General features: G+C 36.2%; 1 protein-coding gene across 1 annotated transcript; it reads left to right on the top strand.

Moving 5' to 3' along the window:
* Positions 1–20985: 20985 nt before the first annotated feature.
* LOC121309200 (sodium/hydrogen exchanger 3-like) lies at positions 20986–43598 on the top strand. Its single transcript, XM_041242116.1, has 16 exons — positions 20986–21225; positions 29200–29502; positions 30318–30481; positions 31389–31467; positions 33329–33506; positions 33718–33938; positions 34981–35183; positions 35828–35917; positions 36021–36091; positions 36479–36608; positions 37218–37333; positions 39605–39734; positions 40081–40257; positions 41943–41988; positions 42579–42680; positions 43206–43598. Exons 1-16 carry the CDS (start codon positions 21009–21011, stop codon positions 43457–43459), a joined length of 2481 nt encoding a protein of 826 aa, XP_041098050.1. The 5' UTR covers positions 20986–21008; the 3' UTR covers positions 43460–43598.
* The last annotated feature ends 28491 nt before the right edge of the window (positions 43599–72089 follow it).

Here is a 72089-nt window from a genome sequence, read left to right as displayed (position 1 = left end):
GCCAGCAAACTTCAGTACGATTACTCATATTCAGAATATTGCTGATCTTATTACACATATGATGTACTTATTAGTACTTATTTGGAAACCCAATAATAAAATGTTAGCCTGTATATAAACATACTGTTTGTGGTATATGGTGGTTATATAGGGTGTCCCATGAATCAAGAACACATTTAATATTAATTCAGCATAACTGCAAAAGATTCAAAACACAGAGGTAACTCTATACATAATAGTCAAATATTACCGGTACATTCAACAAAGTTATTGGAAAAATAAAAGTGCTCAACAGTCAAAGGACACCCTGTATATGGTGTGTCTACTGATGTAGCAATAAAGGGCCTGTCAATTAAAAATGTATACTTGAACTTTATTTAACATCTGTCATATTACATATGCAGCACAGCACATATTTTTACAATTAATAAATTATTTGACAGGTTACACAGCAAAGTGGTAATACTGCACTGTACCTGGGCGTGAACTTCTGTCACTGGGTTATAAAAGTTTTTATTAGCACGTGTTAAAATAATAAAACTGTATTTGAATAAGTACAAAAGAGTTTGTCACATTGTGTAACCGAAAGGGCATCCTTACATTCTCCTGCCTCAACTGTATTTAGGAAACAACATGCAAATGCATGATTCATACCAACACATATAGAAACAATACACAAACAGATGCTTAATATCAAAACAGTACATATTATTTAAATTAAACGCTCTCAATCTAAAGCTGACAGATTTCTTACTGCTTTATTGGAGGTACATAAATCATCCATTACTGTATGTATCAGTGGCTGCGACGGCCATGACAGTAGCTTGCACACCAAGCCTTGTTTTCAAATTCAACGTGGCCGCTGTGTGACTGAAGTCCACAGTACAAGAAGACGACAAAAGACACTGTGAAGGACTACCTGCATTACAATATGTTGTTTGAAACAGTGCTGATAGAGGCAGTGTCAGTGGACAACCGGAATGCTGAAGTGACAAGGAGAAATTTCAAATATTTACAGTGATAATGTTTTGGGGTATTTTCTACATGGTGCTTTTAAATTTAAATGTGGATTTGTGTTTACTCTGTTCTGTTCATGGGCATTATTATTCTGGCACATTAGGGGGGAGGAAATGAATATTAAAGTTTTATAAAGTCACCTTTGAAATATCGTCATATGAACTATAGGCTTAGAGTAGCAAAGATAACCAAGGAGAAACGATTGGTAAATACGAGGATTTATAAATCATTGTGGCAAAGTGGCTGAGTGGAAACATGTGCAGGAGTGATGCAGTGCGGTAATTAAACAGACAGCCTTGTAATTCTGTTTGGAAAATATCTTATTTCTTTTATTCCAGGTCTGTCGACCAAACAATAATCCCCCGGCAATACACACCAATGTGTACAGCACGGGGTAAATAACACAGGAAAGTCCCAAATAATAAACAATATCTGCCCCACAATAACACAGACACGGTCACCAGTCCTGGGTGGATGCAGGTGATACAAGTTTATATTTGTGACAATGGTGAAGTGCTGTCCCCAACAGGGGGAACACAATGGCTGCACATAAATCGTACAATAACCAAAAGTTGGATACAGATAGTGTATAAGCTGCTTTTAACTAGCTGCCTGACTGAGCTGAGCCCTGTTGTTGTGCACTTCTATGAAGATAAAAGTTCCTTCCTATATTTTTGCTGTCTCTGTTTCAACAACAGCAGTTACTGAGAGGTACCAGATTTGTACATCTTAAAAAAAAAAAAAAGTTTGTCTAGTTGTGACAGAAATACAATGTTTCTTGGTTGTAAATAACCCTCCTGACCTATGAGGGCGCTAAGCAGCGAGAACAGAGTTCCTTGGACGGGTTGACCTGACAGTTCTTTCCCAGGGTTCAAGGGAAGTCGGCCAGCCAGGAAGGGGGCGACACTCTGTTACAATAACGCATTGACCCGGAAGGGAAACAACGTGGTGGCCGCAGATTGGAGAGGCGGTTGCACTTGTTTACCAAGGGGTCATGTGCAACAGCATAAAAGGGGACAGAGAATCATAATCTGTTCCTTCACTTTGGTTTAATGTGAGTAGAACCGAGAAGGACAGTGAAAGTAAAAACAGAAACTAAAATCTTGAGTGTTGTGGTTTGTTTGTTTGTAATTGACTTGTTTTGTCTTGTACGTTACTAGACAACTAACACAGTTCCGGAGCTGTCGCCAAGGACCAGCTCTAAACCAGACAACACTGCATCATTGTCACAAATACAAACTTGTATCACCCACCACGAGAACTACTGCATGCACACAGGACTGGTGAACGTGTTTGTATTATTGTGGGGCAGATATTGTTAATTACTTGGGACTGTCTGTTCTTGTGTTAAATAGCCCATACTGTACACATTGACGTGTACTGCCGGGGAATTATTGTTTAGTTGCCAGACCTGGAATCTCCAATAAAAACATTTCCACACCGGATTACAATTCTCTATCTGCTTCTTTCACGCACTGCTTCACTCCTGCACCTGCATTCACTCAGCCACATTGTCACAGGGGGTTATACTTAAAAATGTTAATGTTTACAGTCCCACTTTAATGGAACACCCCTAAACTATCAGTTGCTTAAACAATGTGACTCATATTTCAAACTAACCCCCTGGACCCTTCTGAGAACTGAAAAGTGTTTCTGGGCTGACTCAGCATCTTGAAAACATTGATCTTTTTTCATATACATTTTTCATGTTAATGGGATTTAAAATGGTCATCCAGTTTATTGCAGTCCAAGGAAACAACAGAGATACTGCTAAAGTCAGTCCATTTATAGTCCATTATTTATCTAATCACTGTTGAACTGTATTCGTTTCAATCAATGAAGAACCCTGACCATTTCTGTTAAATGTTCCAATTAAAGAGGAATGGTAAACCTGAAAGCACAGTGTTCAAGAAAGTCCATGGTCATATTATTGTGGTGAAAAAGTAAACATATAAAAGGTAAACATAAAAGATGGTCATCTTTTAATCATTAATAGTCTGATTGATTCTTCATGCACAATACAAAATGGTTTAACCATTCTTCAAAAAATCTATTAAAAGTCTGAGAACCTTTCTATGTGTTATTAAACAATATATACATTTATAAAGACTCCACATGAACATGTCAAAAATATATTTAAAGAGCTAAGTGAAGACATAAAACAAGGTCAAACTTATAAGAAACTAAGTCAAGTAGACAAATGTTTCGGCTGATGCCTTTATCAGTGGAAAGGCGCTTACTGAAACATTTGCAGCTTTAAACAAACACAAATCTAATAAAATACTAGAACTTTATGTTATATGTTGCCTCTTGTCTGCATTTAGTAAAGCAGAAATAACATGCATTTGTTCTTATTTAGTAGAAATTAAAAAATCACTTAAAGGTTATTTAATAATGTATGTGAGACATAAAGGTGTTTAACAGTAAAGTTTTGAGGATATATAATATAGGAATCTGTCACAGGAGTTGTCCAGGACATGTGTCCAAAAAAGAGGAGAAACACAGCAAATAAGGGAGAGTTGACAGGTCTGAATCAGCCAGCTACCAATCAGAACACTGAGTGGAGTCGTCCTCATCAAATGTCCGATTCTGGAATGAATCTGGAGTTGGGAGGTCAGACTTTACCGTGGCAGCAGTGCAGCAATTAACATTCCACTTGCTGTTCAGCAGTACCATGATGGACTGTGGTACTGGTGGGAGGTCCATTCAATCAATAACAAGGACTTTATTCGCCATCTGCCAGTCATTGCCCATAAGGCTAGGATTACTGGTTGCGCATCCAGAGAATGTTGCCAAATTACAGCCCGATAATTTGTTTAAAATATGTGTATTACCAGTGTGCATCATGGGATGGTGGCAACTATTTTTTTCTGTTACAAAACAATATGTAGTACACCAGCTCCACATGGCTGCCTGTTTTCCCATACAGAGAACACCCCAGCGATTCACATACTGACTTCAAGACGCACTGATTATGTTCCTAACTCTCCCATTGGCTTACAATAGGGCCTCTTTTTCCCAATGTCATGAAAAGCACTTAGAGTCACACCCTGTAAAAGAATAGAGTCCTGGCAATGCATCACATAAATGTGGTCCAAGTATCTGATGACTTAATGGCAATCGTCATGTGCAAGTAAATGTGTATCAGCTTTATCATTTCAGCTAATGGACTTCCTGAGATCTAACAGACCCATTTATAGCTACAGCTGTTAGCTTTTGGTATTGTTCACAAAAGCCAATGAACAATTTCTCTCAGTATAAAAAATCAATAAACTTTTTGAGTTTGAGAATGGTTTTGACCATTCTTCAAACAAGAACTGTGTTAGGGCAGCTTTATTTGCCCTATCATATTTCAAATGTGTTTTATATGTTTTAACTGTCCCCATACCTTTTGATGATGGATCAACAATACCAGGAAGAAACTGAACTGTTGCTTTTGAATTATTGTGCAATGTCTTTGAATGTGATGATGATGACATATCTGCTATCTAAACATGCAGGATGCCAGAATATGTTTTTTATAAAGTATGGGATGCAACAGGTGTGTTTCTTTATTTAGCGTCTATTTGTATTGTGCTTTGAATGTTATATTAAATTGAATGTTGTTTTTGTGAGTATGTAATTGGTGTACGTCTCCCTCCCTTTCACAGAAGTTGCTGTTGTATCATCCTGTTAATTGCGTGGTCTATTCTTTTGCAGTTACCTCTCCCACATGCATGCAGGGTTAACCATCAGTGCGAGATGATTTCAATCTCTCACCTGGTCGCAATGTGCTGATTAATCTTCTTTAAACAGGACGAGTGCTAGGACGAGTCAGTCAATTTTTTTGTGAGCTACTATTCAGGATTGCTGAGTGTGCTGATGGAACTGACACTGAGAGAGAACAGTGCAATTGATGGTTTTAAAAGAAAAATTTGGGGGTGGTGATCACCGACATTGGTTCCTGTTCAGGATAGTGTTCATGGTAAAGCATGTGGTGAGCTGGTCCTTGTTTTTGGACGCTTCTGCTTTGTAGTCAGGAAAAGTATACTACAGATTTGTTTCTTCTATGTCCTCACTCTCAGCTCTGCTCTATCAGCACCACTAGCTCCTCCCATGTGCGTGTGCATTTCATGTGTTTTAGTCTGTGCAGCCAGCACATTTCTTTTAAACTTGTATTTTACTTTGTATACTGGGGATTGTTATGAGATAATTGTTTTAGTCTATTGGAAGAGATCCTTGAAGCGGTGTTGTGGCAAAGTGGTTTGCAGTGCACAGGTGTAGAAGTGATGCAATGCATAACAGATGACAGACCACAAAGTTCACAGTCCAAACGATCCTTTGTTGGGTTTCCATTTTTAATCCACGTCGCGGCGATCTTAAATAATAATCCCAGGCAATACATAGCAATGTGTATTGCAATGTTTTAAACCATGCGTTAAAGTCCCGAAATAAACACAGTATAAACAAACACAGACACAAACACAATCACAATTCCAGAGTGAGTGCGAACGTGTAAGTGATGAAATACAATTTATTTGTGCACAGTGGTGAAGTGTTGTCCGGGTTAGTGCTGGCATTAAGCGTCAGCTCCCGGTACGTGATAACCGTCTAGTAGAACAAACGAGTACAATTAGAAACGACAAAACAAACACTAAACACTTATGGTTACCTTTTTACTTTCCATAAGCGGTTCTCTCTCAACCATAACAAAGGAACAGATCACTTAGCCACATCCCCTTTTGTACCATCTCCCACACCTCCTTGGTTAGTGAGTGCAACCACTATTCCTCCAATCCGCAGTTGCTACATCACTTCTCATCTGGGTTGATGACTTGGTGTACTGTGGCTCTGCCCCCTTTCTAGATGGCTGACTTTCACCTTTCCCTGGAATTAATTCTCAGACCATCCCGTCCGGGGCACACGGTTCCCTTTACACAGCGCCCTCACAGGTCGGGAAGGAGATTTAGAACCAGGATTCATTCTTTCTACATCACAGGTGGGTTATTAAAGTGTTGTTTGTATTGCTGTATGGTGCTATTGCTACTGTGTTTATACAGCAGCTGTTGCCTGCTGGTGATTTCTACTACCACTGCTGGAGAATTCCAGTTAATATTAGTATCAATTTAGCTAAGCTGCTGTAAAGATCTTTAGTAGTTTGCTGTCATGTGATAATACGCACTGAACTGGTTGAGAACAACTATGTGCCAACAAGAAAAACTCAAACAGATTGGCTCTTCACTTAAATGTTTTATCTCTCTCCTGAATGGCATGCTGCTCACCCCGACCCCCATATGATAACCCAAGGACCACAAACAGGTAAGTAAAACTCAAATTTCTTTATTATATCAATATTCACACACATACATCTCCCAGTTGGATAGACAGCTGCTGAAAAATGATATACTGATAGGAGGGTAGTATAATACACGTAAACCAAATGTCTAATTAACAACACTTTAATCTATCGTATAGTACACCTAATATAGGTAAATTAAACAAACAAAAAATGGCCACAAATAATATTTACATAAAAAAATATCCAAAGCGGTTAACGCCCTTGTTTACTACTGAAATGATAACAAAGTTTTAATCAGCCTATCAGTGAGTCTTTACCTGTTTTCTGTGACCTGTACTGTGCAGTAAGGGGTGGGGCAAAGTCAGTGCCGCATTGTTTTCATTTAGGTTGCTAAAATCTAGTTTTCAGCATTGGAGGTAAAATAGTAGAAATGGACAACAAAGCAAAAAAAAAGCAAAGTATATTTTGTTGATTGATCGTGTCAAAATATTTCCAAAAAAAACTGTACATGCAGATGTAAAGTCAGCCCAGACAAAAAGTATTCCTGTTAAATCAGCACTACAACGATCCAGCACAGCCACCTCGCCTCAACCTGCTGCTTACTGTTTTGCAGTTGGAATTTTAGACCCGAATAGCCGCGTTTTCTTTATTTTGACTCAGTACTAATAAAATTAATTACTGTATGGGACAAATAACATGACAACGAAGGTGCTGCATATACTGCCTTTATTAAAGTATGTCAGTGTCTCAGTAACCCAGTGTCTCAAGTAAAAGGCATCACTAAAATGTAACAGAATACAGAACTATATATATATATATGCTCCTGCCAATCCGCTACTTTTCGCACTGCGGATCCACAGCGAGGCCACCAGACCTATAGTGCCGGAGAACAACACAGATCTGGCGGCTCCACTGCAGAATCACAGGCGCCCTACTGACCACAGGGGTTGTTGGTGTGTGGTGAACATTGGATTCCCCTGCTGACTTAAGCCATCCCTACCCGGGCAACGCTTGGCTAATTGTGCGCTGCCCCCTGGGAACCCCCGGTCACAGTCAGCTGTAGCCTGGATTCAAACCTGAGATCTCCAGGCTATAGGTATTTGTTTAAAGCTATAGACAAGTTGAATAAAGTGATATAGACAATTTAATGTTCATGTGACCGGAAATGATGCACAGGGGTGATTGGGCTTCTTTTGGACTTATTTTTCAAGTCCAGTTGGCTTTTTTTCTCACAAAGATCTGGCAATGCTGATAAGGTAGGTAAGTTGTTAATGGCTGGATGGTTTCAGTTGTGGATGGCCTGCCAGTTTGTGGCCAAATTATCTATTTAAGGTTCTGTGCTGTAATACAAACAGAACGAAAAAACGCCACTCCAAACACTCCTCCCGAATAAATCAAAAAGGGGGAAAAATAATTACAACAAAAATCAATTAAAACACAATTATAACAGTGAAAAAAATAATAAGTGCAATCAACAGTAAGTGACAATAATAAACAAACAAAAAAAAAAATCACGCTTCCCCCATAAACCAAAAGTGTTGTTATTATAATTGGTTTTGTCTATTTCTACGCTCCCTATTATCTGACTGGTTGTACTGCCCTACCAGTGTTAGTGTTTTGAAATAAAGATTTATTGATGTTGAACACTGTCTTTCTGGCTTTTGTTTGGTGGGAGGGACTCATACTAAAAACCCAAATTAAAAGAACCTATGTGCTATTTATTACCCTCATCAAATAGTTTATCAAAAAATATTTTGGGGTTAAACCCCAATGGTGTAGTTGGCTGCAAAGGCACTTGGAGATGGGCATCCTGTTGCAGGTCTATAAAGCTCATGGGACCAGTAGAGGCTGCTGTAAAACGGTGAGGTGAAACAGTAACTTGGCTGAATGTGTAGCCTGGACGTGCAAAGAAATATATTATTGGAACTGTCATGAAATTTCTGTCTAACTGTCTCTCTCAAAATGCAAACTCATAGGTAGTTAAAAAGCACAATAAAATGATAATTTAATAATTATCATGTTGATAATAACTCATCCCCACAAGTATAACCCATACAGAAAAAAAAAAAATTGAAATATATTTTTTATGAATGGCAAACATCTTAAGTATATGAATAATATATTTATAACCTTACTATATATTTCAAAATTAATATACGGCTCACAGATTGAATTATATTTAAAATGTATTCCAAATGCACCAGATATTTTAAACATATTTTTATACACTACTAATATATTTTATTTAACTGCCTGAAAATATATAAATAATTCGTATATATCTATTGATATATATATAAAAAAATATATATATATATATATATATTAATAATCATATATATATATATATATATATATATATATATATATAATTGATTTTTCCTGTTTTTTCTCCCAATTTGAAATTTAGTTTTATTTTTATGCTCAGCTCACCGCTACCACCCCTGCACTGACTCGGGAGCGGCGAAGACGACCACACACTATCCTCCGAAATGTGTTCCGTCAGCTGACCGCTTCTTTTTGCTCTGCAGGCCCGCCACGCAACCAACCCAGAGCTACAGCATCGGAGGACAACACAGTTCTGGGCAGCTTACAGGCAAGCCCACAGGTGCCCGGCCAGTCTACAGGGGTCGCTGGTGCGTGATGAGCCTAGGACACCCTGGCCGATGTGCTGTGCACCGTTTATTCAAACACAAAAAATAAATACAATGTTAAACAAAAATAAACGCTCACAGAAGACACAAAATAAAAGTGTGAACAAAAACAAATCACAAACACAAATAGGTCAGGCTGGGTGATCTCCTTCACCTTTCCTATAAGATTTACTTTTAAAATCCTCTCTCCTCTCTCCTCTCTCCTCTCTCATCTCTCCTCTCTCCTCTCTCTCTCCCGTTCTCCACTTCAGAACACCCACCCAGAGTGCAGACAGCTGCAGGTTTATACACAGGTGACCATCTCCCGATTTAGTAACAAATTAATCACTTAATTAACTCGGGAGATGGCCACCTTCTGCACAAAGTTTTTTTAATTATTCTTGGCAGAGAACAAGCTGCTACCTCGCCTCTGCCAGAACACACTCAAACAAAAACAATAATAAAACAACGCGGCGCTTCGCTTCGCCGTCATATATAAATAATAAATCATAAAACACAAATACAAAATAACACAGGGGCGGAGGGGGAGACCTCGTTCTTAAAATAGATCAACAATACTGTACAGGGCTCTTCAAAGACATTAAATGAAATGTCAGCTTGGCTTGGTTTCATATAGTTTTAGAATTGAGTGTTTGAGGTTATAAATGATTTTACTGGCTGCTACAAACCTCAGACCAAAATGGCACAAGAAAAGGGTCTATTATAACAAATGGATTGAAGTACCACTGTTCAGCTTTTGGTTAAAACTTGAATTTGCAGTTTTTGTTGCTTCCGCTCCCTTCAATGACTGTGATACAAGTAAGTTATTATAACTTTGAACTCACAAGATCTGTTGTTGGCTGTCCCTTCAGCTAGAACATCCAGCACAAATTATTTTCCAGATTATGTTGTTCTTACTTTGGGTTTGGCAACACTACTGTTGCACTAAATCGGTAATGAATTTTTTAATTAGAAACCAAATTATAAAGTACTTAAGCAAGAAATACCTGATTGCATTGACAGAACTGTTGGCTAAATAATTATGTTAGTCCCTGCCTTACAAATGTATACCATAGGATTTTGATAAAATACATTTTTGTATTGAATATTGCAACTGACATTTGGTTTGTTTAAACTATTATTGTAATAATTACATTTAGCATAATATATAGACCTTTCTGACAAATGTATGAGGTGCCATTCAGGAAATAATTAATAGTTAATTTATCATATTCCTTCCTATTTAAGAAGCTCTCGAAAGTTAAAGAAATAAAACATCAAATAAATCTGCATTTACAAATATACAACCTCAGTTACTCATATGGAGGCAGTTTGCGGCTGTCTGCTGTCACTCAGAACATTACAGTTATGCGCTGCTTCTCATTTCCAGTTATGCTTATTCACATTGGTTTTTCTCCCAGTTTCTGAACCATGGTATTATTTGTCATGTCAAAAAATACGAGGGTCTGATCAGCAAGCTGGTACCGTTTGTTCAAAACGCTGAAATTGAAAAAGCTTCTCTTTAAATTCCTCAGGAAGCTAATGACGCTTTTTGAAAATGGCTGCCTGTATGTCATGGATGATTTCGAGATCGGGCAGTAACGTTTTGGTTCATCTTTTCTCTGCAGTCAGATGTGTAATTTGGTAGTCATGTCTTTTAATACACACATCACTATACCAAACTCTAATTTAAGATTCAGGATATTTTTGAGAAGCAAAAATGGTTAAAGTGCATCTTCAAATGAATATAGTATATTTTAGATGGTTAAAATTTTTTTTAAAAAAAAAACACCTACCATAGGATTAATTACTGGGTGCATGTTGCATTTAATTTGTGCAGTATTTATACTTTTAAGTACTTTTTTATACAGCCTGCTATTTAGTGCGGTAACAATATTAACTCCTGCTGTTTAAAGGCTCTGGCATTTTTGTTTTTTATTGGTTTATACGGTGTACACTACCAGTTACCTTGCAACTCTGTTAAAGACATGTAAATCTACCTAACAATCAATCATTATTTTATGTAGCGCCTTTCATCATGGACCACCATCACAAAGCGCTTTACAAGATGCAGTAACAAGAAGAAAATCCATAATACTTTAAAGTGGAAAGTGCATAATACATGATAGTAGCATAATACATGCAATAGTAGCAGCAACACAGTAGCAATAGCAGATGTCAGGCTTAAAGAGCATGGAAAGCAAGAGAGAACAGGTGGGTCTAGAGAATTGATTTAAAGTGAGCGACGGTGGGAGCATCACGCACCAAAGCTGGGAGAGAGTTCCAAAGAGTAGGAGCCATGAAGCTAAATGAGTGTTCTGAGTGTGGTGCACTTTTGCTTGGGGATAACAAGCAGGCCAGAGTCAAAGGACCTCTGCTTGTGGGCAGGGACATAGCTGGTCAGCAGGGTGAGGAGGAATTTGGGACCTGTGTGATGAAGAGCATTGTAGGTGAGCAGGAGAGTTTAGAAAATAATCCTGAACTTTACAGGTAGCCAGTGCAGCTGTTCAGTTCATTTGGTAAGGATCCTGGCAGCGGCATTCTGAACTAGCTGCAGTCAGTTTATGGTGCATGCCGGGAGACCACCATAGAAGGGTTACAGTAGTCGAGTCGAGAGGAGACAAATGCATTACAGAGTATCTCCACATCCGAGAGGGAAAGGTAGGGACGGACTTTGAAGATGTTTCAAAGATGGTAGAAGGAAGATTTGACCACGGAGGAGATGTGGGGATCAAAAGAGAGATTGCTGTCAAGAAGTACACTAAGGTTTCGTACTGTGGGGGAAGGCAGCAGCAGACAGTTTCCGAGGTTCAGGGCAGCTAGATTTAAATTCTTAAGTTGAGCTTTAGATCTTACTAGAAGGAGTTCAGATTTGTTAGTGTTCAGCTGAAGAAAATTGGCAGACATCCAGGCCTCGATGTCTTGAATGCAAGTCGAGAGCCGGACCATGGCAGAGGGGCTACCAGGGTGGAGTTTTAAGTAGAGCTGGGTGTCGTCAGCATAGGAGTGAAACATGGGGCTGTGGGCGGATGAGGTGACCCAAGTGAAGCAAATAGATATTGAACAGAAGGGGTCCAACAACAGTCCAACAACGGGACACCACAAGTGACTGGGTTTGCAGCACCACTGCGTCCAGCATAGAAAACAGACTGCATGCACCCGGATAGGTAAGAGGACATCCAGAAGAGACAGGTTCCAGAGATTCCAGCATACTTCTGAAGGCGGTCAAGAAGAATGCCATGATCTATGGTGTCAAAAGCAGCTGTTAGGTCAAGGAGGACAAGCACAGAGGGAGCACCAGCGTCAGCATTGAGCAGGAGATCATTCACAATCCTGAGCAGAGCAGTTTTAGTACTGTGATGTGGCTGGAAATCAGACTGTAGAGATTCAAGCAGATTGTTGTCCATGGGATGTTTCATCAGCTGACTGGCTACAGCCCTTTCGAGAGTTTTTGAGAGAAGGGAGATTGGAGATTGGATGGAAATTAGGTAAGTCAGCCGGGTCAAGGGAGCATTTTTTGAGTACCAGTGTGACTCTGGCAAGCTTGAGGGCAGCAGGAACCAAGCCAGAGTCCACTGACACGTTGAGAGTGTGCCTAATGTAGGGAGCAAGATCAGAAGCACACAGACGGACAAGGTTAGTCAGCCAGGGGTCCAAGGGGCACGTGGCAGTAGTTGATTTCAACAGTAAGCCGGAAACATCAGTGATGGAGAGAGGAGAGAAGGAGGAGAGAGCAGGAGGGGCAACCAGAGGAGCGTCAAGGTAGTCAAGCAGTAAACTGGGTTTCTGGTGGGAGAGCGTAGAATTGATGTTGTATGCACTAAGATCAAATGTGCCTACTTTTAAAATCCCCCAAATTTGGGCCAACGTGCCTTTGTATATCAGGTATCTCATGTTTGGAACTCATTGCCTTCAAACATAAAAAAACAGCCTCTTCAGAATACCTTTTTAAATCTCTCATAAACATTTATTTTAAATCTGACCAGGGTTGTAAATCCTGTGAATATTGACTTTGACCAGGATCATGTAAATTAGAATTGTTTGCTTTTCTGTGCTTTCTTATTTTATATTACTATTTTTATGATTGTTTTAACTGTTTGTGTCCTGTTTGAATGATTTGTCTCTTTTTGCAATTGCTTTTATAATGTTATTTCTTGCCATCTTCTATTGCTAGTGGTACAAGTAAACAGCTTAACACTTTCTTTGAAGTAAAAGTGTTCAGGCTTATCCTGGTAAGTTTTGGTCTGTCTAGCTCCTGAATTAATCACCCTAATCAAGGAATCATTTGTTCAAGAGACTAGTCAGAGTGTCTCTGATTGTATAGTTTAATTAGATTACTTACTGTCTGTTAATGAAGGAGGTATGACCTGCAATATACACTTTATTGAACAGTTTAACCTGTTCTTTCTTCCCCTCTAATGCATTCAGGCTTTCAGAGTTTAAAAAAAAAAAAAAAAAAAACAATTGGGATTTTGCAGCATTTTGTTATTATTAGAGAGGTCATTGAAAATAGGTCTGATACATTTGGGAACAGAAAATGGAGTATTTAATATTGAATGCATAGGTGACCATAATGCTAATACAGCAATAACCTTAATACTGAATCCAGAGGTGGCCTTAATACTGAACCAGGGGTGACCTTAATACTGAATCCAGGAGTGACCTTAATATTGAATCCAGAGGTGACCTTAATACTGAATACAGAAGTGACCTTGATACTGAATCCAGAGGTGACCTTTATACTGAATCCAGGGGTGACCTTAATAGTGAATACAGAGGTGACCCTTATACTGCAAGGGACTTTATATAGCTGTCAATAGGGGGAAAATGACCTTGAAAGTGAAGTGGTCTTTCTACTGAGGTGGCCCGAAAGCAAAATTATATTTCTCGAATATTAGATAGTTTGAGATTAAATAATACAATGTATTCATTGAATTAGGCACATATTTTGACTCATGACAGAAAGAAATGATCAACTATCTTGTTCTACATGATGTTTCTTGTTTTGTGTTTCTGATGGAGGAAATTTGTCACCCTACTCTACCCTATGATAGATATAAAATCATTATGACAAACCATAGAAGAGATGCGCAAGCCCTTTTTATTTACCTTAGCTTACCTCCATTAGACCTCATAAAGCACCTAATGCAATAACAACAAGCCTGTACAAGTTTTACAAACTGCACTCTATCACCACTCTGTTCGCTTTTACAGGTCCCTAACTAGTGAACAGCATCATTAATTTCTATAAAAAATACTACAATTCTGTCCAAAAGCACTATTGTTTCCTATAATAAACTATTGGATGTACTCCAGTATAAGACGGGGTCTCCCAAAATTCAAGCATTATAGGCAGTGTGCAGATTTGGATGTTCTCTGATAAAGTGGAAGGATTAGCTATCTACAGCGCACATCAACATTTTCTGAATTCATTCGTCTTTGCATAAAGATATTTCACACCTGAAATAAACAGATAGACAAAAATTCTACCTACGATGCTTTACTTATGGGACACCCTGTGTAGTATTTTTGGACAGTGCTGTAGCTGTTTTTGTTTTATAGAGCAACCTTGGGTTTTTTTGTGCACAAGCCCTTTTCACTGGGATGATATTGCTTCTGTGGGCCAACCTGTGGGAAACACAGCCCTAAAGACATTCCATTTACATCTGCAGTACTGTTGTCTAGAAACAATACTTTTATCTGGTACATTTTTTCAGCATATATTTATTATTGATTCAAAACTAGTAATAAATGATGGTTACATATGTTTAAGCCCTTCAATTTCCTTTCTGAGTTACAAGGTTTCTTACATTACTAGTTTAATTTTCTCACTAAAAGGTTCTAGACTAGATACATTTAAGGCGCTTTTTTGCTTTTCTACAAAACAGTATTTACATTCAATTACTCTGCCAATTCAGCTTCACTTATTTCTCACTCATTTCCTTTATTGGTTCAAGGACATCCTGGTTTAGTACATGGTGTTTCGATTCTGGAACCTGAGTAAAGCACATCATTATTGTATCATGCCAGAGGGTACATTTCCTAAGGTGTCAGACAGCAGTATGGGCTAGTTCTCAACTGGTTTAGGCCAGCTAGCAAGTGTACCAACACATTTTAAGTTATTGGGTGCAGGTCACTTTCAAAATAAAGTATTTTGTTTCAGTTAAATGCTTAACACATCAGCACTGTCTATTGACAGTTAAAGTTAAAACCAGTACAGAAATTGTTATCTTCTGGATTAAAACATGGAAGACCCATGTATTTATAATATATATAGACATAGTTATATTGAAGTAGCGGTTAATATATTATTAATATAAATAATAAAATATATGTGTACTATTTAGTACAAAATATGTGGACAAAAATGTATCTGATCAATTTGAAATTATAGATGCATTGTTTTGATAATGCTTATTTAGATGTATATACTAAATAAATAAATATAATATTCTATATTGTATAATATCTGTTTGATAAAGTTGCAGCTGTTAAATGTATATGTTTAATTAAATGTATGAAAGTACTTGTCTCTATTCAGTCTCTACGTCAGCTTGCGTAAAGGCATCTGCTAATCAATAATAATAATAATAAATAATAATAATAATAATTTCCATTTTTACATGTATTTATTACTGATTATTTTATTCTCCCTGCTACATATGCTTAGCAACAAGATTACAGTTTTAATGAAATGTACGTATGGATCAGTATATTGTTTCTAATACAGTAGAAGAAATTTAAGTAGGTAAGGCTGTAAGTGCCTGAATTGGAAATTAGCCAATATATTTGCATAGTCCAACTGTTGAATTGGAGATTAGCCAATATATTTGCATAGTCCAATTGTTTAAACATTATCTATAGCCTACAATTGAAACATTTTTTATGGTAAACTGAGCATGCATGACCTAAACCTCAAAGTTATCTGAAAACCAAAGTAGCCCAGAATTTGGGACATTATCCAAAAAACTAAGAGGCCCAGAATTTGGGATGTTATCTGAAAAGCAGGTGCCTCCAAAAAATGCCTGCAAGTTTTCCCATTCGTGTTGACGTCATATTCCTCTGACAGCCAAGGACCAATCAAATCGTGAGACTGTTATGCAGTTCCATCCCAAAAACCTAGCCTGTGTCATACCTCACAAGTGTGTTTATATAAATGTAAAGCAAAATTGCCTGTGTTGATAATTATCTATGATAAGTGTATTGATTTGGTTCTCAAACATACCAAAAATCTAAACTGTAAAACAAAAAATTCTCAGATGGCATAGAAAATCCTTTTTTTTCTGCGTTATTACAGAGCAAACTGATTTCTAGGATCCCAGCACAGGTCTGCTGATGTGTCGGCCTGGGGGTGCCTCCAAATAACATTGGTTAAGCTTGTCTTGGGTGGCTCCTTGCTGTTAGCAGCCTTTAATGAAGTACTGCAGGTGGTATTCTACCACTGCTCTTAATTATAACTACTTCCGTTATCTGCTACTTGATTTTAATCTTATAGGTACCCGTGTTCATGGTTTTTGTAATTGCTCTTATTTCCAATCATTCTCATCCATTTATAATACTGATTACGTGCCCTTAATGAACTTTACTCACATAAGGAAATATTTTTTATCATAATTTAACTACTCTTAGACAAACTTTTAATTGTTATTACTTCCTGTATTTTTTTTTAAATTTGTTATTATCTAAATTTGATCTTATTTTGCTCTGATTTTACTGTACTTTGTAACTGCTCTTATCTGTAATGTGATATTTTATAATGTGATATTTTGTAGCGTGAAATTTTATAACAATTGTAAATCGCCCTGAATAATAATAATAATAAAAATAATAATAATAATAATAATAATAATCTAAAACTGGACAAATAGCTTGTCACACATGTACATACATTATTCATGTACAAAATATTATGGTTACATCAACAAACATTACATATTTATTTATTTATTGCATTTATATTGTGACTTTTATATAAAAGTATTGCAAAGCACTACTGTACATAGCAGAAAAAAATGAACAAACCACAATACATTTGTATAGTATGTCACACATAAGACTGTCACACTCAGCCCATTTACTGTAAATACAGATTTAAACAGTATGCACAATACAAAAGCAGCAATTTTAAAGTTACATTAAAACCCACTAAGATAAGAAAGCCATTTTATAAAAGCGCGTTTTTAGTCTTAGACTGGAAAAATGTAACAGTCCCAGCTTCCCTGACTAAATGAAGGCAGAGCATTCCATAATTTAGGAGCGCTACAAGAAAAAGCCCTACCTCCCGTGTTGCTCTTGTTGACCCTAGGAATAACCAACAGCCCTGCATCCTGTGATCTCAGAGTGTGGTTTGGAAGATATAGGGTCAGTAACTCCTGCAAATAACTAGGTGTTAATCCATATAGGGCCTTGTAACTTAACAGCAAAATCTTAAAATCAATACTATATTGCACAGGGAGCCAGTGTAAAGAGGCCAAAACAGGGGTAATATGTTCACTTTTCCTGGTTTTAGTCAGAATTCTAGCGGCAGTATTCTGAACAAGCTGCAAGCGGGATACCACACGTTTTGAGACACCAGAAAGAGTGCTTTACAATAATGAATTCTAGATGACACAAAGGCATGCATTAGTCTCACTGCATCAGATACAGAAATAATTGGTCTAAGTTTGGCTATAGTTCTCAAATGTTAAAAAGATACTTTAGTTACCTCCCTAATATGAGTCTCAAATGATAGATCAAGATCAAAGATGATCCTCAAATGCTTAATTTCTAGTTTAAATTTTGATGAGAGACTGCAAGGGTCGAGCTGCATGTAATCCCATATTTTCCTTTAGTTGGTTCTGTGAGCCCTCTAACATAACCTTAGTTTATATATATATAATATATATATATATATATATATATATATATATATATATATATATATATATATATATATATATATATATATCTATATAATATATATTTTAAATATATTTTATATACGAAAATATATGTTTTTTAACTTTTTACATGGCAAACCAGAGTAAACGTGGTAACAATGCCCTTATATCCCAGACATATAACCATGGAAAACGTATGGTAAAACTGCATAAAATACAGTGGGAAACTTTTATAATATTTATGTATGTCTTTCCATATATACAGGTATTTACTAGTAAATACATAGTTCTTCCATAAGGTTTAGCACATTTAGTTTTTATTTTACAACCCAGTACCCTTCCATGAACAATAGAAACTTAGATTATAGGTTTCAATTTGACATGGAAGTGCTTTAAGCATACAAAAGGGCCCAGTGTTTCACGTGCAAATTGGCCCATTGGTGGTCACTTAACAATACAGATATAACTTTTTAACCCAATACACAGCATGCAATATTAAACAGTACATGTATTTCTCAAAAAAACTGATGTTCTTTTGCTTACCACTTAAATATTCAGTTAAAACTGGAAATATGGCAAGGAAAGATTTTAAAATCAGCATTGGCATCAATGCAGGGACTTGAATTTTTAATTTAAGTAACATTTATAGCAAGACTTGTTTGTTTTTCTACAGAAATATTCGCAAAAAAATAGATTTTAAACCATAAACCACATTTTTCCCTCTCTTTGGCAGGGTATTTCTCAATACACCTAATCTATATATAGAATTTGCACACTTTCTACCTATTCTTATTTCAATACACAACGTATGCATAAGCACTGAAAAAATTCTGATACATCTGTATTAAATTTGACCGCTCATCCAGATACATACACCTCCATTTTAAGTATTGTAGTATCGCTGCTCAGTTGTGTCACAGCTTTGAATCCTTGGCTCATTTACTTGAGGGTATTAGAATCTTGGTCATATTTTACAAGATACTAATAGCTAACTGGGACTGACTTTAATGAAACTGCATGTGTGTTTTAACCACAAAGCTATTCAGCCCTAAGCCAATAAAGCAACTGTATAAACTAAAATTGAATGACTTTTGAATTTACTATAAAACACATCCTCCCTTTGGTCAGTGGCAAATAAAACATGCAAAACAGTCACTGCAGTAAACAGTGAGATATTGCTTGGTATTACATAGATATTAAATGTTTTTTTAAACTATTTTGTGTTTTCTGATAGGATTCAAATTCAATTGACATTTAGTACTGTATTAGATATTTGTTATTGTTTTGTTTTTTTATTTTGGACTTGTTCTGGCAGAGGCAAGTGAGTACTGGCAGAGGCAAGGGAGGGACTTCTACCAGGAATAATTTAAAAAATTCAGATTGTGGCCAAGGGGTAATAAAATAATTACGAGCTAGTTAAACCCCTCAGCCACAGTATGAAAAGCCTGCAGCTCTACATGTTCCGGGTGGGTGTTCAGAAGTGGAGAACGGGCAAGTGAGAGGAGAGAGAAATTTAAAAGTAAAACAATCTAGGAACAGTGAAAGCGATTTGCCCAGCCTGACCTGGAGTATTTATTTTCTTTTTGTGTTCAAGACTTTGTTTTTGTTCCTGGTTCTGGCCTGACGTCACCACACACGTCCATCCTGTCACAGTAATTAATAAACATTTTTTAAGCTGTGCCAAGCAGTATCACAAAGTGCAGAAGCCCTTCAGCTATGCCAAATGATTGAACTTGTCTCTGGTAATGCTTACTACTTTAACTAGATCCGTAAAAAAAAAAAAAAAAAAAAACAGTAAATCATTTAACAAAGCTTCAGGATATTAAAAAGAAACCTGATCTTACTTAAAACAGCATTAAACCTCAGAGAAAAGGGACATTTAATCCTTGGTGATTTCTTTGTCACAAAAATAAATTAGAACAAGAAGGAACCAACACATATCGGATCATCATTGAACTCTGTATGCTTACACAGATGTTAACAACTGAATGGCTGTTTCACAACTGGCTGAATGAGGTAATCACTTTAGGACCTGAGCTGAGAGATCATTGGTTAAATGTAATAAGGAAGACTGTGATTAGAAAAAAGTCCACCAGGTGATTTTAAGTGAAAGTTTTTTTCTAACGTTTCACCTTTAGGTATGCGCACCTTATTTCCTCAAAGGAATTTTTAAAAGAAAAGTTATACATGCCCATATTTACTAGTGTTGCAAACTATTAATTGGATTAAAAGCTTTCCCATAATGCTTTGGTTAAATAACCCATTCATTACCTTGATCAAGACTTCACACAGAACACTTGATATGATATCTAACTTGAGTTTCAGATCGGTAACACCCTTGTTTCAAGGAGGATGGATTAGTTCGACCTCTTTTCTTGTTACTTGAATTCCGAGGTGTCAGCCAAGGATTTCAGTTAACAAGACAGGTCTAACTATTCCATCCTCTGAAATTAAGGGGTTTTACAAACATATGCCCTAAAAATATTTTTTATCAAGAACTAATGTATTTATTTACTAAAAATGTCAAGAAAAATATTGTTTCATAGCAATGTGAAAAACATGTAGGTTATTCTTATTCTTATTATTATTATTATTATTATTATTATTATTATTATTATTATTATTATTATAACTAAACTAATTAATTTACAATTGTATGAACTTGATTCGGAGGGTTTAATGAAAATCTGGTGTCTTAATTCTTAAATATTCATTTGATTAAAAAAATCTCCACAGCGTATAATTATAGCTTTACTTGAAGATGTTATGAGTGTTTAAAGTTGTGGAAAATTTGAATTTGGTAGACATAGTAAAAACCTACAGTAGCAAAGCATATGAAAACATGTGGCTTTATTGGTGTCTGTAATACAAGCACTTCTTTGATAAGGGACTGTCCTGTCTCTGTAGCAAGTCACTGAAGAAAGCCCCACCCACTTTTTAAATACAATATAAATACCAGCCTTGCAATGAGACATCGGTCAGTAGCAGTATCCTTTCACTAAGACACTTTGGCCAGTGGGAGAAAGACAGGGCAAAACAGAAGAAGGCATTGCATTGATTGGTTGCAGCTTTACTTAAGTGTCATCTTGAGAGGGGGACAGGCAGGTCAGAGGAGAACTGCAGTAAAAGGCTAAATATAAAGAAAGAAAACTTCCCATAGCTGAAGTAGTTCTAGGTCAGAGAACCAAAGTTTGCTTGGAAATGCAGTGCAAAAAGCTGCAAGAGTGTGTCTTCTTGTTAGGTGTAGTTTTATTAATATGTTCCTCAACCAAAGCTGAAAACAAGATAAATGCAACAAGCAATGTAGGTGTAGGTACTCCTCAGTCTGGCTACAAGATTGTCACCTTCAACTGGCAACATGTCATGGGCCCTTATATCATCTCCGTCTGGATATTGGTGGCTAGTATTGCCAAAATGGGTATGTAATGTCTTATTGTATATTCATATTGTGATGGTTTAAATGCCTGCTGAATTGAATTTATATATATATATATATATATATATATATATATATATATATATAATTATATATATATATATATATAGATAGATAGATAGATAGATAGATAGATAGATAGATAGATAGATAGATAGATAGATAGATAGATAGATAGATAGATAACAACTTGGTCTCATCCTTATGCAGTAACCAGGGACTGGTTTTTCAACACGTCTTGATGGCAAAATATGGGATTACAAAATCCGAATCACTCCAAATTACACATTTTGAGAAACTGGCCCCAGGAGACTCCCATAACATGCCCAGATAATTGGATTACATTGTCATTCCCTTTATTGTCATGTCTCTCTGCTGCCTGTCGAATAAAGTAGAAACATCTTGTCTATGCAGATGTTTCAGGGCTTAACAGTCTTGTATGAAAAAAAGAAATTGAGTTACATGTCATTTGTGCTAAGATGGAAATACTTGCTTTAACTAGCTAAAACTTTAGTGAAAATAATGAAAATGGTGTCTATAAAAATATACTTGTTTTAAATATTATTACACATTGGAAGTGGGCAGGATGTCTTTAATCTATCTGGCTTCAGGTTGTTAACACTATATTGGGATCCACACTGAATTTGAAATGGATTGTTAACAGAGTTATCACAGTATCACAGTAATGGTTTGGATTGTGTCTATAACTATTACCCTTGTAAATGTTTCAGAAAGTATTTAATATGTTGCATAGAGCCTTCTGGTGTTCAGTATCTAATAACTGTCCTAATACAGAACCAAAACAAAATGAGGTGAACGTATAACCATATTGCTACTATATGGGATGCACCATCAACCTTCTTTTCTCTGGTAATAGTGGCTCTAACTATTTCATGTGGCCTAATCACCTGTTATTGACACCTTACCAGTAAATCCTTTTGCATAACTTTTGCATGTGTTATTTGATAGATCAGCTGTACTTTAACACTCCATTCATTCAACACAATCTGGTGTTAAATAACATCCAATGTAGTAAAAGCCTTTCTTCAAAGGTTTTGTGTTCTTAATTATAAGAGGTGGGGTGTCAGAAGAAAATCCTACATTCACTGGCAATGGAAGACATTGGAGTTTAAATGGATCGTAGTGTTGAATTTAAATGAAGTTGATTTACAACTCGGCATTAATGCAGCAGCATGATGCTGGGAGCTAGTTAACATTTCTAACCCCCCCTCCCCCTTGATTGAATAGACCAATATTTGTTACTACTGTATAAAACAGTGTTAGGTTTTCAAGTTAGTTTGTAACGGCTGATGTTTAACTTTGTATTGAATCCAGACTGTATGATGGCGGTTATCCAAGGCAATATGTGTGGAAAACTACTGAAAATAACACTATGATTACAAAATGTTCTACTAGCTTGTGTGGCAATGCAGTACAACGAGCGAAACAATCAGTTAATCGCTCACTACTCAGGAACAGCTGATGGAACTACAAGTGAAGACACATCTCATATTTGAAGCAGATGCGGAACTGATATATAGGCACCTCAGCTCAACTAATAAAGCACTGCCGGAAGTGCTAATCTTAATTGCAGACCCACAAAAGAGCACTATGTTGACCTTCTCCCGCTGGTTTAGGAAGGAATGTCGTCTAGGGCTCGTTTGCCTCATTGAGCTTCAGTGATTGCTACTGATCAGGCGCCCAGATCCAGGTGGGAACTTTCCAAACTGGTCTCCTGCCTGCAGGGTTTAGTAACTTTGTAAACCCTGCTGCTTCAGTTTGGTGGGTGCAAAGCTGGGAGATGGTTGAAAGGGAACTGTAGTATTGCAAAAATAAGCAGGTGCATATGTGCAAAAACACTTTGTTCACAGATTGCACATTGCAAAATCAGATTATGATTGGAATTTATTATTGCAGTAATAATAATTGTAACTTCTAGTTATGCATTTTATATTTGTATGTTCAGCTGACCAAAATAATCCTTAAGATAACAATGTTAATAGTTTGTCTCTGTTTACACCAAAGTTACTGGTTTGATCTGTCTTTTGCTTCAAATCTCCTGCACACAGGTGCATGTGCAGATATTTGCACTAACTCAGTGGGTATTCAACTGATTAACTACTTTTAATTTGTTTAGCATTTTCCTTTTTTATGCGCTATAATTCTGAATAGGGGTCAGTGATCATAATGCAGTCATTATACAGTTAATGGTCTCATTTAAAATGTATTAGGATACCAGAGATGGAGAGAAATGGAACACAGAAGTGGGAACTTGCCTTTAGCCAGATAAGTTCTGTTGATTATTTATTAATTGCAGATACATCAAGAGGTGTCATAAACATTATTAAAAGTTTCTAGAACTCAAGTGGTTTAAAAACATATATTTATAAAGTGGTTACTTTATATGGCCATTAAAAAACAAACAAACAAACAAAAAAACCTTTATAGCTGTGTGAGGAGCTATTGCTGAGCGTGAAGCTAACACTTATAAGCACCTATAGATAAAACTGCCTGGCAACACTGTTTATGGCCAGCTTTATAATTGAATGACAGTTGTTTGTGTTGTTTGTGGACCGGATACTGAGTTCTTGTTAGTGTTACTCAGCAGTGTTGAAGATATTTTTAAACCGTTTTATTAGCTTCTTGACAAATCAATAAACTTTTCAGGAATACATAAAAGGAGTGGTCCTTCAGGGGTGACATTTTTTGTTGTGCAAAGCGTATTGCATTAACTCACAATCTGTTTTTGTTTTTTGCATTTTTTCTTTTAAAGTTTATTTTCAAAACAAAATGCAGAGTATTCCGGTAAATAAAGATAAATAAGGAGAGACATGCAATACCCTGAGTATAAGGTTTAGTGCTTGAATGTGTGATGCAGTAAAACGTGGCTCTGGGGTCAGGGTGCACATGACCATATCTCTTATCTCTACCAAAAAAACAAACTGGAGAAGCCCCCGACATGTCTGGTCAGAAATGACCAAGGGTGGATAGTGAGAGAGTATTTTAGTCTCCACGGTCATCATATTCTTGGCCTCTCACAACAAAGGTGTCCTGTGCCAAATGTGCTGAAATTATGTTCCCTGTGACCCAAGCAGATTTTAAACTCCTGCCTCCATATAAACTTGGTTTATTCAGATGTCACTGTATGTTAAAATAATGTCTAATTAGATTCAGTTTCCTGTAGTGGTATTGCCAGGTAGTGGCATCAAATGACACCCGGTGGACAGTGTTAGAATAACAGTGATGAAACTAAAACATGCCTTTTTTTTAAGGATCTTGCTTGTAGTGTTCTGGAAAAGGTAAGAGAAGAATCAAACAGTGTATATATATATATATATATATATATATATATATATATATATATATATTTGTATGAGCTTAACATGCAGCCTACAGCACTCAGTATTCCCAGGTGGTCTCCCATCCAAGTACTAACCAAGCCCAACATTGCTTTGCTTAAGCATTGCATGGTAAGTTCGATTTGAAGAGCTTTTTGCCGTCAGAGATGTTGCCCAGGGGTCACTACAAGGAAGTAGCTCTTCTTGACCCCCAATGACCCCATTGAAACAGTAACTAAGGCTTTAAAACATATATATATATATATATATATATATATATATATATATATATATATATATATATATATATATATATATATATTTTTTTTTTTTTTTTTTTTTTTTTTAAGTCATAGTCATAGTGAATCTGTTGGCATGAATAGGCCTGGATCAAGACAAATCACAATAGGCATTCTGATAAGGAAATTCTTGATTTCCTCACAAGGGTTTAGATCACAGAGTGAAAGGGCTGCACTTTCATTGATTATTGTACAAACACATGGAACAATGACTGTGAGTAACACCAAATACAAAGGGCTAATAATTACTATTGGAATTGTATTTTAAAATGGGTAATTGACTAAACAGTAATTCAATTTAACTACATACACTACATTTACTATCCCCTTCATTGTTTTGACTGTGGTTTGAATACAGAGTAGCCTACCCTAAACTATTACATCTTTTCATAAATAAAAAAAAACAGGAATTGCCTTTTTGTGGTGTCCAACACCCCCCCAACCCCCATACCGCCCCTCCATTTTACCTTTGGAAGCAAGGCAGACCATCAAGTTTGTTTTACTTTTGAAGCTTGTGAGAAAAAAAACTGCTGTAGCATGATGTTAAAATACAATCACTTGCAGTAGGGCATGAAAACATTTACCAGTAATTATACTGCTAGCAAGAACAGAATTGCTACAGCCCTTCATGATATGAAAAACCACAACCTGCGTCACACCAAAATTCCTCTGACTATTTGGTTGCAAATGGATTGACTTGTTGCCAGTGCATAGACAAAAAAGGTTTTGTGCTACCCTTATAATGTTACTAAGGTATAGAAAATGGATTATCATTTTCTTTTGTTTGTGACATTTATCACTGGAAACAGCTTCCTTTGTCTCAGTTATACCTTCTTAGGCTATTCAAATAGGCACCATAAAGTGTTTTCTCATTCTGTAACTATGAGGGCCTGAATTCCATTTACTTGGTCATTTGTCATTTTAGTCTCATAAAAATACAAAACTTCAGTAAAAATGTTATTATTTATTATTATTATTATTATTATTATTATTATTATTATTATTATTATTATTATTATTATTATTATTATTATTATCGTAGTTGCTGTTAATATTAATACATTGCTGCTGGCACATTGCTGCTGGTGGAGATATTTTTGTCGTCCAGTGAAAGAATGGCGGAAGGAGGACCGTCGTGTGTTAGTGTTACGGATATTTCTGTATCCCCATAGAATTCCGTATCCCCTTATTATTGACGACTGTGTAGATCAAAATCGCTGTACGTGAACGCTTGATGTTTCTGAACAGTATTTACATGTAATGCGATTAAAATGTGTTTTAAAAGAAAAATACAGTTTTATAAGGTTTCTTTTAATCAAGGGTTTCGTGTATTGAGCAACGCAGGAGGCTGAGTGTACTGCAGAATATCAGTGGTGTAAAAATGTGCTGTTTTATTTTATTACGGAATTAGTGTGGTCTTGTTTTGGATATTTGTTGCAAACTGCAGCAGAACTGAGTGGCCGTGCTAGAGAACACAGCGGGACTCGGGGACGAGAATATGAAGTACAGGTCCAGCTTTGAAAAACTGCATCTGCACAGGCATGGAATCATGCAGGGCTACAGAATTATATGGGGTACAGAAATCTATATAACACCTGTTTTATGTATTTCTGCAACAGTTAATATGGACTATAGTAGCATATACCAATGTATTTTCATTTATTTATTTATTTATTTATTTTTTGTGTGTGTGCTGTATATGTAAGGTATTGTACTTAACATTGTAACGACCCGGCAAGCTGGCAAGAGGATTGTGTATGAGAAGTGTAGTGGAAACGATTGAGACAGAATAACCTAAACAAATTAAGAGAAACACTAATTAAAGGGTTTTATTATTTTGGCGTGGACGGTGGCTGACAGCGGTTCTGTTTATTGTAATATTTTTTTTTTTTTTAAAGTCCATTTCAAGACCCTGCTTGTGTGAGTCTGCATTATTTTCACACAATTCTACAGTATCATAGTGTGTCAATGCACCATTATCTGTTATATTAATTGTGTACAAAGGTAAACAAAAAAAGTGCACTAAAACCATTAAGTTTCAATTTTAAATCATCTTTTTTTTTTGCAGTGTACAGTAATGTGAACAAAGCATCACAATGTATTTTGTGTTACTGTTAGCCTATATGCTAAAGTATAAAGGAAAGTGTGCTATAGCTGTAGCTATTTATTTGAGTTTATGTACTTATTTATTTCAAATAACTGTAGCACATATGTGTGTGTTTGTTAAGAGATTTAATATTTACTTAAATATTTAGCTGAATGTTAAATCTTGTTAAGAGATTTAAGATTTAGTTAAATATTTAGTTCACAAAATCCAGATTTATTTGCGAACAGCTAAATCTTGATTCTCAAAATAAATATATATATATATATATATATATATATATATATATATATATATATATATATATATATATATATTTTTTTTTTTTTTAAATAAAGATTTAGCATTTAAATATTGAAAAGTTGCTCAATATTTTAAGATTTCTAAATTATATCTGATTGTACACATTTAAAAAAAATATCTATTTCGTTTCACATTTATAAATCTGGGGAACAAATAAAAGATTTAAGTGAAATCTGGAAAAAAAAGACATTTTTAAATATTAATGTGTTTTTTTTTTACACATGGCACCCCATAGATTGATGGCTCTCAGAGCTCTTGAGTGAAAGCCAAGCAAATTTTCCACTCTGAATTTTCTACAAAAAAATGTTAATACCATGTTTTGTTTTCTTTTTTAAATACTTACGTTTAACACGCCTTGTTAAAAAATAAACTAGTTTTTACAATTTTGTTAAATTCTGTTTTCCAGTGTTATTCTCAAACTTCAATTGTTAGGAATAATCTCTGCTAGCTGTACAATTTCTGTCTGTTATGTCACCATATATTATAACAAACAATATACACCAAAAACTGTACATATAAGGCTGTATTTTGGGTTTCTGGTGATCACTCAAGCTAGTGCTTTCATAAGTTGTCACCAGAAACCCTCCATAGAATTACAACCTTATTATTAGTCTTCCAAGTTGGCTTGGGAAGCCTATTGTTATTGTAAAGAATTTTTTTTTCTTTTTTTTTTGTATTGTCGTTTTCTTCCCAAAACTTCAAACTGCTCCTGTTCGCACGCGGTGTAACCAATTAACATGAATCTTGGCAGGTATCATCCTGTGTAGATTACAGTTCAGATGAAAAAAAAAATGCGCTCCTGCATCAACTAAGATGGCAGCCTGACGCATTTTTTTGAAAAACATTTCAAAATGTTCTTCTTGGGAAATGCTGACCCGATTGATTGACCCTTCGCCTATGTCATCAGCAACCAAACCCGCATCAAGAAGTTGACGCGATAAATTTTACTATCAAATTAGCCAAACCCGCCCAAACATCAAACTGCTTCCGTTTGCAAACTGTTTGACCAGCTAACTCCTAACTAAAGATGGCCACCTGATGCACTTCTTTAAAAACCTTTCAAAATCTTCTTCCTGGGAACTGGTGATCTGTCATCAGCAACCAAACCAACTTCAAGTTTGCAAAGCAGAAGTTGTTGATAAGTTTTACTATCAAAATGGCTGCCACAAAATTTGCCAAAACTCACCCCAAACATCAAACTGCTTCTGTTTGTTTAACCAACTAAATAGGAACTTGGTAGGCATCATCCTGGGGACAATGGAATTCAAATAAGGAAAAATGGTGTAAAAAAAATAAAATAAAAGATGGCCGCCAGACCTACATTTTGTTCTTAAATTTAAACCGCTTCAGTTGAAAAATGCTTTATTTGATTAACCAAAGTTGACAAGCATCATCCCTGTGTTAATACAACTGACATTTTCTCTATCCAAAGATGACTTTGCTTGTGACCTTTGACCTCTTAAGTTAAAATGTAAAACTAGCTTATAACTCCTTACAGAGTGTATATAGGTTAATGGCTACTATAGAACACAGAGAGGAAGCCATATATGCTGTATCCGAAAATCACATTGCTTGTGACCTTTGACCTCTCTAAGATCAGATGTAAAACTAGCTTATAACTCCTTACAGTGTGTAGATAGGGTCATGGTTACTATGGTGTTTAAAGTGATGAAGCACGGTGAGATAATGAACTAATGCAGTACTTTGAATTGAACTGCTCCATAAAACTGATCTGTTGCTGACACTTGTGCTGCAATGCTACAGCTTGCCAAAATATCCAACTGGTACTGAGCTTGGAAGCCATAAATCTGCCTGGCAGTTGTTATTATTATTATTATTATTATTATTATTATTATTATTATTATTATTATTATTAACCATGTAATGTATTTTTTGTTCTCTTTTCTTGCAGTGTTTCACATGTCCAGCAAATTAACAACTATAATTCCAGAAAGTGCCTTGCTGATTTTTCTTGGTCTTCTACTGGGTGGCGTAATATGGGTAGCAGACCACGTTGCTTCCTACACCATGAAGCCAACGCTTTTCTTCTTCTACCTCTTGCCACAGATTGTACTTGACGCAGGGTACTTTATGCCAAATAGACTATTTTTTGGGAATCTTGGAGCTATATTAACATATGCAGTGATTGGCACAGTCTGGAATGCTGCAGCAGTTGGTTTATCACTATATGGGGTTTACTTGACTGGACTAATGGGTGAGTATGGAAGTATATTTTGGCTTATGATGGCTGTTGTTTACCTCAAACAATGTATTAGTAGATCTCCTCACAATACAAGCTGTGCAAGCTGTGGCATCTATTCTCTCTCAGTAAACAATACTCTATGGTCCTGATTTTACGCTGTTGCCCATGCAATACATTTACTATGGAAGGGGGCATTAGCCTGTGATTTGCCCATGTAGGAAAATTAAGTCCTGTGCCTAGTTTCCAAAATGCAGTTGTAGCCAACCAACATCAAGGGGCTTTCTGAGTTACTACTGAGGTCTATGGATGACTTGTATATCTATTATCCTGAGTGAAAATGTACTTTCCGTTCGCAGAGCAATAAAAGGTACATTACTGCAGAACTCTCCTACTAATCAGTTTTGAGATCATGATTCTCAAAGATTTGAGCTGCTTATGCCTTTGTGAGAACTATAAGTAATTATATAGAATTAGTTTCTCAGATTTCAAACAGTTTTATTCTTCATGGAATTTGCATGGGGAGAAGTTTGAACCAGGAAACACTATGTATGGTAATGATAAAGGGCAATTAAAATGATAATTGTTTTCATTGCTTACTATCACTAGGGGTTAGCATGTCAGCATTCAGGTTGAAGGTTCAAATGTCAAGTTTGTAATCATTTTAATTAATATATTTTCCTTTTAATTGATATAGAGATATAATAACTTGGTCTCTTTTATTGTATTTGTTTGGTAAATGTGTAATGTTGTTGCTTTTATTAATTCTTACTGCTCTTATATGATTTCAGCACATAGAGAGCTCTGAATTATTTACCCTTTACCTTCAGGGGACCTCAAGGTCGATGGTATACTTGACTTTCTTCTGTTTGGAAGTCTGCTCGCTGCAGTGGACCCTGTGGCTGTCATAGCTGTATTTGAAGAGGTCCATGTTAATGATGTCCTTTTTATCATTGTGTTTGGAGAGTCCCTACTTAATGATGGGGTTACAGTGGTAAGTCTGTCTGTTTACATAACAGGTGTTCAATACTTGAAGAGACATGCAGTAAATACCGTAAAGCAAGACAAATAAAACAAAGGGAACGGTTGGGTTAATGTTTCATTTCTTATGGTGCTATCCATGGTAGCCTTTGAACACTACAGCCATGGAAAACAAGGTTTTTTTTTTTTTGGGGGGGGGGGGGGGGGGGGGATTGCCATACATCTATATAACACTATATTGCAATTTTATGTCTGAAGTACTAAAACATAGTCCAATTGTCTGATAAATGTCGGACTAGACTTGTTTTTATCAATATCTTCTTCTTGCACTACTACCTTTTTGGCACCAGCAGACCATCAATGAGTCATATATTAATTTTAAAATGTAATATAGTGCAGCATCTATATTAACTATGGCAATACAACACTATTGGTTGCATTGAAAGAGAATATATATATATATATATATATATATATATATATATATATATATATATATATATATATACCCTTTAGTTCTTTAAAATATTGGATATACTGATTTGTAAACATTTTTAAAATGGGGGTACATCACATGCAGGCACAATGAACACATGATTGGGAAAGAACAGACTTTGGGCTGGATTCTCAAAGCTATTTCCATTACCGGTAAATCATGGTCCAAGCCATTTATGTCTTGAAAATAACAAGTACCTTTTACAATTCTAAACAAATAAGACTCAACTTCAGATGACTCACGAGCCCCTGAATTAAATGGTTTGGTAATTTTATTAGGTGTGGTTTTTTTTACTGTCTGATAAAGATGTGCTAATGATGATTTAAAGTGGTACACAGTATTTTTATGTATAGTGAGATGCAGCATGTGGCAGATTTCAAGAATAACATTTTGTTAAAATAACACTGTCTTGTTTATGTTTTAGGTCCTTTACAATGTATTTGATTCTTTTATTGCCATTGGTGGTGTCAATGTTACAGTAGTGGACTGTGCCAAAGGCGTAGGTATGGATACAATTATAACTATTTTAACAATTTTCTTTTGAGACTTGCCTTTTGTTTTTTGTGAGACCCCTTGGGTAGTCCCATTCCAATGACCTCAGCTGAAGGAAATATGTTAAACCAACTGAAAATGTAGGGTCATCCTGGAAATAAAGCAATATTTATTAAAACAAATAAACTAAATACATTTTGTAACAAGAGGGGTTTGTTACACATGTGGGTCGTCACTGAACAAGACTGAGGCAGTGGGTGTTGACACCCACACAGGTGCGCAGAATTAATAAACACCAGCGCTGACACTAAGGTACCAGCAATGGTATTTAATAAAGAAAACAAAAGAAAACAAAGCTAAAAATAGAAGTTTGCCATACAAATGGCGAGCGCTAGTTCCACTAAAAGGAACGTCCCACTAAAAGGAACGTCCCACTCCAGGAACCTACTACTCTAAAAAGCCTCTCTTTACACTGTTTGAGATCATAGTCTTTTCACGATGACTCCTGCTTTTTCAAACGACCTTTTCAAAAGGCCTCGGCTGGGCAATGTCTTCACGAGCACTGTCTTGGAGGAAGGGTTTCATGTAATAGTTCTCTCTATGGAGCGGACCCTCTCCTCTTTGATGTCAACAAAGCAAGCTTTCGCTCAGTGCCCGTCTGTATGGCTATGGCCATACAGGCAGTGTTGCCAACTTTTCACATCTGAAAGTTGCCAAATCGGCCTTAGAAAGTTGGTATTTTTAAGCAAAAGTCACCAACCAATCACAGTACATAAACACACCAACAACTACTCATAGTATGCAGTGGTGTAATACTGGAACACTTGAACACTGGGGTTTTAGAGAGTTAGCGTGCCAGTGTCACACGACATTTGGTCCCCCTGGAAAATGGTCCCCCCGGACTATGTTTCATAGATCAGCCTATAAAAGCACCCAACCCCACCCCACCCCCAGATTTTCACAAATTATTTATTGGATTCACAGTTAAAGCAAAATATGTGAATATATTCATAATTGGTCAGCTTTACCAAAAAGTTGGTTTGAAATGTGTAGTGGTATTGCTGTGAATAAAGCTTCCTCATTCATCCCCATATGAAAAGCGCATTAGCGATATTGTATTGATTTTCACAAATGATATATAGGATTAACAGTAAAGGAAAGGTTAACCACTCAGCTTCACATTTAAAGTTGGTTTGAAATGTCTAGGTGATATGGTTGCGAATATCAAATGAATATTGAACTTTATCACTGGTGACGCCATGTTGCTGGCTTGTTTAGAATCAGGTTTGTGGTTATTAAGCCCGTGGCTAGGCAAATGACACATTGACTTTCCTTGCATATCAAATGGGGTGGGGTATTATTTTATTTTATTTTATTTACCCTGACAGTGATACTAAAAGGACGTTGCTAATACAGGATAATCGAAAATTTTTGGCAATTTTATATCTCTGAAATTCTAAGGTGACTGTCCTGGAAATCACTTTTGACAAATATTGTCGTCAAGTTAGCCCTTAAAATTACTAGATTTAGTAATAATTTTGCTTAGTTGGCAACACTGCGTGCAGTAGCCTCAAGCTGTAGCGCAGATGTTTTTTGAGCTCCGCGCAGCTTTCCTGGGCACGCCCCCCAGCCAATCAGAACCTCCCAATCAGCTCAGTGCTGGGCAAGCCCACCTGCTCAATTAGTTGCTTAGCAATGCATCTCCTGTTGTGCGTCCCAGCTGCTTCATTAAAGGCACACATGCACATCCAAGAACCAGCGACATGGCCTCCCTGTCACTATTCCTATGAAATAAATAAAGACTGATTTACTTCATAGAGAGACCAAAATGGTTTTATAACATCGTTTCTCTTTTCTCTTTTGTTGTTTCAGTGTCATTCTTTGTTGTTGCTCTTGGTGGAACATTAATTGGAATTGTATTTGCATTTTTCCTCTCATACATCTCACGATTCACCAAACGTGTTCCGATCATTGAACCAGGATTCGTCTTCGTCATTTCTTATTTGTCCTACCTAACGGCAGAGATGCTGTCTCTTTCATCCATTTTGGCGTAAGTTATAAGTATAAGTATATTTTCAGCTGTATACATCTATATATCTGCCTCTCTGCTGTAAGTGTATTCACCATGTATAGTAGGTAGTTCTACATGTAAAAGTGGTATCTGGGGCTACAGGCCATCTTATTTGTTTATTTATTTTTCTTGGGGAGATATCCAATAAAATATACTGTTGATAACTTTTTTTTTTACCCTGTTTCTTCAGGATCACATTTACTGGTGTTTGTTGTCAAAAATATGTTCGAGCAAACTTGTCTGAGGAGACAGCTACAACAGTTAGATACATAATGAAAATGCTGGCCAGTGGCTCAGAGACCATTATCTTCATGATGCTGGGTATTTCAGCAGTGGACGGAAGCATTTGGGTCTGGAATACAGCCTTTATTCTATTAACGCTTCTCTTCATAGCAGTGTACCGAGTCATTGGTAAGAATGTAGACAGATATTTTATTAATCATTTAATATTATATAATGCATTTTTCGGTTTTCTTGAACTGCGTCAAAATATTGCATTATTCAGCCAAGAACAAGCCTTAGACACCTTGAGTCATTTTTTTTCCCCCTCACCAAATGTTTCTGATCTTCTACTTCCATTTAATAGTTTTTCCAAGTTCACATGTATGCCTAATTATGATTCTATTCTTTGTGTGGAACTGGTCATCAAAACTAGCTTGCCCCACCTTTGTTTTGTGATGCCATGTTTGAATAATAAACAGTCAATAATGGACTTGAACAGATAAATGTCAAGTCAAGGTAACGCCTAACTGGAAAAAGGTCAGGGGAAATAGAAAACTATTAGAATATTCCTGTAGATAAGGTCAATTTTGTATTTATTGTGTGCTCATTCACAAGTTCACTATTAACTTATTTGGTCATGGTAATTGACAAGTTAGCTTGTGGTGACGTCAGAACCGGAAGAAGTAGCACACACAGAAACTGCTTGTGCAGTTTATTTAATAAATAAAATGTTTAAACAAAATGAAACACTTATACACAAAACAAACAACATGTTGGCCAAAATAAATAAACAGACAAAACAGTGGGCAAACCTCAAACAAGAATCGTGCTGAACTGTTTTCGCACAAGTAGCAATTACTGTAATTATTCTTTCTCCTCTTCTCTCCCGTTCTCCCAACCCCAAGTGAATGATTCATGCCTCTATATATACAGCTGTGCCAGGACTCAGTTGCTAATTTGTTATACACTTGAAACCTGGCACATGAACTAATTTGTGCAATTCCCGTGCCCATTTGAAATAACTTGTGCTACATAGCCCAATTTCTACCCCATGCACCAATATACACACTCCAACCTCAACACACCGTATACAACATAGAACACAAAATCCACACATGGACGGGGCACACCGCTGCAGTATGAAACAGCTGTCTGATAGTTCACTGCTTCCAACAAAAGTAGAAATGTATGTTTATCAACATTATCCATGCACTATTTTCTGTTTTTGTAGGTGTTGTAGCCCTTACATGGATTTTAAACCGTTACAGAGTGGTCCCACTGGGATTTATAGACCAAGTGGTTATGAGCTATGGTGGACTGAGGGGTGCAGTTGCCTATGGTTTAGTAGCCTTACTGGATGAAACTCGAGTAAAAGAAAAAAAATTGTTTTTCACCACAACTATTATTGTGATATACTTCACAGTTGTTTTGCAGGTAAGCATGTTGCCTTAGAAGTAAATATAGTTAAGGGGTCCCCGAGTGGCTCACCTGGTAAAAGCAATGCAGTGTGGTGTGCAGGGTGAGTCATACCGCCAGGGGAGCGCAGGTTCGCTGGGGATTGCGTGGGGAGCGTCACATTGGCTTTCCCATGGGTTAGGTAGGCAAAACCGAAAGGGGCAGTTTCTCCTCATCAAGCTACAGTGGACCCTACCGGCCAGGCCCCCAGTTAACTCGGGCTGGCCTTTGTCCTCCAGAGGTCGCTAGCTCTCTGATATCAGCTTTTGAGTTCCTGGGCATAGAACAGGAAGCTAGCTTGGTTGCAGATCTGACGATGTCCACTGAATCTTTCGTTCCCTTGAGCTGTGTAGGGAGTTGCTGCGGAGAGGGGAAAATAATAATAATTGGACATTCTAAATTGGAGAGATACTCAGTGTTAAAATAACTGGGCACTCTAAATTTGTTTTAAAAAGTAAAAAAAAATAAAAATAAAAAGTAAATCTAGTTAATTGTAAATAGGTTTTAGTTTGTACTTAACAAGCATCCCAATCATAGCACTGTTTGAATATACTGTATGTGCATATTCAGTGATTTATTTATTTTTCAACAGTGAAATGGTTAAATAAGTGACTGTTTTGTAGGGTTGTACTACTAAATCTTTGGTGACCTGGCTGAAGGTGAAGAGGAGTGAACACAGTGACCCTTTAATTAGCGAAAAACTTCATGGAAGGGTGAGTCTGCTTACAAGTATAATTGTGAAGTTTAATTGTACTTTACTTTAATTGTGACTTTAATTGTACATATCAACTTACCTCTTTCTGATTATTTCCCAAGGCATTTGATCATATTCTTTCTGCTATTGAGGACATTTCAGGGCAAATTGGACACCACTATATAAGGGACAAGTAAGTTCAGACTTGTTACATTGAGCTTAAAGAATGTATTTCCTGACACCTTTCACAACGCTGAACTGTGCAATTTTAAAGCAAAATGATTTACTATATGGAGACTGTTTGTGCTTAGCTATAACTGTTTGTCTAATTGTAATGATACTTGTTAGGGACATTCATTAGCACATGTTACTAGGAGTACCGAAATCTGTATATGGATGATTTCTTTATATTTCAACCTTCAAAGGGACATTCTTTAGCCCAAATTATTAAAAGTATGTTTGGTGGTACAGTATATGGAGTAACTCTATTACTGTCTGCTGGTGAACTGTTATTTTATATACATACAGTGGTAGTGATAGGTCATTCTTGTTAACCTACAGTATATTGTTATAATTACAGGTGGGAAAACTTTGACAAGAAATACATTAGTAAGTTACTGATGAGAAAAGCTGCTCTGAAATCCAAGGATCAAATCCTCGATGTCTTCCATGATCTGAACATTAAGGATGCAATCACCTATATAGCAGAGGTACTAACGCATCATTATCATAAATTCATTATATTCAGATCTGTAACCCACATTTTATTTAACTACCAATATACAACATTTAAGTTAGACTTGTTTACAACCATAAAATAAACACCACACACACACCTCCCCTAAAGCCCTTGTGAGACATTTGTGAATAACGTCACTGCTGACCAAAATACAAGGTGACAATTGCAGAAACTGTTTACATTGAGCACTGCCATTGGCCTTATCATATTATGAAAACTTGTCATGGACTCTATATAGAGTCTTGATAACAGAATTTAAGTAATGTATTGTTATTATTTGCACAATCAGCCCTTACAAAAGCTTACCACAGCATATTTGCACAGTCATTTTTTCGACATGCCTTTCCCATAGCTAGGCTCTGCGTTTACTATGGGGAACTTTTATAAGGTTAGTTTACCTTGGTTTGTTTTTTAATAAGCATTACTATATCTCTCTGTGCTTCACAATGCTTCTCTACACTTTGGCATGCTTTCACCATGCTTTATTACATGCAGCTATGTTTTTACTTTGGAACACTTTACTGTGGAAATTGTGTCCTATCTTTCATATTGACTTGCCTTCTTTTTATTTATTTTTGAGGGTGAACGCAGGGGATCTCTTGCATTTATAAAGACCCCAAGTACTGACAAGTTGGTAAATGTGAACTTCAACATCAATAAGCAATCAGAGGTTGAAGCACCCATGTCTTCTGTACAGTAAGTGTGTCAAATTACCTGATCTAGTTGGATAACACTGAATGACTGCTGATGAAATACTAAGTTGAGCTGCATTATAAATAAACTACAACAGGCCTAGCTTTCTTCTGCTGCTCCTGTTTAAAGGTTTAAACATTATCACTTGTCCATTTTCTTTGGAGAATTATATTATATTATATTATATTGCAAAAATATTCAGACCCCTGACCAATTCTCTCATATTACTGAATTACAAATGGTACATTGAAATTTCGTTCTGTTTGATATTTTATTTTTAAACACTGAAACTCCAAATCAATTATTGTAAGGTGACATTGGTTTTATGTTGGGAAATATTTTTAAGAAAAATAAAAAACTGAAACATCTTGCTTGCATAAGTATTCAACCCCCACACATTAATATTTGGTAGAGCCACCTTTCGCTGCAATAACAGTTTTAAGTCTTTTGGGGTAAGTATGTACCAGCTTTGCACACAGTGTCGTAGTGATTTTGGTACATTCTTCTTGGCATATTTGCTCCAGGTTGTTCATGTTGGTTGGACGATGCTTGTGGACCGCAATTTTCAGATAGTGCCACAGATTCTCAATGGGATTGAGATCAAGACTTTGACTGGGCCATTGTAGGACATTCACCTTTTTGTTCTTGAGCCACTCCAATGTTGCTTTGGTCTTGTGCTTGGGATCATTGTCCTGCTGAAAGGTGAATTTCCTCCCAAGCTTCAGTTTTTTAGTGGACTGAAGCAGATTCTCTTGCAGTATTTTCCTGTATTTTGCTCCATCCATTCTTCCTTCAATTGTAACAAGATGCCCAGTCCCTGCTGATGAGAAGCATCCCCACAGCATGATGCTGCCACCAACATACTTCACTATAGGGATGGTGTGTCTTGAGGCATGGGCAATGTTAGGTTTGCGCCACACATAGCGTTTTGAGTTTTGGCCAAAAAGCTCTATCTTGGTCTCATCTGACCACAAAACCTTTTCCCACATCGCAGCTGGGTCACTCTCATGCTTTCTGGCAAACTCCAGACGTGCTTTCAGATGGTACTTTTTGAGTAACGGCTTCTTTCTTGCCACCCTCCCATACAGGCCAGTGTTATGCAGAGCTCTTGATATGGTTGACTGGTACACCATTACTCCACTCCTAGCCACTGAAGCTCCTTCAAAGTGATTTTTGGCCTCTCTGTGGCTTCTTTCACAAGTCTCCTTCTTGTTTGAGCACTGAGTTTTGAGGGACGGCCTTTTCTTGGCAGTGCCTGGGTGGTGTGATGCAGCTTCCACTTCCTGATTATTGATCCAACTGTGCTCACTGGGCTATCCAAACACTTGGATATTATTTTGTACCCTTTCCCTAATCTATGCATTTGTATTACTTTATCTCTAACTTCTGTAGAATGCTCTTTGGTCTTCATTTTCCTTCAGATTCACAGCCTTACCAATGATCCTTCAACAGTGGGGTTTTTATCCAGAAAATGTGACAGCAACTTTAATGGTTCACAGGTGGAGGCCAATGGTAAGGTAATTGTGTCCTTGTTAGGGCAATTTCTTTCATAGGTGCAAACTGGGAGCTTCCACAGCACAGGGGTTGAATACTTATGCAAGCAAGATATTTCAGTTTTTTATTTTTCTTTCTTAAAAATATTTCCCAACATAAAACCAATGTCACCTTACAATAATTGATTCTGAGTTTCAGTGTTTAAAAATAAAATATCAAACAGAACGAAATTTCAATGTACCATTTGTAATTCAGTAATATGAGAGAATTGGTCAGGGGTCTGAATACTTTTGCAAGGCACTGTGTGTGTGTGTGTGTGTGTGTGTGTGTGTGTGTGTGTATCTATCTATCTATCTATCTATATATATATATATATATATATATATATATATATATATATATATATATATATATATATGCTGGTTTAAGATTCACGCTCCAAATCACGCTCTAGTTTTTGGAAGTTTAGACTGTTTTTGTAGTACTATTTGCCAGCACATGTAATTTGACCTTTCACACTGGGAACTCTGTTGATCACTTTTACTTATGTTAAAATACTAAATAAAATATTCTGAAAAGCCTGACAAAGCATAAGACAAATTAGATGTTCTTCTTAAAATTATATAGACTATCCTATAGGCACTGTTATTTTTATGACAGTGACTGCTAGTTTTATTTGAGTCCCATTGTAAATCTTTTTTTTTATTAATGACATCTAAGCTGAGGTACTAACTGGTGAACCCTCCTTATGTTCTTTTTTTGTGTTTATTCTATTAACAGGAGAGAAGATGTTGGTGCTATTTGTCTCGATATGCAGGCAGTGGAGCGCAGACGGAAGAGTATACGAGACAGCGAGGATGTTTATACACATCATCTGCTTCAGCAGTACCTTTATAAACCAAAGAAGCAGGTAAGAATCTCCCAACCTGGGAGGGAAAATGCAGTTAATTGGTTGAAAAAGTACATCAGTTGTATAAAATATACCGAGTACAATTATACAAACATTTAATACAAAAGTTAAAACACTATGAACAACCCTTTTTTCAATACACTGGGCAGTTCAAAAATGCCCGATGTTTTTTAACATAGAAGTTGAGTCGTATAACAGGGAAATGTTTTGAAAATGTTATTCTGGCAGCATAATCAATGCAGATTACATAATTATTATAAACTCTGTACATTACAAATGGAAAATGGAACAAAGATTCAAGTAAAATTATTCTCTTACATTTATTTATGTATTTATTTAAATATAGCAGAAATACAAATACAGCAGACACGAGTTCACGCCAAACGAGGACGATGCTCAAGAAAAGGAGATTTTTGAAAAAACAATGAAAAGACGACTAGCATCCTTTAAATCTACCAAACACGGAGTGTCCCAATCGAAAAAAGTAGCAAAATATTATAAGAAAGATCCTTCACAAAAGAAGGTAAGTGGTTATTTTCACACATTTGCCATTAGTAATTTTGTAAGAATAACATAAGAACATAAGAAACTTTACAAACAAGTGGAGGCCATTTGGCCAATCTTGCTCGTTTGGTTGTTAGTAGCTTATTGATCCCAGAATCTCATCAAACAGCTTCCTGAAGCATCCCAGGGTGTCAGCTTCAACAACATTACTGGAGAGTTGGTTCCAGACTCCCACAATTCTGTGTGTAAAAAAGCGCCGCCTATTTTCTGTTCTGAATGCTCCTTTATCTAATCTCCATTTGTGACCCCTGGTCCTTGTTTCTTTTTTCAGGTCGAAAAAGTCCCTTGGGTCGACATTGTCAGTACCTTTTAGAATTTTGAATGCTTGAATCAGATCGCCGTGTAGTCTTCTTTGTTCAAGACTGAATAGATTGAATTCTTTTAGCCTGTCAGCATATGACATGCCTTTTAAACCCAGAATAATTCTGGTTGCTCTTCTTTGTACACTTTCTAGAGCAGCAATATCCTTTTTGTAGCGAGGTGACCATAACTGAACACAATATTCTAGTTGAGGTCTAACTAATGCATTGTAATGTTTTAACATTACTTCCCTTGATTTAAATTCAGCACTTTTCACAATATAGCCGAGCATTTTGTTTGCCTTTTTTTTAGCTTCCCCACATTGTCTAGATGAAGACATTTCTGACTACATAAACTCCTAAAACTTTTTCATAGATTCCTTCTTCAATTTCAGTATCTCCCATATGGTATTTATAATGCACATTTTTCTTGCCTGCGTGCAGTACCTTACACTTTTCTATATTAAATGTAATTTGCCATGTGTCTGCCCAGTTTTGAATCTTGTCTAGATCATTTTGAATGACCTATGCTGCTGCAACGGTGTTTGCCACTCCTGCTATTTTTGTGTCATCTACAAATTTAACAAGTATGCATACTATACCAGAATCTAAGTCATTAATGTAGATTAGGAAGAGCAGAGGACCTAATACTGTGGTATTCCACTGGTTACCTCGTTCCATTTTGACATTTCTCCTGTATTCAATACTTGCTGTTTTCTACATGTTAACCACTCCCTAATCCATGTGCATGCATTTACTTGAATCCCTACTGCATGCAGTTTGAGAATTAATCTTTTATCCGGGACTTTGTCAGAAGCTTTCTGGAAATCTAAATAAACCACGTCATACGCTTTGCAATTATCCATTGACGATGTAGCACCCTCAAAAAAATCAAGAAGGTTAGTTAGACACGATCTCCCTTTCCTAAAACCATGCTGACTGTCCCCCAGAATACTGTTACCATGTAGGTAATTTTCCATTTTGGATCTCATTATAGTTTCCATAAGTTTACATACAATAGAATTCAGGCTTATTGGTCAGTGTTTGTTTGGTTTTGACTCCCTTTTTGTGGATCGGTATTGCATTTGCAGTCTGTCGATACAACCATATTTGAATTATTTATTACACATGGGAACATAAATGTAGTAATGTGGTGTGCTTTTATTTTTTTCTATGAATCGGTAAACTGAGATCTTTACATTATTTATTGTTGTAGGATTGGATGTGTAGATTGCAAGTCTGTGGCACATGGACAGTTCACCTTGTATATCTGTAAATTCATGCAATTAACAGTGTATTTCTAAGATCATGTTAAATTAATTTGAACTCTGTTTTTGTTCCTCAGAGAAGTGATGAAATGCTGTCAAATGGAAGTCAGCTTGTTTTGCACGGTAAGGTTCCATATTCTCATGCAGTAGCGTAAGTTTTTAATAATCACTGGACCATGCACAAGCTTGTACCAGTAGTTCCAATGCATGTCCTTAAAGATAAGGGTGAAGGTGAAGAACTGTGTCCAGTTGAAACTGCATGCTGCACGTTACCTTGACAGCATGGTTTTAGCGCGCAAGTACAATTTTCACAAAAGAAAAGGATACTCTTAATCTTGCATATTTTGTGGATTTGTGGGGGTCATTGCTTATGCTACCAGTCCATTGGGCACACAATGTTTGTTGTGCTATTAATGGCTATTAGTAACGTAATCTTATCACCACTTACGCCTTTTATAATGATCAGTGGGTAAATGCATGTACAAAGGAGGACATTTTGTAAAAATAAGGTATTGATAGAAGTTTGATTGCACATAATTTCTATTGCTTGTAGGGGTCTATTCAATTGATCTAAACCATGATGAATCTGAAATATTAAACTGGGACCAAACATGTAATTTTGTATTTGAACCCATCTGTGTGCAAGCCTCGAGAAAATGGTGTTTGACTTTTTAATTTTTTTATTATTATTTGTTTTACTGATTTACTCCTAGATCCTGAGTTCTCTGATCCAGAATACCCTGGTGAATATGACAATGGTGGTATTAATTTTATCGCTAATGTTGCCAGACAGACACTGTCTGACACATGCAATGGTAAATACTGCATAATCTTCATATAATCCTACTCTGCAGCCTGTAATGTATTATCTGTACAGGCTGCTTTTAAAATCACTGTTTAGATGACTGCTGTCAAACATTGCTGCATAGGTAAGGATGTTATTCAGATCGTGTACAAACAAATAGACAATGGTAATCTTGTTGCCTTCTCTGTCATTTTTGTGATAGGAGTATTTTTTTTCACCACAAGATGTATTTCCTGTAAAGCTTGCTTTGAGATGTGAGAAGCAAGTGCTTGTCCTTGGAGTTGCTTTTTTGATTGGAATATAAAGCAGTGGTTTGGCTAGGCTTTTTACACTTCATAAATCTAATGCAATGCTAACCCATCAGAAATCCATCAAACTCATCAAGTACCATTTTTGTCAGTGTTTTTTAGTAGTTTGTTGACCTAATGATAAACTGAATTATTTCAATGAGAACCACTGATTTTAAAGTATAACAGTAGATAAGCCAGGATATACCATGCTGCCATGTCTATTAAATTGCAAACTTTTTTTGTAGGAATTGATAACCTAGCATTTAGTCGTGATGAAGAGACAGACGCTCGCCCAGCGCTTCCACCGTGGGCAACGAATAATGACACTGTTGCGTTGTCGCAGAGGGCTCAGGTTCAGATGCCATGGTCCCCAAATAACTTCCGTCGCCTTATGCCTCTACGACTCAGCAGCAGATCAACAGATTCCTTTCTGTTAGCTGACATTCCTGTCCCTGTGGAGCACCCACTGTCCTTCATCCCTGAAGGAACTGCCTTGTAATACTTTATCAAGTATCTTTGTATTTCTTTTAATGAAATGCTACATATCCTACCTAGAATGTGCACACACTGGAATCACTCTTGGTATCTGTTGTAGTCGCCTATATATAGACCCAAAATAATTTCAGTAATAACGTTTAATGTTCTGTGGAGCAGTTTCATTTACATTTTATGTTCAAAGATTTATATTTTCTAATTTTAATTATTTTTTGCTTGTTTTTAATTTTGTATATTCTAATACTTTCTACTACTAACTCGTAGAATTTTATATATATATATATATATATATATATATAATATATGATCTATATGTATATCTTAATTATTCAACAGAATTTAAAGTTGTCTAAATGTTCAGGAATTTACAAGTCCATACATTGTTTGTATAGAAGACAGCGATAATGGGTATATTTTATTTCATATTAATAGGTAAAATACCGTAAAACTTTTCATATATATTCATCTAATATATATATATATATTGATGGCTATTGATATATAGTATATAGATATATATATATATAATAGGTCAATTGTAAAAAAGTTAGTATATAGGTTTTCTGTGAAGAATCTTTTTGAAGTCTTTTCAAGAACTCACATAGTCTTCGCGTTAATGTCTTGGTGTGTATAAGTCAACATTACTTCAATTACGTAGATAAGTTGTATAAAAAATACTTGCTCATAGTGTTAGACTTACTAGTGTACTCACCAGACTTACATGATCACCATACGGCAATATCGTCGTCCCTACACCCACATGGCGTACAATGTAAAATACTACAGAACGACTAACCACGAACATATTTTTATCTGGTGACGCTTGTCTATTACATATAATAAGATAGTTTATCATAAAATGGTGCTTCAGCCAAGAAAGAATAATCTTTCAGCTACTGTATTTCTTTTAGAAGTAGTGGAATGCACAAGAAATTACAAATGATAACTTGACCATGAGAAACTGACATTCATCCTACTCCCACAAGTCATTGTCAGATTTGAGTGTTGGTAACTGTAGGAATCTTTGTTTGCTCAAATGTTAAGTAGGCATTTCTTTTTTTTTTAAGTTTTAATTTTAAAACTATTTTACATCATTTGTGTTATGGTTTTAACTATGGTCAACTCTGTCAGACCATGCTTGGTATAGTACTTAATAACACAGAACCCATACAGACATTGTTAGACCACAGGCACTGTTATGGTTCATGTCTGGGTGACATTCATGGCACAACAATCTCCAATTAACTTTTATTACAGACTGCTCTGCTTTATATCGGCATGGTTTAGACCACCTGCTTTAATAAATCATACCTGGGGCACCTTTGCAAATGTAATTTAACTGCAGTCCATTCAAAACAGTGACATTATAATCGGCCACATTATTCTTTTCATCAACCTTTTCCCTCTTTTCAATGAAATGCACTAAATCAAGAGTAGAAATAGTTAGAAAACAAACAGAGCTGGGGTTTTAACTTGTTTTTAATAATATAGCAGTATATCATAGATTATAGGACTGAAAGTGTCTGTGTATGGGTAATAGCGGCACTTTCAGCCTTGGTGCATTCACCTCTACTCGTGCCAATGCTACCCAAATACACAGACATCTGTCATCCTATAACCCTACACTCACTGGAACAAAAGGGAACACCATACTATGCTTTTATATATGCAGTAGAACTAGTGATACATAAAAAAAAGAAAACCACACAGTATATCCTTGAACCAACATCATAAGAATATGCTGCGTACATTTTTTTTAAAAAATCAGGCGGCCACGTTTCACAGTTCAAACATAAAACAATCAACGTACATATTTAAGGTAATTTAAGGTCAAAGGTGTTAATGGGTAAAGGTGGGTCGAAGTTTTATGTGTTACTGGTTCGTCTGCTATTCTAACTCACCACCATGTACAAACAGTTGGAGAATGTGTGGATAGTTTGGTTCAATAAAGTAGTTTTTGTCATAATAAATGACACAAGGTTTTGAAGCAAGCTCCGTGAGAGAAAAAAATATACTTGCACATTATATTTTATAGCTTTAACCTTTTAGGGTTCGCCCAATGTTAAATATCCTGCCGACGATCTGGCCATTTAATTCTTTTCTCAGGCACCTGCTTGTTGTACGTCATTGGAAAGAGATTTAGACCTTTAAAGCAAGGTCCTGCTAGAATATTTCTGGTAGATGACCATATTAGGAGATAGCCTTGAACACGAGTGTTTTGGAATGTTGCTGCTGCGCTGAAGACAGACCTACCTTGGTGCGGTAAAGAAACATTTTGCAATGGCACAAGGACCTATTTTCCGATAAATTCCAATCAGGGTGCCTGGGACAAATTATTTGAATGTTTTTATTTTCTCTGTTTTTCTTTTGCACATTTTGTTGCTTTTTGTATATATGGCCATAATTCCTTTATTTATGAACCAATTTTTTCCATGTTCCCTACAAGTTTCATTGTACACTGTCACACTAAAATATTTTTTACAAACAATAAATGTTTTTTTTTCTAAAAAGCGTCTCTCTTTTTCTGTGGTTTTTGTTGTCTCTATTGAACAGGTGAGTTTCAGACTATTTCACTTTTTTTATGGAAGCCTAGTGTGTGCACATTCATTTCGTGTATGGCCTGTACCTGTAACCTTTATAGTTAAAAAGTTATAGCCACAGATCTAATAACAGTAAATAACAGGCGAAAATAGCTTGGACCCTAATGTATACCTGTGAACAGGATAGCTGCAGGGGTGACGTCAGACCAGAAATACAAAACCACAGCAAGGAAATGGCGGTGCAAACTGAGATGCTACGGCGCTCAGCGTTTTATTAAATAGTAAACAGAAGATGTAAACAAACACAAAACACCAAACAAACAAGTATCATGCTGGTTTTTATCCAGCACGTATAGTAATTGTTTACGCTAGTGTAATACTTTTACCTCCTCCCTCCTCACTCCTCACTCATTCTCCACTCTCAAACACCCTCTTCTCTGAGCACAGACAGCTGCAGGCTTTTATATTCTGGAACGAGGGGTTATTACCCCATAGTCTGCACGGGTTTAATAAGGATGCGTGACTGTCAGCTAGTTAAATAATCAGTAACTCATCAGTCACACATCCTCATGAGGTTTTAAAATCAAAAATACAAAACAATAACAAATAATGGTGGCTGTTTTACATCTATGCTGCAAACAATAAGACGACAAACAAAACAGTGAACATATATATAGGGGTGGGACACTCTGCCACAATACCCTATTAAGAGTGGGCTGTAATTTGCTTATCTTCCTGCTGTCATATATTATTTCAATATAAAAATATCTTCTGATGGTTTTTTCCCAGTCTTTCTCTATAAGCTGAATCCAACTCTTGATGTGCAGGTGTTTTAGTTTGTTGCACCAGATACAAAATCATTGCCAACTATTACTGCTGCTTTGTGGAATTCTGATTTTTCTTGATGTTCTTTCAGTTTTGTAACTGCTGAACCCCAGATTTTTAAAGCACTTGTCTATAAACTGTCAAGTTTCTCTGCATTTTGTACTGTTTGTATCAAAATGCACACAATATTTACACTAGATTCCATCAAATTCTGCAAAGACAAAATATTTTTTGTTTGTTTATTTCTATGTTATGCTTTTTTTTAAACCGTGTACAACATTTTACAGCTCTCTTTCCTCATCTAACATCATCTTTGTTTTGAGAGGACAACATTCTTTCCCTGCACTGCTCACTGAAAAAGTAATAATAAATGAATTAATACATAAACACATTAATACATAAACACACTGAGATGTAGTTTGTATTTTATTTTAAAATAGTGTACAGATAATCTCATATATAAGCTTATAAACATATTTGATAATCTTCATGTTTAATAGTTTCACAAAGAGATGGATTGTGCATTTCCAATAAATAACAAAAATCACTTCTGTTCAAATCGAGTAAAAAAAAAAAAATATGGTAAATACAAACTAGGTTAGAAACACTAAAATTAAAAGGAAAAACAACTCATTACATTTTTTTGGCAGGTAAAGTTTGTCTTGAAATGCTTCTAACAGTAAACTCCACTTTTTTTTTTTTTACCACAAAGTTGACGTAATTGAAATAATTTTATAAATTACACAACACAATTTTTTCTAATTCGTTTAGCGACTATGGTGGGTTTTTTTGGGGGGGGGGTTTGTAACTTTATTTGATTGCTGCATTTAAATGTCAGGTTCAAGCATAAAAAAGCAGCATCACTTATTTTCTAATTTACAAAAAACATAAATAATAACTTAAATTTAAGATTAGTCTGTGCATTGCCTAACCGTATTCACGTTTTTTGTAATCGTTCTTATCCATTTATTGAACTTCTTATGTGCTCTTAATGGAATTTACTCTTATAAACAAAAGAATTTGCTCTGAAAATGAATTATTTACTGTATTCTTTATTTTGCTCTTATTTGAATTTAATCTGATTTTTTTGCTGATTTTACTTCATAACGGCTCTTCTCTGTAATGTGATATTTTGCAATGTGATATTTTGTATTGTGATATTTTGTAACAACTGTAAGTCGCCCTGGCTAAGGGCGTCTGCCAAGAAATAATAAATAATAATTGCCAGAGGATCTCTTGGCAGACATTGCTTGGTTTCTTTGAAACCAATAGAAGATCAGTTTTTCCCACAGTTAGCCAGTCTGAAGTGTGTGTAGGTGCTAGACTTCCACAATTCAGTTTTCAGAAAATTGTGTGGCTCTCTAAAAAATATATGTCAGGGTTCTCCTCATACTATATACAGTTCATTCTAGGTAAGTGTAAGTTTGTATAATTATCTTTGTAAGCCTTTGCCCACAGGTTGTTTTGGATTTCGAACAGACCACCCAGACCTTCCCAATGAGTGTACAGCAACAGCTAAGTAAAATAATGACTTCTTTATTACAGGAAATTTAGACAATCAAATACAACTTAGTTCAATCAAATACAGTTTGCAAACTCCCCCCTTTCAACCACCTTGCACATTATCTCCATACAAAACCTACTCTAAAAACACCTAAAACTGTGCACTAAAACCTTCCATAAAATATTTAAACAGGCTACTTGTGACTTCAGGGGGCTATTAGCATTACAGTTATTCCACTCCACACAATATATTACCAAAACACAGTGCCAAACAATACAAGCAGCAGTCTAGTGAAATGATAGTTCCAAATAAATCTGGATACGGTCACATTCTGCACGAGCTCAACATGAATTGACAAATTTAACCCAATCCATGCTGCAAAACAATTAATAAAATAACATGTTTTTACACACAAACAATACGTTTTAAATAATATAACAAATAATACAATACATACAGGGGCAGGGGGTGCCCCAGCTTGTATTTAGCTCCCTTCAGGCTCGGCTCGGCTTGGCTCGGCTCCAGCACCACGATACAGGATCCTGCAACGGAAGAACAAACAGGCCATTGGCCATTGATCACATACACCCCGATCTCAGCCCTCCCTACTCTGATTTGGTCTTCCAACCCGACCACTGGTACTTAACTGAGGCAGGGTAGGACCTCTCGTCTCGGGTGCGTACAGGGAGCTGGCCGGCCGTCCTTTGGCTAGTGCCTGTCTGGTCTTCCTGGGCGTCAGTCATGGAAGGGGTACCTTGAAAGGTAGCAATTAATACTGGTAATCTAAATATTTCTGCTAAGTGTCTTTACATCTGAAGCCTTTGGCAAATGCCGCACGGTCCTCAGTGTAATAATATTATCTTTTTTTTTAATCACTTTCCTGTACTTTTGGTTCACCTGTACTATATTACAAATAATAATATATACTTAGCAAATAAATACATAACACAAAAATACAAAATAAGCAACAACGTGCCTCTCTTTGGGTAATAAACAGAAATAAAATTGTGAAACATGATGTGCACAACCTCAACTAATTAGTCACTCGTGACAGACGTATGTCGTTCTAGCACAGAGCGAAATAAATACACAAAAACAATTTTTTATCCCTCACACAAATCTTGTTATCCCAGGCGTCGGGCGATACGAATCGCACACCCCTGAAATGATACTAGCAGTATTGTAAAACAAGTTTAATAGTCTTTAGTTCCAAAGTAAATATTCCATTTTTTGGCCATCATTTGTCAGCAAAATCCCACCTTATAGACACTTGTCCTTCACAAAAGCAAAAGCATCGGGGTCTATTCAATTGATCTAAACAGTGACGAATCTTGAGGATTCTAACATCAATGGTATTTGGATTCTCCACCATTTCCATCAAGTGAATAGTCCGCTCCACTGTAACACAAATGTTAATTTTTTCGCTTAGTCACAGAATCTAGCAGGTTCCCAGCATTAAGATGCAAGTCATTTTCTTCAAGTTCGTGATATATTGTATTACAGCTGCAGATTGCTGTGTCCTGCTTATACTGCAGGGGCCTCGCGTTTCAGTTTCTTTTTTTCATACATCCTCATTTTTGTACCTCCTACTACTGTTATAACCCTAAAGTCCACCTCTGCTATCCAAGCAACTGAGCTGCTTTTCCTTATCATATGTCATGGCCTACTGGCTGATAGTATCAACAGCACATTCTGTAGGGCAGGTTAAAAGGGAAGTGACACAAAGGTTAAAAGGGAAGTGACAGGTAAATAAATGCAGATTACCTGAGTTGGGTCATTTGTTTCCCACTTTACCTCACTGTGGCAGTGTGCCCTGCCCATTTGTGGATTTTGTGTTATATGTTGTGTGTGGTGGTTTAATGTTGGTGTATAGTTGCTGCAGAGGATATAAATGGGTCTGTGTAGCACGAGTGATTTAAAATATATAGCTGTATTTAGGCACGGGGAAAGCACTATCACTTCACGTGCATTAAATTAAACTGTTTAATAGTATGTGAGCACGGGGTAGCACAAATTAGTTAACGGTAAATCTCTTTTAAAAAGTGGTAACACAACTTTTATTCATTTAGCTGGTAGTGGAAATTATGTTCTTTATTGTACGCACAAAAATTCGTTTCGGTAATATCGACTGCCAAGCTAAATTCAATGTATTTTGCTTTCCCAGAAGACCAAAAAAAATATGTATGTATAAAGCAATAACACTACGAGCCACTAGATGGCAGTGCAACAATAGATTTGTTGGTTTGTAATCGAATGAACTGCCAAGTGTTTTGGGCACTTTCTTATTTTTATTTTTTATTGTTGATGCTTACTTTAGTCTTTAAACATTTTTCAGATTGACAGACAATTCAAGGTATTTACAATTTTACCATTGTTGGGGGGGTTTTTTGAGACGAGAATCGGCCCTAGCAATAAACATTATCTTCAATGATGAATGAATGAATAAATACTTCTTAATGTTTAGATATCGGCACATTTTTAAAATACAAAAAAAATACTGAAAGCTTTGTACCGTCTACATGTATCACTCAGTCATGTTCAGTCAAATAACACTTAAGTTAGATAAGGGCATCTGCCAAATAAATCAATAATAATAAGTTAAACATTAAATAATAAGCATTATGAAATATTACACTATGCAGTAACTGATGTAGATATCCTAAAATATAGGTGGTGAATTAAAATGACTTCTATATAAAAAAAAAAATGCTATTATATATATATATATATATATATATATATATATATATATATATATATATATATATATATATATATATATAAAAAGGTCTAAGTCAAACAATGCAAAATAGGCTGAAATACCCCTCAAATTTTTGATGTAGTCATTTATTTTAGTTCTTACACAATATTACAGGGAAATATTATGTGTGCTTCATCATAGTGATCATCTTACCCTGCATACTTTCTCGCAATCTTTTTTTAAAAGAGATTTGCCAGTCAGCACGGCAAATACTTAAATACTAATTAACTTTTCAGGTTTCCAGAAAATGTGTGTGGGGTGACCAGATATTCTGTCTTCACACACAATGAATACAAGAGGCCTAGAACAAACGCTCTGTATAGACTCCATTGCAGATATGATCTGAAATATTTAATGTCTTACCTGTAAAATATGTTTTTTTTGTGTTTGTCCCTGCTTACCACCGGGCTTGCTATCTAATAGAAAGCTAATACAGTCAACCACAGAAGCCGTATCTGTGAAAATTCACAAACTGAATTTCTCAAGGTTGTTTTAGAAGTGACCACTAGGGGGTGTACTTTCATTTCTCAAACTGGCAGTAAAATCAATGTAATCTCAATACAAAATTACAATTTCACAGGGGACAGACAGAAGTGGTTGAAAAATGACATGTGTTACTGTAATAGCAAGTTTGCATGTTAAATAATGATACAAGCAGGAATAGCAATAGGAAGTGATAGAGATCACACATGATAGGATATTAAAATGGGGAATTTTTCTATGATATAATATAGTAACTTTTTCAGATTCCTACAATTTGTTATATTGCACAGTTGAAGTGGTACTGGCTAAAACTATAATGAACGAAGTCAGGTCAACAACATTGCCTTCCGTAGAAAGCACTTGAGTCTCCATACCCAACCAATATCCTTGGTCACTCTTTTTTCCCAGTGCTGATCTCTGTACCACTTAACTAATTTAAAGATAATCTCACTTATATTCTGTTTAAATGGTTTATGTTCTAATTCTATATCATATCGAAACTGCATTTAAATATGGCAAAAAAATAAAAATAAATTGAATAAAGTTTGTTTGGGAGAAGCAATAACTATTTACAGTCCATAAATCCCTGCTCTGGCTTTCATTTGCTAGTGTCACACATGTTTCCGTTCAAATCCTTTATTTAACTGCTACTGCTACTGCAGATTCAATCAAGTAGATGAAACCCTTGAAACTGCCAATTTAAAAAACCCTCAGATCTAAGCTGATTGTTTGAAGAAGAAAAGGTAGGTATGTTTTGGAGAGGCTGGAGAGAGCTATTGTTCTATAAATAAACATATACCAGTATTTAAGATGCCTCATACTCAAAGAAGGCCAGCAATCCATACAATTCACAGAGTTCAGTTTGATATGGCACTCTGCTGAATGATATAGACTTAAAATATCCAGTTTCTTCAACTCAATCATGGGGGCCAATATATACATCACAGCACCATAATCTAACATTGGTAGTAACATTTGAACTAATTCATACTTAACAATTTACACTGAAATTTGTTGTTAAACATGTTATGGCAGGCCAGGAGCCCTTTGTGTAAACAGTGTGTATTATGTAAATAAAGATGTATTACTTTGAATGTAAGTTTGGCAGGGATGAGGTTATTTCCATCCCTGCCGGATTCACATTTGGAATGTGGCTAACTGGTGGTCAATCAAGCCCCAGCCACATGTAAAGGGAGACAGAGCCTTTGTTTGTTGGGTGAGTTTTAGAGATGGTTCAGTGAAGACAAATGCCCAGCTGAACAAAGAAAAGGGCAATTCAGCGAAGACGAATGCCCAGCCTGAGAGTAAGGAGTGTTTTGTTTAGATGATTTGCTTTGGTTAGACTGTTTCTTTGTTCCTGTGTTTGTTTTGTTTTTGTAAATAAACTCTCGCGAAAGTGCTTAAACTGCAGCTTTCCAGCATTTGTATTTTGAAAGTTAAAGCAGTATTCAGCCAAATGCCCAGATATTGTACTCTGTTACATGTTCCAATGCCACTTGCGTTAAAGTTGTTATATTAATAAGCTAGGGTCTTTCACAGAAGTGCCATCTTTGTTCTTTTGTTTGCATTCAGCAACAATCGTAAGTCTAAAAATGTTTGCTGAATGTCAACAAAGCTCTGTTGCAGTTCCTTGATGACCGAAGACAAACAAGTGAATACAAAACTGATTTGAGTGCCAGTGAATAAGAATTTGAAGCCAAACTCTTAGTCAGGCCTCCACAGATGATAAACTAGATCATTAGCATATCAACATTTGTGCTGAGAAGTGTCTCACAATCTACTAGTCACAATACAAAGAAAAATACTACTATTAAGTACAGTGGAATGATGGCAGTAAAGATTTTTTTTATGTAAATGTTCAATCTTGGTGTATATCGGTAGTTGCTTTCTTCTTAGTACCTTTAGATTAAGTTTATTAACACCTTTGATTAATAATACGATAGCTCTTTCAGAGCTTTTAGCTTGGCAAATAATTAATTGTATGTCTGTATGGAGTTTACGTTCTAAATTTCAAATATCTCTAGTTCTAAATATTATACTAGTACAGTTAAATCGTCCCTGCTAATTATATATCTGATTGAAAAACAATTAAATACAATTTACCTATGGCATGGAAAAATGATATACTGGATTATTGTAACTGAAAAGAAGGTGAGAGGTGGTAACACATAAAGAAGTTACAGCTTGTAATGCAACTATGTTTTAGAAAGGTATTTATTTAAATGTTACTGGCAGTGTATAACCACTATCTTGTGTTCAAATTCACAGCAGTGATAGTTTTAGTATAAAATGTAGTATGGAACGATTAGACCCAGGATGTTTGACCAGAAGCTGCCCTCAATAGAGATGTGACCTCCAACATTGCTCAGGTCAGCCAAGGCTGGTAGATAGAGGGCCACTTACCCCTCAGAAGGAGGCAGAGGTGGGATTTTGAGAATATTTAGCCAATATGATTAGTGAAGTGGGCTGAACCTTACCCCTAAAATTAATATGGGGAGCCTCCAATTAATTTTTTTTTTTTTTTTTTTTTTTTTTTGAAGTGAACCAGAATATTAATCACTGAAACCAAGGTCTCATTTACAGTGACAAACCTTAATTGCAGAAACAGCTTTTTAAAAATACTTTTTGTTTGTGACTGCAATCAAACAATAAATGGCTTCACTGCAACACTTTGTATAAATTCCACAATTGCATCATACCCTCTTCAGGTGAGCAATAGGAATTAAGCCTCTCTAATTGTGTGATCATTAGAAGCATGCAACTCCCCTACTTTTGTCTCATGTGAAGCATTCTTTCAAGGCAGGAAGCCATTCACAAATACCTGAAATACCCTGCAGTACCTAAGGTTATATTCATAAAACTAAAGAAACTTCCATATACATTTTGACATTTCATACAATAGCTGTAGTTTTTGGTCCCTAAATGGTAGTTTTGTTATTTGTACAGTAACATGCATGACATATCAGGCCCTATTCATGTGGTAAAAAAAGGCTTATTTCACAGCATTACACAGTCTAAAAATAGGTATTGCAAGACATTTCACGATTAAACATGATATTTATTAAAGCAGAAAAAATAGCATTGTTACATTCAAAATAGACAATTTCCTCTAGTTATTATAAATATTTAAATGCCTACCTGAAAAAAAATAAATGTTAGAATTTTTGAAAATTTCATTGTTTATGAACTCCAGATTGCCCTGAGCAGAAACGTGAAACCTCTAGACCTGGAGGGAAAATCTCTGCTCTGGCAACACTGCGTGTTCCCTTAGTCCTGCCTTTTCTCACTCCCTATTGGCTTCCATCCTCCCTAGTTGTTCGTAAAGCTAAATGCTATTGGCTAATCTCGATATACAATTATACAAAAGGGACAATTCTATGGGCATTCTATGATTGTCACATCTCTGTCATACTTTCCAACATCAAGACATTCGAGCCTCATTATCATAGTGTTTATTATTACATAACTATACGATTTTAAATCATCAAAAATGAATCTTGCCGAACCTCTGGAATGCAGCAGCACGGTTTATTTTGTGTTACCGGTAGGCTATAGTAAAAAGAAAGTGTAATACAGCCAGGTATTCATTTGATTTCACTACTGTATTGAACATACAGATTTCTTACAGTTGTCTCAACACATGCGCAGTTTAGCGAGGGAATACTGATTATGAAAACCTTTTTGATAGAAAAATATTTTTTATCTGGAGGTCTGTGATTGAGAGAGAAAGGATCGAAGCTGTAAATCTCCCTCCCGATTAGAAAGGGCGCAGTGTAAGGGGGAAGGTAAACTGCCTCCTAGAGCTGCCACCCCGGTGGTAGGTGGAAACCGGAAGGTGACCATCTTAGGAGGGGCGCGTAGCTGCAAGTACTCAGGACGATTCCATTGCAGTCAGCTGCGGGGCAGCCATTAGGGAAACCATGGCGACGCGGTGACTGCGGGGAGGAGTTTTCTGGGTACAAAGGGGAGCAGCTACGGCAAAACCTCTGTTTTACGCTGATAATGAAAGTAGACGGGCGGGGCCTGTATTGCTTTGTTTTTGGATTACGTGTGTTTTGTGTTGCAGAGGAGGAGTGAGCTGCGGACCGGTAAAACGCAGAGCACGTCCCTGCACTGCACTGCACAGCACCGCACCGCACCGCACCACACCGCACCGCACCGCACACACCACCACACCACACCACACCGCACCGCACCACACCACACCACTCACGGCACCACGCTTCTCAGCACCAAGAGCACTGCCTGCACGGAGAACGTGGGGACGGACAAAGTCCCGTTTTTGTTTACTTTTTATTTCAATTAAGAAGAGCTGCTGTGTACCCCCAGAGCTGCTGTGAGTAATAAGTTATTTTTTTCAGTAACATGTCCAACTCTGAATACCTAAGTTTAAATCACACAATCAGAATTCTATCTAGGTGGGGTAAGGGTAGGGCAGTGATGCAGATCAGCAGTTGCTGTAACACACACACAAAAAAAAATTACAAACAGGCGTTTGCATTTTTTAAATATCAACCAACACAATCCCCAAACATAATTCAATCCAGGTGAAGGCAAGAGCCCAGACAAGGACTTTTCCAGTCTGTCACCCAGGCTGTCACATGTTTCTTACTTAACTGTTGTCAAACATTAATTTCCCAACTACAAACAACAAGCCAACTAGAAAACCTCCCTCTCGATATTTCTATTCCATCCAAAAACATCTCTCCTTGCATCACTAACATGCAATCACTATGTTAAATATACTATGCAAGTGGATTGCACTACAGGAGAAATGTTTCAGGGCCAGTCATTTTAAATAGTGTATTATTATCTTTATAGCAGATGAAATGTATGCTATTTACTTATATTTTCATTTTTTGTGTAACGACTTAACCATGAGCACCAAGGCGCTTTCAAAAGAACTCCGGGACAAAGTTGTTGAAAGGCACAGATCAGGGGATGGGTATAAAAAATATCAAAGGCCTTGAATATCAGGCAGTCCCTCAAAACTGGGTGGAAAGAAGCAAGCCATTACTCAAGAAAGCCCACCTTGAATCCTGTTTGAAGTATGCAAAAAAAACACTCAGAGATTCTGTAGTCATGTGGCAAAAAGTTGTGTGGTCTGACGAAACTAAAATGGAACTTTTTGGCCTAAAAGCAAAGCGTTCTGTTTGGCGCAAATCCAGTTTGGTGGCAGCATCATGTTATGGGGATGCTTGTCATTGGTAGGGACAGGGGCACTTGTCAAGATATAAGGGAAAATGAATGGAGCAAAGTACAGAGAAGTCCTTGAGGAAAACCTGCTGCCCTCTGCAAGAAAGCTGAAACTAGGACGGAAGTTCACCTTTCAGCATGACAATGACCCAAAGCACACAGCCAAAGCTACATTGAAGTGGCTAAGGAACAAAAAGGTAAATGTCCTTGAGTGCCCAGTCAGATCCCTGACATAAATCCAATCAAAATTTTTTGGTATGTCTTGAAGATTGTTGTCTTGAAGATTGTTGTCCATCAGCGCTCCCCAAGGAACTTGACAGAGCTTGAACAGTTTTTTAAATAAGAATGGTCAAATGTTACTATCTAGGTGTGCAAAGTTGGTAGAGACCTATCCCAACAGACTCACAGCTGTAATTGATGCCAAAGGTGCTTCCACCAAGTATTAACTCATGGGGGATGGAGACTTATCCAATTATGATCTTTCAGTTTTGTGTTTTAAATATATAATTTTTTTCTCAATAAAAACTTGCTTCCCCTTAACAGTGTGGAGTAAGGTGTGTAGAGAAGTGGAAAATTCATTTAATGCATGAAACTCTGAGGCACTGACACAACAACATGTGAAAAAAGTTCAAGGGGGTGTAGACTTTTTATAGGCACTGTGTGTATATATATATATATATATATATATATATATATATATATATATATATATAAAGGAACCTATATAAGGATTCGTCCAAAACGGTCTCTGGAAATGATAATGAGAAAGTATTGTTTTAATTAGTAAATATATTTCCATATTATTTTAAATTCAAACAGGTTAGTGTTAGTTACACTCTGGTAACCAGCTGTACTTAGAAAGAAGACATGTTTGAAAGCCCTTTTGAGACCATAAAATGTGATGACTGCAACAGAAAAATGATATACAAATGATTCAACGCAACAAGCAGAATACAGATAAGGTAGTTGATATTTCATACCTATACTAAGTTTCTCTTTAATATGGTCCAACAATTGGAATGAATATAATGAAATAGTGCACTACCTCCCAAAAAAGTTACAATTGTTATTTGTTGGTAGCAAATTCTACATATAAAACAGACATGTATATATGACTGCTTAATGTTAGTGCATTACCTGGACATTGTATGAAGTTTGCATGGTTGTCATATATACATACTGGTACACTGGATCCAATAAGGATTTGTATACCAAGTATATCCCCCTTATGCTACTATATGTGACAGGGTTGCTCACGTTACGTTAAAATAGGCACGTTTGATTAATTGTAGTATACTCACTTTGTATTTAATGTTGTCTTTTTAATTGTATCACCTTGTTTAAAGCACGTTTATTTTGGCACATTACTTTCTGTAGATTTGCACTGATTACACTAACACGTTAACGCTCCCCTTTTCGCATAAGTGTAAATTGATTGATTTGAAGAAGCTGAGCACCTGGTATAAATGTTCCTGATTTCATCAATTCGAGAAATTGATTTGTCTATTGTGAAGTGAACAAAGATGAAAAAAAAGAGCCTCCGAATTTAAGGGCATATCTCCCTGCCTGTGTTTTTGGTCTCCATTCTGTCGTATGTGTTTTTAAACTAGTATTTTAAAAGGCATTGGGGTTTTAGAGGAGTCCTGGAGACAAGCTCTATTGGTTTTATTGTTGTTTTTTATTTGTGAGCCCCGTCTCCATTCAGGTATTGAGCCGCACTGCCCTTTAGTTTTAAATTATAATTCTGTGTTTAATTATTGTTTTAATTAACAGGCAGTGCAAACCGCTTGCCGTGACTGTGTATTCTAGATCTGTCCTGTTTGTTAAGTATAGTTTACCACCAGAGTTTAATAAAATAATGTTCATTGCCCGACATAGTAGTGTTGTATAGTTTATTATCCTTCTGGTATTCTGCTTGGCTGATCCCACCCCAATCAAAATGAACCAGCGCCCTTCCTGATAGCTAGATATAGTAGTAGAGCTGGTTAGCAGCTGAAGAGGACAGGAGCACAAGCCACAGTGAATGCTCAGTCAGGGGTTAAGTAGGTTAACAGAATGATTCAGTGGATACTAGAGCAGGATGGCAAGTCTATTGCAATTTACGAAAATCTAGGAGTTATTTTACACAATAAGTTCAGACATTCTGTGTGAAAATCACAGAATCACTGTTTCCCTTCTGGTATCTGTGTTCCATTATCTGCTAGGCCTGTCCATTGAGAGAAGCTGTCACTGAGGCCTCATTGTTTTTTTGTGTGTTATGTGTTCTTTTGCTGCCTGCAGTGCATAGTGTTCCAAACCAGCCTTTCATTGAAGAGCATCAATGATTTGTTTAGGACAAATAAGAAGACCCGCCTTGGCAAACTATGTGCCCATGAAAGGGGAGGGAGAGTTGACTAAATGCAAACATCCACTTTCTGCAGAAGGGGGGAGCCCTCCCCCAGTATTGACAGACGGCAAGTCTCCATCCAATTCAGTGTTGGAACAGCCAGAGTGAGCTGAAGCACCTTCAGTATTACTGGTAACTTGATCGTACTTAGGATAAGCTACACGAATAAAGCTGAATAAACACAGCCAAAGGATATCATTACCGGTTTGTTTATAAGGTGAAGACAGAGGGAATTGTTTGTCTTGTGCACCTGTGGGGAGCCTTAAAGGTAAGAAAGTTTGCAACCTGCTTCTGTGGGTTCAGGGTGATCTTTTGCATTAGAAAGTATTGTACATTCTGAGTGATAGACTTACATTGCAGAGAATGGATCTTCTTGGGTATTCATTTCTAGTTTAACTTAGTTTTAATTTAATTTACAAAACATGTATATTGGTATAGTTTTATTTTATTTTAAATAGTGGTATTATAAATATAAGCAATAAATAAGGCTTGTGAATGCTTGTTTTTCTGTATTTTTTACTGTCTTTACTTTGTGGAAAACACCATTGGTGGTGTGCTTGTTAAAGGTTGTGTTGAACTCATTATTTTGGTTTGCTGATACTACAGCTTGAAGTCCATGAGAATGCAATAAAATACAAAGACACAGTATGAGTCCCAGTATAGGAAGCAGGGCAGAGGAGTTGAGTTTTAGGATATTAGTCTTTGCTTTTTTTTTTAAATCCTCATCTTCATAACTGTTTGGGAAAAAGGACATCTATAAATAATTGTCAGCTTTATCATCACAATGAAGACCCAGGTCATGTACAAAAGGCATTTTTATTGACAAAGGGTTGGTCAAAATACCACTATTGTTTATTCAATGTTTATGATATGTACATATAAACAGAGGTCTAATGATGTGTCTTTAATTGTAGAAAGCAGTTAAGAGTTTATAAATTGTAATAATTAATATAATGAATGTGTATTTTACTTCTTCATTTTGTTTCTTGAAATATTTGGCTGTTCTGTGTGACTTGAGTAAATATTTATGAGGTTTCAAGGAGAAAAGCTTTCCTTTATAACCACATGAAAGAGGTCTCAACATGAAGGGTCACTCACACAATCGTACCATTCTCTCGCTGCCCTCACCCCCCTCAATCTCTACTTGACTAGACTCCAAGCTTCTTGAGTGAATCTGGAGGGGAAAATGGTTGGCTAATTCTAAGACTGGAAGACCAAAACAAAGAATACAGAGACTCTCGTTTCAGTTCACAAACCAAGTTTACCTAACACTTTTGACATGTATATTGTGACATGATTCACAGAAACATGAAAAGTCAACCGTTACAGCTAGCAGTTTTTTGCTGGATGTTAGTTTTTCTTGCATAGTTTAAGAAAAAAAAATATGACAACTATCAAAATTGTGGAAGTTATAATAATACTTGATATTTCAAAATTAGTTTTTAATTTGTTATTGAAAACGGAAAATTTTGAAACAGATCTGTAGTAGAGAAATTAAATGGCAACTTTTGACATTCGCTAGGTGCTGCAACCTCATAAGGTTTTCCATTGACTTGAGGTTCCACTTGCTAGTTTCTTACAGTGTCTGGCTTCTGGAAGTAATGTACTCATTAACTGTTTTGTGACTGATTAGCCATTACTGGTGTGGTGATGCTTTCATGGCTGTGTCTAAATCCAAACTCTAACCCTAGCACCACAACTGCTACACAATTCCTCCATTTCCCCCTAGTGGAAAATACCTAAAGCATTGTTCACTTCTAGACGCACTTTTGACGTATTTAGCCCAACTTTTATTGTTGAAAATAACTGTTTTACACATACTGTACAGGACATAAAATATGTGCAAAATGTACAAGAAGCACTGTACATCCTAGGTCTTTCAACATCCTGACAAGATGGTGGATGGCTACAGTAAGTACACTTTTCATAGGTAGGAGTTCACCCTAGACCACAGTAAAAGCATAGCAAAGTGTAATAAAGCACAATGAAAGCATCATACACTTCATAACTTTAATCATTGTAGACTTTTCTGGAAAGCCAGTTCATAGCCACGATGCCCAATGTACCTCATGTGGGCTCATTTAATTGGATATACATTTTATTTTGTGCAGACATTTGATCTCAGGTTTGCAAGTTTGACTTTACAAAGTTGTTACTTCATACAATTCAATTACATTTTGTATATGTCATAATTCATACATATATACACCCATTTCTAGTTTTGCTAATGACCCTGGACATTGTTTTGGGGGGTAACCATAGCAACAGTGTTAAGAGCGGCTTAGTTCTGTGCTCACTAATGTAAAATGAACAGCAGCTCAGTCAAGTTCACTAAAAACAAAAATGTGTCTTTTTTTCTTTTCTTAATGTTATTGTTTTGTATTGCCAGTATACTTTGTAGGAGACCCGAAAGCACATTTATTTGCTAGATGCAATGGCTGCAGAATTATTTTAACACGTCCAGTTTCGTTATGGAAAGTTTTAGATTTTAATTTCCCTTCTCAAACTGCACACATCTGTGTTAAGCATTACTAACTCTGCTGTGTACTTTGTCAAGTGATCTGCATCTCGATACAGCTTCTTTGGTAGTAGAGGTAATGCTGATGCGACCATTCCAGCTCAGAGGGAACAGTGAACCATAAACAGCAATTACATTTTCTCTGAAAACTCCCTCAAAATCATGCTGGGCCTGTCAGAACACTGCTGTTGGTGCTGTTGGTGGATTCCAATGAATCTTTTTTCTCTAAACTGCAGGGAAATAGAAAAAGCAATTACTATCAGTAGAACTAATAGTGGATATGCCGAAGTCTAGTTTACTGCTGATTGCATTCACTCTTCACATTTTTTTTTTAATTGTTTTACCACACTACATTCATATAGCTAGATAGAAAGATAGATACCAAAAATATCATTACATGTCACAAAACTAGAAAGACACAGCCTAAGAGCCCTTGAATTAAATACCTGGATTGTTTAATTCAAGTTTTGGAGTTTCAGACAAAAAATAATACTACGACATACTGGAGTGAATGGCTTTTGTGAATTTCCGACATATACAGTAGCACTGTCTGTTCAGTTATAAGGTTTCTGAACCATGTGTTGTAATGAGGGTACTGTAGATAATATAGACTCTACAAATAAGACTGACTATACATTCTAATACTGATTCTGATACCAGGTCTAACCTGTGACGTACAGCTGTCAGTATTCTAATATATTCTGTATTCTAATTGAAAATACTGGTAAATATTTAAGTAGTTACTTAAAGGTTACTGAAATTTGGTAGTGCTGTTTAGATATGATGTGCACTGTGAGGCAGAACAAAACAGACACTGAAGCTATTTTAAAATGCATTTTAAATCTGTACTGTCATTTTAAAAGAAATGTTTGGTAATGGTTTGGTAATGAGCATCATCACAGTGAAGAGCATTTTCTGGAGTTCTTTTTTAACATCAGTGCATGTGTATCATTAATGTACCATGCAATCGATTCAGTATTAATTACATTATTTAGTAGTCAATCATGTTTTCGTTAATTGGGATTTTAGTCTATAGAGCAAAGTTAATGACTGAGGTTGTTTTCTGAACAGGAGATGCATTCATTGTTTATGCCCATTCTTTGTTTTGATCTTTGTGATCTGTCCCTAAGCCCACCACTTACTGGTGTTTGATCTGGTAAATTCACACTCTGACACATTGAAACACAAAAAACATTCCACTCCAGCTTTAGGCACATCAAGGGAATCTTTGATATTTTACCTGATGTAAACTTTCTCTGTCTTCTGTTTGAAATACCTGCTCCCTCTGACAACAGAGCCTAAGACACGGGATGTTTTATCCCACACAGCCTTAAGGGGCAGTTTACGAGTCTGAAACAGGGAAGTTATCTCAACTAATGTGTTCTTCTTGTTGTTTAGAATCACTGAAAATCATTCACTGTTTCTGTCAGAAAGTCTGTTCAGTTTAATACAAATGCATCCCCTATAGAGCGGTCACGTGTCCCTGAGTACTGACTAGAGTGTAACCATTAACTTGTTCTCCTGCGACACCATGACACCAGTGGATGTAAGAAATACTGCATTTGTTCAATTGAGGCCCAGGGTAAGTTTTAGAGCTACCCTGAATAAAATCCTCAAAAATATCCCTATACCAGGACTATATACTCTGCAAATTGATATTGAAAAGTGGAACATGTTTCTTATTTGCTGCACCATTAAGTAACTTGTCCGTAACTTTTAAAACTAAAATGAGCTATGTATATCTTGAAGAACGTTTCAACAAAACTGTCTTCTTCAGTACAACTTTCTCATCAGCTATGTTAATTTGTTATTACTAAGAAAGAATAATAATATGGTTTCTTCTTCTGTTAAGCTTATGCTACAAATTAATGGCAGTAACTTACCATCTGACCTGTTGAATTAGATGCATGAATGAAAGTGTTTATTTGTTATTAAAGTGTTAGAAGATCAGGCAACATTGGCTAATAAGGGCAAGCTGTTCTTCTGCCATAGTCAAGAAAATTCCTGGACTTTTGCTTTGGGTTGCCTAGCAAAGTCTGCTTTCCTGCTTAAAACAAGAACATCTAGCTTATTGTGTTGCTCTTTTTGTGCCTTGCATGAGCAATGCAGTTTACTGGCAGAACAGCTTATCAAATCAAGGAGGGGCAATAACAAAGCATCACAGTGAAGCCTGTGTCGTCATTTCTTAGTACATCTTTAAGCATACGTTGTGGGGCCTGTCAATTGATCTAAACTGTGTTGGAGTTTGCATTGGTGTGTATGAGGCGTTTTAGATTGATTTACATTCAAAAACAGTAAAACTATAAATGAGCCTGTAGGCTGTGGCAACAATGACTTACAATCTTGTCCCACTTTAAAAGTAAAATTAATTGCCCAGCTATTTTTTCCATGATCTCTGCCAATTGTATTTCTACGGCTTGTGTTGTTTACAGTAACTCAACCAGTGATTTTTCTACAAATGGGCGCACATGATGGATCTGCTGCCTAAAGTATTAATTTGGAAGGTCCTTGTATTGTGATTGGATTCAACGGGCAACTCATGAGTCACAGCTAATTAGAGGGCTGAGCAGAGTTTTCACATTCCAATGCCCTTGATGTTACAAATGGTTCACTTTGAAGCTTGGATCTATATAACATAACATGCACATGGTAGTTCAGGACATTGCATTGAAAACTGAAGCCATTCTGTCTGTATTTACTGCTTACCACTGGACTAACACTCTTGACTATGCTTAGGAAAATATAGACATTCCAGAAATCAGTATTTAGTGTAAAACATACTACCCTGGAATTTACCTCAAGCTTGCTTGTTACTGTAGAATTAGTCTGGTATGACTCTTTAGCAAAATGACAATCAGAATTAACAATAAACTGCTGGAGTAAATAAATGTTGCACAGCTCAAGCAATTTATGAAGACAAAAGAGTTGACTTCACTAAGGAGGTGGCATCCAGTGTGTATAGACCGGGTTAGGGTTAGACACATGGCAAATGACACATGGCAAATGACATTTAATAGAGAAAAGTGCAAGGTACTGCACGCAGGAAATAAAAATGTACATTATAAATATCATATGGGAGATATTGAAATCGGAGAAGGAATCTATGAAAAAGACCTAGGAGTTTTTGTTGACTCAGAAATGACTTCATCTAGACAATGTGGGGAAGCTATAAAAAAGGCTAACAAGATGCTCGGATACATTGTGAAAAGTGTTGAATTTAAATCAAGGGAAGTAATGTTAAAACTGTACAATGCACTAGTAAGACCTCGTCTTGAATATTGTGTTCAGTTCTGGTCACCTCGCTATAAAAAAGATATTGCTGCTCTAGAAAGAGTGCAAAGAAGAGCGACCAGAATTATTCCGGGCTTAAAAGGCACGTCATATGCAGACAGGCTAAAAGAATTGAATCTGTTCAGTCTTGAACAAAGAAGACTACGTGGCGACCTAATTCAAGCATTCAAAATTCTAAAAGGTATTGACAGTGTCGACCCAAGGGACTTTTTCAGCCTGAAAAAAGAAACAAGGACCAGGGGTCACAAATGGAGATTAGACAAAGGGGCATTCAGAACAGAAAATAGGAGGCACTTTTTTACACAGAGAATTGTGAGGGTCTGGAATCAACTCCCCAGTAATGTTGTTGAAGCTGACACCCTGGGATCCTTCAAGAAGCTGCTTGATGAGATTCTGGGATCAATAAGCTACTAACAACCAAACGAGCAAGATGGGCCGAATGGCCTCCTCTCGTTTGTAAACTTTCTTATGTTCTTATGTTCTTATGTTCACAGTGTGTGTTTATATTATCTTTTTATTCTTTTTTATTTGGGGTTTATGTTCGTTATAGCTGCACGTTTTTTATAATGAAGGGCGTTATAGCGAGGGTGTACTGTATATGTCACTATTGTTATTGTGAAAGTAATTTGCCACTAGAGGTATACCCATGATGGCAATTCATATCGAAATGTAAAATATGTTATGTAAGGGTGTAAATACCCTAGACCAGGACCAAACTCCAAAATGTCATAAAATTCATTTTATTTGTTCCTTCACCAAAAGGTATGTTCTAGACTAAACATCCCAATTGAAATATTTTTTTAAACAGGAAAAACACAATTATACTGATAAGACCTGGAAAGAAAGATCTTGCGTGTTCCAGTACATTTATTGTAGTTGTGCATATCCTCCCCAAATTAAGTTTTGTGTTTTTTTGTTTTTTTTTAAATCCGCACGTGACTCTATGCAGTAAACTTACCTTAATATTTTGTAAAAGCAGCTGCCTATGTAGAGCTTTTGGCATATGAAATGTTAACTGTTCCCACCTATATGTCCTATTCACAATAACTTTTAGGTCATTTTTTTATGGCTGCCTTAATAAACATTCTTTTTGCTTAAAAATAGCTTTAAAACTGAGTATGAACTAATACACCCTGTGTAAAACAAATGAAAAGAAACAGCAAATTTGATTTAATAATAGGCTGTGAAAAGGGTCCCGTATGTATCATTATGCCCTTTAATATCAAACTTAGTTTTTGTATTCATATAAACAGACTTTAAAAACAAAATTATTTAAATAACTCACAAGTTTAAGTTTAGTGAATAGAGCCCTATCTCTAACTTATAGCCAGTCCTATAGCGTCGACAGAAAATAAAAAATAAATAATCTTTCCCTTTGAGAAATTCCACGTTGTTGCTGCAGGGTGTGATACTGACCAGCATCTTTATATGTACAAAGTAAAGGATTTCAGCAGATATTTTAGTTTTGAAGTTTTGGTTGTGTTTCTTTACAAAAACGTTTTAAGTTTTTAATGTGGAAATTTCCAGAAAATAAAGAGGAAACTTATCAAAATAACCATGACATACATGTGATATCCTGTCTATAAATAGAGTGCACTGCTGTGGGTCAAACTGAATCTGCTTTGCAATCACTTGGGAATTTAAATACACAGTGATGTCAGTGCAGCTACCGACAGTACATTTCATGTAATCAGGGAAAATGAATGATAAATACTTTGTTAAATGCCAGTCTTCAGTGTATTAAATGTTCCGTCCTTCCTGTACGAGGTACTGCAGATAGGGATAATTCACTCCTACACACACCCTACAGTTGTTTCAGGATTAATTATAAGAGAAAAGAAAAGTGAGTCACATGATACTGTACATTTGAAAAACAGTTTATTAACTAAATAAGCAAATGAAATTGATCTTGAAATGCAAGGCAGATTTTAAAAAAATACATTAATTTTAAGCTTTTGCCTAATACAAAAGCTTCATCTCTTAGATTCTCAGCGCCTCAGCCAAGCCAAGAGCCTTTTCTGCAATATCAATGACTGTCAATTCTTTCAGTACAGGTAACGGAATACAGGTACCGTTATAGGACTATAGGTTATCGCTGGCATTCTAAGTTGTCATACCTACAGTCAACTACATTCACCCAATTTCCAATATGGTTGGAGGTCACACCTTGTTAGAAAATAATATACTTGAGTGCTAAATGTTGTGACACACTTACACTAAGTTATCTGAACTTTGTAAAGATTTTTAAAGGTTGGATGCTTTTTTATGCTAATGATTTACAAATTGTATACTACACAGACATTGGGTAAACAACAATTATTGACATGTGTACAGTCATCACATGAAGTACGTTTTGAAAGCAAAAGAAAGTCACTATACCCAGTTGCATTATCTACTGTGATTTTTCCTGGGATAGTCTGTGTCTTCCTGAGACATATAATTAGTTTTATAGAACAAGGAAAGCACCGCTCATTATTTCACTGCTGCCATGCTTCAATAAGTGGGTAGGATAGTAGGGCTTCAGTTTTACCAAAAAAAAAAAAAAAAAACTTGTTGTACTAGGAGATGATTGTCACGTCTTAGTCTTGTCTGTGTTGCACTACCCTGAAAAGAGGTTGCAATCTATTGAGCCGAATTTACTTGGCTTTATTGTTTGCTCTTGTGGTTCCAGAACTCACTGAGGGAATTACCGTATTTGTTCCGTTTTGATATTTTTAATTTGTTATAAGATGGTACGATAAAATTTGTACCCCTTTCTTATCTATCATTTTCAATTTAAAAAAAAAAATGTTATTCCTTAGTTATCATTACTTTTTCGCTTTTGCGTGCTGGTATTTATTTGAGAAAATATCTCCTGTGGGATATGAGATTTGTTTGCAGTTTTTTCAAGTAGAAACAGACACACATTCTTTAGTAGAGAAATCATTTCAATTTATGCATTGACATTTCCTAATTAATAATTAATATTGACATAATTAATAAATACAATTTTGTATTTTATAACAAACTGATAATTGTGATGCTTCCCTTTTGAACCTGTGTGTGTGTGTGTGTGTGTGTGTGTGTGTGTGTGTGTATATATATATATATATATATATATATATATATATATATATATATATATATATATATATATATATATAGCTTTTCTAACTTTTTCCAGTCTTCTAGCCTTTTTTCTCTCAAGTTTTTCTTCTTTATTCTTTTCATAGGGTTTGCTCCTCATTTAAGTAACAGAAGGACAGCTTACACCTGGTGTTAATTTGTACAACAGTGTATTGTGATTTAACTACCTATTTTAAGTGAGGTGATGATAGCGCATGTTTTCCTCTCAGTTTACACGATGCAATAAATGTTTGGTGAATTTCAACCTAAGGGTTGTATTTTATGAACACATTATTTGTCCTCTTGTAATATGTAAGGTGCCAGGTTTCCCCTGTGTATTTTGTATTTCCTGCTGGTTCGTAATAATTTTCATTCCTTTACTGTATTTATTTCTCTTTTGCGTGAAAGGAAAAAAAAAAGCATGTTGTGCTGTTGCTCAATGTTATACCTTATTGAAAAACATGCACAAAGTTTTACACCAATTCAGCCTGATTAATGTAAAGTTCTTATTTATACAGGGACTGTGACGATTTAATGGGGATTCTTTTTCTTTTGATGAGTTTTTGTGATGACTATATTTTGTCTCGTAATAATGTTATTATAGTAAAGCTAGTGTATCTTGTTCTGTTTTCCTTATGCTAATTACATAAATGTTTGGAGGAACTAATTAAATCTTCAAGAAATGTGTTAAAGTGGACAGTTAACCTTGTAATACTTGATGACAAGGTACATTTAAAATAAACATAAGGATCTATGAAATTTATTAACAATTGTGCGTCATTTTGGGGGATTTATAGAGCTCAGGCATTCTAATCTGAACCAGCTGAGCCGAGACCCTATCAGTTTTTCATTATTATATATTTTATTTTTTTAAAATTTAGCCATCTCCAATTTTTTACCCCAGTTTCCTCCCCAATTTAGTGTGCCCAATTATTATCTGTACCCTCAGCTCACCGCTCGCAACCCCCCCAGCCGACTTGGGGAACAGAGGCTGGAGGATCCTTTGAAATGTGCTCCTGCCAATCTGTCATTTTTCACGCTGTAGATCCACAGCGAGGCCACCAGACCTATAGTTATGGAGGACAACCCTATTCCCCTTCTGACCTAAGCCCTCCCTACCCGGGCTGCGCTCAGCCAATTATGCACCACCCCCTTGGAACTCCTGGTCATGGTCAGCTGTGACATAGCCTGGACTTGAACCTGCGATCCCCAGGCACCTTCTGCACTCCATGTGGAGTGCCTTTACTGGATGCCACTCGGGAGCCCCAACCATCAGTGTTTTGTTCTAAGTACTGTACTGATCCAACTGAGAGGACCATGCTAAAAATGCCTCCTCTAGTCTTTACATGAATTATCTTATCACTGTATTTGATTAAAATGCATTGATAATCCGGGACTCCCAAGTGGCGCATCCAGTAAAGGCACTCCACTCAGATGAACTATAAACCAGAGTTCTGGCAGCAGAATTAAAGCTTTACAGAATATTGTGATTTATTTTTTTATAATAAACTCACTATTAATGGTACATTGTGCAGTCTGTTTTATTACTGCTTGCATGTTCATACAGAGTAGATTGTGGTTTTCCTAGGGATTAATGCTTTGGGGCTGGCGAGAATAAGTTTGGAAGAAATCAACACATTTCTCGATACTGCTGGCTATTGCTACAGAACCTCAGGATATGCCACCGTGTCTTTAAGCTAAACAAAGGCACCACGGTGGGTGATCCCTGTGGTGTAAAAGAGCTAATACACATAAAGCAATACTTCCAGTCTGTAACTGCTATTCTAACTTAGGCTTGGTCTTTAGTAGAGTGTAATTTATTTACAGATACTGTAAGTACCAAATTAAATACAGTATCAAGATAACAAATTAGATCTCCTGTGCATTTTGCCAGCTGAATTGGGTTTGCATGCTAGCATGTACATCCACACGTACATATGGGATTAAAATACAAGAAAAGTCATGACACTGTTTATTAAAGTAAATCACCTAGACGATTGGTGGTAATTAAAATACGTATACTTGGCAAGTTGTCAAACATGACATATCTTACTGTAGGCATACAAATGAGTTTTCCACACACCAGGTGCTCAAAATATGTGCTGTGTTTGTTTGGGTTTTTATCCTTTAGACATTTCTATCATCTTTAAAGAATCAAGTTCCTGTGGTCACCACATATTAGAATGTATTTTATGGCTCACACTTACACTCTCTTTGGGATGTACCTTCCAGTTTATTACATTTTGGAATTTATCTGTGCAGATTAATAATCTATTGTTAACATCATTTCTTTTACTATTTGAGGTCTTAAGCCCACACTCTTTTCAAAAGGATCCCACCATAAAGAGAGTGATGATTACAAGTTTTTGATGTACAGGTGTGATGTTTCTTGCCACCTGGGAATTTACCCTTTTAAAAATCGACCTTTTTCCAAGACAATTATTGTTTCCATGTGTTAAATTTCTGTTGTATTTGTAAAAAAAAACATCTAAATGAGGGTCTGATTATGAAGTTTATTGTTTGGCACAGTGAATGTTAATTTGGTCACATTTAAAAATGCCAACTTACAAAGCATTCATTGTAATGCATATTGGTTTATCTGCCCACATACACAGGCATATGTGCCTCACGATTGTGGGCCCTATATACAAAGGATGTTTTTTTTTTTTTTTTTTTTTTTGCTTGGCAGTTTTGATCAATTACATTTTTTTGTATCCAATAAACTCTTTTCTAAACTGTTGTTAAATAAGCCAACAACAAACTAGAAAAACATGCTTCTTGTACGATTTATCTCATATAATGATCTGCTTGTTAAATTACCTGCTAGTTAATAGCTTATCATGAACATCTTATTATGCTAAACTGTACTTCTTACTTGCTAATACTTTCATATGATATATAACATTGCAGAATATTTGTTTTATGTGACTTGGAACAGGTATGTTTTCAGAAAACTGTTTGCATGACTTTTGAAATTGGATTTCCTTTTCAGTAAAAATAAAATAAAAATCCTAAAACTACCATACCTGAATTGAGAGGTAGTTAAACCTGTCTTTGTACACTAGAATTTTAATAAAGTCATTTATTGTGACCTGACCTGGGGCTGTTTGAACACTTTGGTGCTGTGGTATTTTTTCATTCAAGATGCTCCAAGCATCGATTTTTATTGAACTTTTGTAATTTAACAGCTGCTGCTGTGTTAAAGGATTTCAGGTAATATAAAACAGTTGTTTTAACCACAGCAAACAAAATATAAATACCAAGTTACTGCAAGAACTGCAGGTATAGAATACAGCTGATAGCTGCAACACATTTACTCACAAGGAATTTGTATTAGTCAAGGTTCAGCAGTCATCTTTTAAATGACTTGCACTTGATCTGCTACAAAGGTTAGCAGGAAATATAGCATCTGAACCTTCAAGTTTTTGGAATTTAGAGCAAGGAGGTTAAATAAATACAAGGGCTTGGAACAATGTTGTAAAGCACCAAAGCAGATAGAACATAACCTGTACTATTATTAGAAGAGGGGATAGCGAAAGGCTGTCAATTTTGCAGCAAAAGTAAACTAGGAAAGCTGATTCAGATTATCTAGGAGTGCCTGGTTTAAAAAGAGGAGGAAATTGCTGGATGTATTTGTTTTGCTTCATATTTTCTGCTCCAGGAAACCTACTGATTGCATAATATGTTAGCATTCCTTGCCTCATCCCAATGAGACCAAGTAAAGCTCTTCTCATTGAAAACAGCTGGAGTGGAACCATTGCAGGACAGGAGCAGGAGTGTAACTCAGTATGTATATTGTGTCTGTTAATAACAACTTGTTATACTATATAAGCAGTGACTTCTAGTCATGAAGGTCTACCAATATTTATATTGTGTCAATGATAAATAATTATTATCCTGTTTAGGTTAAATGGAAAGAACGAAAATTGGGCTCCTGTCAATTTGGAATAAAAGGGTTTGAGAATCTTGCTCAAAGTTACAGGAGAATGTCGTGGCCTTTGACATACTGGCAACTTGGCTGGAAG

This window comes from Polyodon spathula, chromosome 3, assembly GCF_017654505.1.
Source record: "Polyodon spathula isolate WHYD16114869_AA chromosome 3, ASM1765450v1, whole genome shotgun sequence".
Taxonomy (NCBI): Eukaryota; Metazoa; Chordata; class Actinopteri; order Acipenseriformes; family Polyodontidae; genus Polyodon; species Polyodon spathula.
The sequence above is the reverse complement of the archived record's forward strand: the minus strand, read 5'-3'. Positions and strand labels throughout refer to the sequence as shown.

Bases quoted from the DNA above. Each gene is read 5' to 3' on its own strand.
- LOC121309200 (XM_041242116.1), top strand. From the start codon at position 21,009: ATGCAGTGCAAAAAGCTGCAAGAGTGTGTCTTCTTGTTAGGTGTAGTT. The intron at 31,468-33,328 runs GTATGGATACAA...TTGTTGTTTCAG, and splicing joins GGACTGTGCCAAAGGCGTAG to TGTCATTCTTTGTTGTTGCT. The intron at 35,918-36,020 runs GTGAGTCTGCTT...TTATTTCCCAAG, and splicing joins GCGAAAAACTTCATGGAAGG to GCATTTGATCATATTCTTTC.